General features: G+C 36.0%; 1 protein-coding gene across 1 annotated transcript; it reads left to right on the forward strand.

Annotated features, from left to right (window-relative positions):
- Positions 1-30620: 30620 nt before the first annotated feature.
- Positions 30621-41896, forward strand: LOC118025912 (28S ribosomal protein S14, mitochondrial-like). The gene is made up of 2 exons (XM_035028626.1): positions 30621-30733; positions 41426-41896. Exons 1-2 carry the CDS (start codon positions 30621-30623, stop codon positions 41688-41690), a joined length of 378 nt encoding a protein of 125 aa, XP_034884517.1. The 3' UTR covers positions 41691-41896.
- Positions 41897-72089: the final 30193 nt, after the last annotated feature.

A 72089-nucleotide genomic window follows, 5' to 3' on the forward strand; every position in this document is an offset into this window, starting at 1 on the left:
GGGAGAAGATATTTGCAAATGATGTATCTGATAAAGGGTTAGTATCCAAAACAAATAAAGAACTTATACAACTGAACAATCAGAAACCAAATCTTTAGTGCCCTTTATCTTTTCCAAGATTTCATTTTCTTTGCTTCTCTTTCTCTTTCCCCAAAGACATTTACTAAATAAGGATCATTCCTGATATCTATCAAATACATGAATTCATGCTAATCAAAATCTGTGCTGAGTGAAATGATATATTTTGTTTCTTTATCCATTTATACATTAGTAGACACAGACACATTTTGGCTCTTGTAAATAATGTAGCTATAGTGATTCAACCCTTCATTACCACACTAAGTACTCATCACATCAAGTGCACTCCTTAATCCTAATCACCTATTTAACCCATCTCCCCACTCACCTCAATTCTGGCAACCATCAGTTTGTTCTCTATAGTTAAGAGTCCCTATTTTAGATGATTAATAATACAGCCCTTATTAGTCTGCTTTACCTCTTTTTTTTTTTTTTTTAGTTTTTAAGCAGAATATCTAAGTATTGTCTGATACATCCTAATTTAGGAATCAGAAAATGTAACATAATGCATTAAAAACAAAGTATTAAAAATGCCTGTAAAAAGTAAAAAAAAAATCTGCTTCTTGTTTTGCCTTTCTCTCTTTTTTTCCTCTTTGCTCATTTGTCTTGTTTCTTAAATTCCACATATGACTGAAGTCGCATGGTATTTGTCTTTCTCTGACTGACTTATTTCACTTACCATAATACTCTCTAGCTCCATCCAGGTCCTTGCAAATGGGAAGATTTCATTCTTTTTTATGCCCATGTGATATTCCATTTTATACTTGTACCACATCTTCTTTATCCATTCATCAGTTGATGGACTCTTGGGTTGTTTCCATAATTTGGCTATCGTAGATAATGCTGCTATAAACATTATGTGCATGTATTCCTTTCAATTAATATTTTTGTATTCTTTGGGGTAAATACATAGCAGTGCAATTGCTGGATCATAGGGTAGTTCTATTTTTAACTTTTTGATGAATCTCCATACTGTTTTCCAGAGTGGCTGCACCAGTTTGCATTCCCACCAGCAGTGCATGAGGGTTCCCCTTTCTCCATATCCTCACCAACACTTGTTATTTCTTGTGTTGTTGATTTTAGCCATTCTGACAGATTTGAGGTGATATCTCATTGTAGTTTTGATTTGTATTTCCCTGATGATGTGTGCTATTGAGCATCTTTTCATGTGTCTGTTTGTCATATGGATGATTTCTTTGGAAAAATGTCTCTTCATGTCTTCTGCCCATTTTTAACTGAATTATTTGTTTTTTGGTTGTTCAGTTGTATAAGTTCTTTATTTTGGATTCTAACCCTTTATCAGATATATCATTTGTACTAAAGACAAATTTCAGCAAGAACTGTTTCCCATAGTTCTAGCCCCATACAAAAAGATATTTATTTTGTTTTGTTTTGCTTTATGGTTATTGTTATATTTTCTCTTTAGCTTCCTTGTCCTTTTTTTTTAAATTAAGTTTTAATTTTAATTCCAGTATAGCTAACATATAGTTTTAGGTGTGTGATACAGTGATTCAACAATTCTATACATTAATCAGTGCTCATCATGATAAGTGCACTCTTTAATCCCCATTATCCATTTCATTCATTCTACCCACCTCCCCTCTGTCAACCATCCATTTTTTCTCTATAGTTAAGAGTCTGTTTCTTGGTTTGTCTCTCTTTTTATTCCTTCACTCATTTATTTTGTTTCTCAAATCCCATATATGAGTGAAATCATATGGTATTTATCTTCCTCTGACTGACTGCTTTTGCCTAGCATTATATTCTGGTTTCTCTTCAGACTGTATAAATCTTTTGCCTTTTACTTCTCCTTGTCTTATATTTCTTTCCCTCAAAGGCAGGCCAGGAACTACTTTTTCCCAAGGCAGTAGAATAAAGTTGTGTCTCCCAATGTCTCTATAATGCATAATTCATTGTTGGTATTTAACAAATATTAAATAGTATCATCACAATAATTCAATGCCTACTGAAATATAATGTTCAGTGAATTAAATGAGGCAGTTACATTCAGCCTAAATGATCTTGAGTAAATTAGAAGCAAGATAAATACAGTCAGAGCAAAGCATGTTTTGACTTTTAAGTACTCCAGTTTTGGATTAATTTGGCTTTCTTTGTACTTGTTAAGCTTCCCATACTTCTATCCTTTTGGCAATAATCCCATATGCTTAAAAAGGAAAGAAAGTCATTATCTATCCTCCTTCGAATTATCTTCTCATAAGCGACCTGAGTCAGCTGTGATTCTCATGTCTTACATATAACAGTGGTTAAGGGAGCTAAGTCAACAGGCAGGTCTAATTCAAGATCCAGGTCTGTCATTTATTACTTGTGTGACCTTAGATATAAATTGTATATTTTCTCTGCGTTTCCATTTCTTCACCTACAAAACAGAGATATGGTATCATCTACTTCATAGATCATTGTGAAAATTAAGAATATCACAAATACAATGAAATGTTAGATAATGGATACTTCTAATGTTTTTTATGGTCTAATTAAGTATCAAAAGTGGCTGGCAAAGATGTTGGCAACATGATGAAAATAATTCCACGTGTGTTACTATCTACTGGCCTTAACCTTAATCAGGCAGCTTGATCTGCTCCTCCGTGGTTGTACAATTAGCATTTCCCAGAAACATTCCAAAAAGTACTCCCACACACACTCTTATGTACTTCACATATCCCTAGATAAACATACTTCAATGACTCCAAATAAAACATCAGCATTTATATCCAGACTTTTCATCCTTTCATCTGCTCATTAAACATTAGATAGATCCTACTATGTGTCAAACATTTTGTTAGGCTCTTGAAATAAATAATTATTTATATATAGTTTGTGAACTCAAGTAGTTCATAGTCTGATAAGTAATATTAAAAACAACATTATGGTGGTGATCATACTGCAGTATGTAAGTGTATGTAAGTATTAAACAACACATTAATGTTGTTTATTAAACTTAAACTTATTCAATGTTCTATGTCAATTTGTCAATTTTATCTCAATAAGTTGGAGAAAACAATAAACATAACTGGAATTTATTAAGTTCTTATTATAGGCTTAGCTCAGAGATTAAGTTATTTGTCCAGGTGAGGTCTAGTGTGACAATTTAGAAGTAGTGGTAAATTTGTGATTTGAATAACAACTGTTTGTTTACTCTTAATGTGATTAATTTGTAAATACTTCAGGAACTTTAGGGCGCCTGGGTGGCTCAGTCGCTAAGCGTCTGCTTTTGGCTCCTAAGCGTCTGCCTTTGGCTCAGGTCATGATCCCAGTGTCCTTGGATCGAGCCCTGCATGGGGCCCCCTGCTCCGCAAGGAAGCCTGCTTCTCACTCTCCCACTCCCCCTGCTTGTGTTCCCTCTCTCGCTGTGTCTCTCTCTCTCTGTCAAAATAAATAAATAAAATCTTAAAAAAAAAAAAAAACAACTCAGGAACGTTAGCCTCAAAGTCTATCTCTTGCTGTTACTTCTGCCAGGAATATTCTTCTATGTTTCCACTATATTTCTTATGATGATTCTTCTAATCCTTCAGATTTTAGCTTTAAATGTCATCTCATCAGAGAAGTCTTCTCTGTTCATCCTATCTAAAATACTGTCACTTTCTTGGGACACCTGGGTGGCTCAGTCAGCTAAGCAACTGCCTTCAGCTCAGGTCATGATCCCAGAGTCCTGAGATCTAGTCCCACATGGGGCTCTCTGCTCAGTGAGGAGTCTGCTTCTCCCTCTACTCTTCCCCCTGCTCCTGCTTTCTCTCGCTATCTCTCTCTCTCTCTCTCTCAAATGAATAAAGAAATAAAATCTTAAAATACTGCCACTTTCTTATCCTCTAATTCAACATATTATTTTTCTTTATCCTTCTTACATTGTTTGTTACATTATTTTATGTGTTTATTTACTTTTTAAAAAAATTTTCTGACTCCCCCACAGGCTCCATGAATGTTGGGAGCTTGTATTTTCTTCACCACTGTTTTCACAATACTTATCTATGTCTTTGGGACATAGTAGGTACTTAGTGCATATTGAATCAGTGAATGAAAGGATATTCTAAGACAGGAGGCCTAAGAAAATGTTATTCTACTCTAAACCTCTACATTCTTTGAAACCCAAAGAAAATAAATAATTACCATTCCTGTTATGACATGATGAGGTAATTTCTAGGTTGTGTAATTTGTTCCCTTATATTAACACTTTTGATCTTGTTAAAGCTAATTCCATTAAGACAGTCCTCTACCCAAGTGATACATAGTTTTCAAACTTTCAAAAGAAATGATTTTCTAGCTGTTCACAAATGATCAGTCTTCAGTTATTTTACGGTAAAGATTTATAAAGAAAGTATAGAAGCATGATCTTTTAATATATTAAAATGACACTTGGTCTCAACTGTATTAACTTAGAACAGTAATAAATTTTCATAACAGTGAGTAAAGGTTTGGTTCATAATTTTCCATGTGTTACATTATAAGTAAAATTGTTCAATGGATATTCTTTTCAGATTGCCTTTTTCCCATTTTAAATCCTGCCTATAGGAGAAATTTAGCCTTGTGTACCTCACAGTTTAAAGCTTCTGATTTTTTTCTGATTTTTTCTTTCACATTTTTTTCTTTCCTTTCTTACATCTGTCTAAGCAGCCTATAACAGAGCACATACACTTTCCCTCTATAATACCACTCACTCCTTCATTTTTTAAGTACTCTAGTACCCCAAAATTCCTTTCAACAGAATTTTTGGGCCAGAAACATTATAACACAAAACTCAAAACATTTCAGTATGTTGCCATTTCAACAGTGAACTAAGCACATTTTCCACTGCCACTCTTTCTCAAACCTTTATAGAATGATGAGTATTTTTTAATTGCATAAGTGAGAGAAGGAACAGAATCATGAGATAATGAGAGCATATTGACAAAATAGAACAAAGTGTGTGTACAAGTGTTGATATAAGATCCATTCTTCCCAGGGGAACAGCAGAGAGGCTCTACAAAGGACAGAACTTGTGAATAATATGGGGCTGAAAACAGGGCAGCACCACTACTTAGCAGCCTTCCATACATGCACACAGAAACACACACACCCCTTGTTGAGTGATTTCCAACTTGGTACTTACATGCAGGCAAAATACATAAGATCATTTTCTAACAAAATAAATAAAATACCTGCACATAACTAGGGCTCCCAGTGTGGGATAATATACCTGACTAAAGATCTCCTCATTTTGTCACTTAAAGGGGGTTCCCACACTCTACCCCATGTTGTATTGGCAGACTCCACATACTTGTACCTTAAATGAAATCTTGTAAATTGACACATCTTACCCATATACACAGATCCCACTTCCAAACTTCACTTTAATGAAAGAAAGCAACCACAAACAGATTTATACACAAAGAAGCAAATAGAATTCATACCAATTACCTGTAAGTAAGCAGACATAAACAATGTGTATGATAGATGATCATAAGTATCCTAGACAGAATGTAAAAAGAAATAGAGGCCAATAAATAATCATTAGATAGAGAAACATGAAAAAATAATGGAGTAAGAAATTCTAAACTCCCATTCCTTCACAGAAACATCAAAAAACAACCAGAAACTGTCAAACTCAACTATGTCAGATCTATGAAAAATAGTCTGAGGTATACAACAACCAAGGACATGCTCAATCAAGAAAAAATCAACGTGAAAATGAGAAACAAAACACATATGAGACACATAAAGTAGGTAAATGGCAATAGTAAGACTTTCCTTACCACTAATTTAAATGCAAATGGGTAAAATTTTCCAATTAAAAAGCACATAATGGAAGAATACGTAAAATGACATGACCCGTTTATATACCATCTGCAAGAGACTAATTTTAGATGCAAAAAAATCCAGTGGTGGAAAGTAAATGGATAGAAAAAGTTATTCCAAGAAAAGATTAACCAAACAAGAGCTGGAGTAATTACCTAAATAGATATTAATAATAAAAGTTTACAAGAAACCAAGAAGGATATTATATGTTGATTAAGGCTCAATTCATCAAGAAGATATAACAAGCATAAATATACACATATGTAAAAATAAAGCCCCAAAATAAAAGAAGCAAAAATTGACAAAATTAAGAAGGAAAAAAAAAATAGAGATCTAGAATAATAAATGGAGACTTCAACATCTCATTCTCATAAATGGAATAAACAAGACAGGGGTAAAATAATGAAATAAAAGACAACACTATAAAACAATTAGACTTACCAGAAATATAAGGAACACTCTACATAATAACAGCAGAATACTAATTATTTCCAAGTGCATATAGACCATTCTCCAGAATAAACCAAATGTTGAGCCACAAAATAAGTCTTAACAAATTTAAAAAGTTTGAGGTCATATAAAGTACCCTTCTGACCACAGTGGAATAAAACTAGAAACAAAGACACCAAAAGCCATAAGATAACTAGGAATAAACCTAACCAAAGAAGTAAAAGGCCTGTACTCTGAAAACTATAAAACATTAATGAAAGATATTGGAGATGACACAAAGAAATGGAATCACATTCCATGCTCATGGATTAGAACAAATATTCTTAAAATGTCTGTACTACCCAAAGCAATCTGCACATGTAACAATCCTTATCTAAATACCAACAGCATTTTTCACAGAGCTAGAACAAACAATCCTAAAATTTGTATGGAACCACAAAAGACCCCAAATAGCCAAAGCAATCTTGAAAAAGCAAAGCAAAGCTGAACTTCAAGTTGTATTTCAAAGCTGTAGTGATCTAGACGGTATGGTACTGGCACACACAGAAATGGATGCATAGATCAATAGAACAGAATAGAAAACCCAAAAATGAACCCACAACTCCATGGTAAATTAATTTTTGACAAAGCAGGAAAGAATGTCCAATGGGAAAAAGATAGTGTCTTCAACAAATGGTGTTAGGAAGAGAGGACAGAAACATGCAAAAGAATGAAACTGGACCACTTTCCTACACCGTACACAAAAATTAATTCAAAATAGATTGAAGACCTAAATGTGAGACAGGAAACCATTAAAATCCTAGAGGAGAACACAAGCAGTAAACTCTTTGACGTTGACTATAGCAACTTCTTTTTTTTTTTTTTTTAAGATTTACTTATTTTAGAGAGGGGGAGGGACAGAGTGAGAGGGGGAGAGAGAGAGAGAAGCAGACTCCCCACTGAGCACAGAACCCTACATGGGGCTCAATCTCATGACACTGAGATCATGACCTGAGCTGAAATCAAGAGTCAGATGATCAACTTACTGAGCCACCCAGGTGCCCTGGGTATAGAAACTTCTTATTACATATGTCTCCTGAGGCAAGGGAAACAAAGGCAAAAATGAACTATTGGGACTTCTTCAAGATAAAAAGCTTCTGCACAGAACAAAAAATCAACAAAACTAAAAAGCAACCTTCAGAATGGGAAAGAAGATATTTGCAAGTGACATAGCTGATAAAGGGTTAGTATCCGAAATCTGTAAAGAACTTATAAATCTCAAGATCCAGAAAACAAATAATCCAGTTAAAAAGTGAGCAGACAACATGAAGAAACATTTTTTTCTAAAGAAATCATCCATATGGCAAACAGACACATGAAAAATGCTCAATATCACTCATCAGGGAAATACAAATCAAAACTACAATGAGATATCACCTCAAACTTGTCAGAATGGCTAAAATTAACAAAAAAGGAAATAACAGGTGTTGGTGATGATGTGGAGAAAGAGGAACCCTTTTATACCATCGGTGGGGATGCAAACTGGTACAGTCACTCTGGAAAATAGTATGGAGTTTCCTGAAAAAGTTAAAAATAGAACTACCCTACCATCCAACAGTTACACTACTAGGTACTTACCCAAAGGTGTTACAAAAAAAATTAATTTGAAGGAATACATGAACCCTGATGTTTATAGCAACATTTTCAACAAGAGCCAAATTATGGAAAAAGCCCAAATGTCCATCAACTGATGAGTGGATGAAGATGTGGTATATATACAATTGAATATCACTCAGCAATGAAAATGAATGAAATATTGCCATTTGCAAGGACATGGATGGAGCTAGAGAGTATTATGCTAAGTGAAATAAGTCAATTGGAGAAAGACAAACACCATATGATTTCACTTTTATGTGGAATTAAAGAAATGAAACAAGTGATCATAGTAGCAAAAATAGGCAAGCCAAGAAACAAATTCTTAGCTATAGAGAACAAAATGATGACTATCAGAGGGGAGATGGGTGGAGGGATTGGTTAAACAGTTGACAGGGATTAAGGAGTGTACTTGTGATGAGCACTGAGTGTTATACGTAAGTGTTGAATCACTAAGTTGTACACCTGAAACTAAAATTACATTGTATGTTAACTAACTGGAATTTAAATAAAAACTAAAAAAATACCTAGAAATTAATGACAGAAATAAAATTAGAAAATTTACAAGTATGTGAAAATAAATAACAACCACTTAAATAACTAACATGTCAAAAGACAAATCGCAAGATGAATTAGAAAATACCTCAATGCAAATGAATAAATGATAAAAACACAAGGTAAAAAAACTCTTGGGATGCAGCAAAAACAGGGATAAGGTAGAAATTTAAGGTCACAAAGGAATTTATTAAAAAGATCTTAAATAAATAACCCAACAGTACATCTTAAAGAATTAGACAATGAAAAGCAAACCAAACTCAAAAGTAGCACAGGGAAGAAAATACTGCTATTAAAGTGGAGCTAAATGAAATAGAAAAAGAATAATAGAGAAAATCAACACAACCAAATTTGTGTATTTTTTAAATCAACAAACTGGCAACCATTTAGTTAGATTAAACAAAAAATAGAGAAGGCTCAAGTTATTAAATTCAGTCACAAAAGAGGGATGTTACTATTAATGCTTTCATAAATAAAAAGGATTATGAGAATACTATGAACATCCATATGACACTAATTTGAATATCTAGATTAAGTGGATCAATTCTGAAAACCACACACACTACCAAAATGAATTCAGGAAGAAATAGAAAATCTTAGTAGACCTATAACAAGTAAGAAGATCAAATCCCTAATAAAAACCTCCCCAAAATAAAAACCCAGTACCAAGTGGTTTCATTGGTAAATTCTACCAAAAATTAAAAAAAAAAAAAAGAAAAAAGAATGAACATGAATTTTTCTCAAATGTTTCCCCAAAAATGTACCAGGAAAGAACATTTTCAAACTCATTCTCTGAGGCCAGCATTGCCCCAGTATCAAAGTCAGAAAAAGACACTGCAAGAAGAGAAAACTGAAGATCAATATCCCTTATAAACATAGATTCAGAAATCCTCAATATCTGAAACTAATGATGTACTATATGTTGGCTATTTGAATTTAATATATTTTTTAAATATTTTATTTATTTATTTATTAGAGAGTGAGCGAGAGAGAAACAGCATGAGAGGGAAGAGGGTCAGAGGGAGAAGCAGGCTTCCCGCTGAGCCGGGAGCCTGATGTGGGACTCGATCCCAGGACTCCAAGATCATGACCTGAGCCGAAGGCAGTCGCTTAACCAACTGAGCCACCCAGGCGCCCTTGAATTTAATAATTTTTTTAATGGGTAAAAAAAGAGAAATCCTCAACAAAACACTAGCAAATCTAAAAAAAAAAAAAATACTAGCAAATCTAATTCAACAACATATTAAAATAACTACACAGTGACCAATTAGGATTTATCTCAGGAGTGTAAGGGTGCTTTAACATATGAAAAATAATCAATGTAATGCACCACAGAAATAGATTGAAGGAAAAAAAAATGACCCTACCAATTGTTGCAGAATATACATTTGACAAAACCAGGCACCCTTTCTTGATAAAAACATTCAGTAAACAAGTAATATGAGGGAATTTTCTCAATATGATAAAAGCCATATAGGAAAAACCCACAGCTTACACCATACTCAAAGGTGAAAGACTGAATATTTTCCCTTAAGATCAGGAATAAGACAAGATGCCTGCTTTTGCCACTTGTATTCAACATATTACTGGAAATTCCAGTTAGAGCAATTAGACAAGAAAAAGGAAATAAAATGCTTTCAATTTGGGAAGGAAGTCATAAAACTATATTCTCAGATGATATGATTTTATTTCTAGTACACCCTAAAGAATACACACACACACACACACACACACATCCTGTTATAACTCATAAATTCAGCAAAATTGCAGTATGCAGAATCAACATGCAAAAAATCAGCTATACTACCACATACTAGCATAAACAACCTCTAAAGGAAATTGAGAAAATAATTATTTACAATAATATCAAAATTTATCAGAAATAAATTTGGGGTGCCTGGGTGGCTCAGTCGGTTAAGCGACTGCCTTCGGCTCAGGTCATGATCCTGGAGTCCCGGGATCGAGTCCTGCATCGGGCTCCCTGCTCAGTGGAGAGTCTGCTTCTCCCTCTGACCCTCCTCCCTCTCATGCTCTCTGTCTCTCATTCTCTCTCTCTCAAATAAATAAAATCTTAAAAAAAAATTTAAAAAAAGAAATAAATTTAATTAAGACATCAAAAGACTTGTGTACTGAAAAGTACAAAATATTGCTTAAAGATGAAGACATAAGTAAATACAGTCATCCTGTGTTTATGAATTAGAATATTTAATATTGTTAAGATGTGTATATTATTCAAAGTGATCTGTAGATTCAAGGCAGTCCCCATCAAAATCTCAATGGTGTTTATTTAAAAAAATGGAAAACAAAAACATCCTAAAGTTCAGGGAATTTCGAGAGACCTCAAATAGCCAAAACAATTTTGAAAAAGACCAAAGTTGGGGAACTCAAACTTCCAGATTTCAAAAATTACCGCAAATTGATAGTACTCAGAAGAATGTAAAACTAGCATAAGGACAGACATAAAGACCAATGGAATTGAATGGGGATTCTAGAAATAAATCCACACATATAAGGTCCATTGATTTTCAACAAGAGTCCCAAGTTTATTTAATGGGGAAAGAACAAGAAATGATAGGAAAACTGGGTATACCAAAATATAAGTGAAAAGAGTGGACTTTGACTTTTTTTCTTATACCAAATACAAAAATTAACAAAAAAAATGGATCAAAACCCTAAATTTAGAAGCTACAACTATAAAATTTATAGAGGCAAACTTGAATTATGTTGAATTTGGCAATGTTTCTTTAGTATGAAATGAAGAAGAAAAAGAACAAAAGGAAAAGCTTCATTAAAATTAAAATAACTTTTGTGCATAAAATAACACTCTCAGGAAAGTGAAAAGACTGCACAAAATAAAATATTTGAAAATCATATATCTTCTGAGAGATTAATATTCTGAAAATATTAAGAACAATTCAACAATATTTACAACTTAATATCAAGAAGAAACAGTACCCGATTAGGAAATGGACAGAGAACCTGAATGGATATTTCTCCAAAGAAGACATAAAAATGGCCAATAAGTACAAGAAAGAATTCTCAACATGAGGATATATGGTATCTCAGGGAGTAGTAAACTAGAAAGGCAAACATTAAAGTGAAGTCACAGATATTTCTTTTTTTTTTTTTTTTAAGATTTTATTTATTTATTTGACAGAGAGAGACACAGCGAGAGAGGGAACACAAGCAGGGGGAGTGGGAGAGGGAGAAGCAGACTCCCCGCAGAGCAGGGAGCCCGATGCGGTACTTGATCCCAGGACCCTGGGATCATGACCTGAGCCGAAGGCAGTCGCTCAACTGACTGAGCCACCCAGGCGCCCCACAGATATTTCTTTTAATTTGACCTTCCTTTCTCATTGAGTAAAGCCATCCAGCATCTACTCCAGAATATGAAAAAAACAGTTGTAAGTAACAAAGGATAAAAGGTTTTGGACTCAGACATTCCAAGGAATCCACCACTTTCTAGCTAAATAGTCTGTGCAAGGGATTCTGGCTCTTTTAGCCTCAGTTATCTTATCTGAAATATGATAATAATAAATGTCTCCCCACAGTAATGCACCTATTAATTGAGATATGATGTAGAGCAACTAGCCCAATAAATGATGACTGATAATATCTAACATAGTAGTAAAATCATCCTCCTTTTTATATATATATATATATATATTTTTTGTCTATATAACAACACAAAGCTAGGAGATTTTTGCTCTTAGCAGACATGGAAAAGAAAGATCAGAGCTGACTCTAGCTTAACTGCTGGGATAAACCTGGCCTCTAGGGATAAATAATCTCAGACTTTTTGGTCTTGTCTGAGAGTGAATATAATTCTTTTGGAGGTACAACTAGAAATGGTCAAGGGACGCAATAGTTAATATTAGAATGCACTGTCTAGCTCAATACCTTAAATCATGAGTTGTGAAACCACCACCCTTAGAAATTGTGTTTCTACTCTAATTTTTCTTAATACCTTTGTATAAATATATATCTGTTATTTAAGATTCTGCTCCTTTTTTACTTCCTCCATGATAACTTTGCTGATCTTGCTGTCTTATTTGTATTTGAAAAGTGTTTTTTTGTGCTTCAGTTCAAGCTCTTAGCATAACCTTTCTTAGAACAGACTTTTTTGTGTGTGTTTGTGTCTGTCTTCCCATTATATAAAGAGCTTTTTGAGAGAGAATGACCTTTGCTTTCAATATTTCATGCATTCTGGGTAATACCTAACACAGAACCTGGGACATATTAGTCAATTAGTAAATATTTTTGAACTGCCTCTATTGTTTGGTTATCCATATAACTCATGTGCACTACAGATTTATCTGTGTTGTCTATAATTATTCAGTCCTTCGAATTACTGAACAATAGTGTCAGCATATCTCAACCAGCAACTTTTTCACCAATGTCACAGGAAAAATTATCATAGTAGTATTTGTTTCTGGAAGATGCTTTTATTTATTCTCTGTACAATCTACTTTGTAAATGTACTACCTCACCCAACCACATACTCAAGGACCTGGAAACTCAAATTATTTCTTGCTGTGCTTTAAGCATACCTGCTTCTGGTCACAAGATAAGAATATGAGGGCTTTATTACTATACTGTTTTTATACCCAGGAATAAGTTATGGATATGGTAGAGTTTTTTTATGTTTCTCATTGGCTTCAGTTTACTGCCTTAAATGGATTGAGTCAAGACCATGTTTTCATGCCATAGGCATGCCATTCAAATACCAGTGTGACCATATTTGAAAAGCCACTCTGTACCACTTTATTGCCGCAGATGTCTTTTACATCTGGCAAGGGCCATTTCTCTGCATGTCAACAGTAATTCAATTTAACAGCTGCCTCTTTTGACAAGCTTAGTGTCAGACTCTAAAATGACAGGGTGACAGTTTTCTTTTTCCTGAACAGAACATAGTGTGAATTAACTATTTGAATACAAGAGCATTAAATGCATTTAGAGCACATTAATTTTTTTTCTGAGTAATCTGAATAAGCTTGGGATATTATTTATATGCATATATGGTGTATAGAGCTACTGAAGCTGATGATTCAAGGTGTTTTTCAGGGTGTTTTGATTTGTACCTGAAATATGCTAATATAAAACTAAAAAAATTAAATGAAGTTAAAGAAATTACTGAAAAGAAACAGTGGAAATTGAGAAATGTGTAGAATAAGCACTTGAGTTACACTGTCTAAATTTATTAGAGTTCTCTGTGGATTCAAGCAACAGAGTTAAAGTGCTTGCTAATACAACAGCTGATGGCATCATAAGCTAAATTTTTCCATTGCAGAGTGTTTGCATACCATTTCTCTAAATAAATCTAGCTATAAGAGGTGGCCTTGGGTGTAATCATAAACCTAATGACAAGACTGGTCTATGGTACTTTCATGGCTATCCTTTATACTTTTCTAAAGTTTGCCTGCCTCTAAGTAAGAACCTAGTAATTTGGTTCTGCCTACCTGCTTCCTGTTTGATTCTCTTGAGATCAAAACATTTTGATTGGAGTATTTTCTTTTTTTAAGATTTTTATTTTTATTTTATTTGAGAGAGAGAGAAAGAGAAAGCACAGCAGGGGGAAGGGCAGAAGGAGAGAGACAAGCAGATTGAGCTTGTCTGAAAGCTGAAATCATGACCTGAGCTGAAGTCCTATGCTTAAACAACTGAGACACCCAGGCACCCCTTGATTGAAGTACTTTATGCCAGTCACTGAGCTGCACATGGGGATACTGGGGGAAAATAAAAGCAGATATAACCCCTGCCTTCATTGAGTTTTTAGTCTATTACAGAATTAATTTTCTATGACTGCCATAGCAAATTATCATAAACTTAACAGTTTAAAACAGCACAAGTTTGTTATCCCATAGTTCTGTTAAATCAGGGAAGCCTGAACATAATTTGCTGAGTTAGTTCCTCTGCTTAGAGTTTCACAACGCTGAAATCAAGGTATCAGCAGTGCTGTAGTCCTTTCTGGAGACTGTAAGGGAGAGTATGTTTCCTTGATCACAATGGTAATTGGTAGAATTTAATTCCTTGTCACTGTAGCGCTGAGTTCCCATTTTATTGCTAGCTGTCAACCGAAGGTCGTTTCTAGCTTTCAGAGGCCACCTGCGTTTCTTGGCTCTTGGCCTTTTTTTCTATATCTTTTTAGCCAGCAATGATAAATCAAGTCCCTCACATGTTTTGTTTCTTTCCTTTTCTTCTACCACCTCTCTCTGACTTTATCAGGGAAGAGGCTTCTAATTTTTTGAATTTTATTTTATTTATAGTATTTTATATTTTACATTAATATATAATGTATTATTTGTTTCAGAGGTACAGGTCTGTGATTCATCAGTCTTACACAATTCACAGTGCTCACTATAGCACATACCCTCACCAATGTCTATCACCCAGCCACCCCATCCGTCCCACCCCCCTCCTCTCCAGCAGCCTTCAGTTTGTTTCCTCAGATTAGGAGTCTCTTATGGTTTGTCTCCCTCTCTGGTTTCATCTTGTTTCATCTTTCCCTCCCTTCCCGTATGATCCTCTGCCTTGTCTCTCAAATTCCTCATATCAGTGAGATCATATGATAATTGTCTTTCTCTGATTGACTTATTTCACTTAGCATCATACACTCTAGTTCCATCCACATCATTGAAAATGGCAAGATTTCCTTTTTTGATGGCTGCATAATATTCTTCTGTGTGTGTGTGTGTGTGTGTGTGTGTATCACATCTTCTTTATCCATTCATCTGTTGATGGACATCTAGGCTCTTTCCATAGTTTGGTTATTGTGGACATTACTGCTATAAACATTGGGTGCGTGTGCCCCTTCAGATCACTACATTTGTATCTTTGGGGTAAATACCCAGTAGGGCAAATACTGAGTCGTAGGGTAGCTCTATTTTCAACTTTCTGAGGAACCTCCATACTGTTTTCCAGAGTGGCTGCACCAGCCTGCATTCCCACCAAGAGTGTAGGAGGGTTCCCCTTTCTCCACATCCTCACCAACATCTGTCATTTCCTGACTTGTTAATTTTAGCCATTCTGACTGGTGTGAGGTGGTATCTCATCATGGTTTTGATTTGCATTTCCCTGATGCTGGGCGATGTTGAGCACTTTTTCATGTGTCTGTTGGGCATTTGGAAGTTTTCTCTGCAGAAATGTCTGTTCATGTCTTTGGCCCATTTCTTGATTGGGTTATTTGTTCTTTGGGTGTTGAGTTTGATAAGTTCTTTATAGATTTTGGATACTAGCCCTTTATCTGATATGTCATTTGCAAATATCTTCTCCCATTCTGTCAGTTGTCTTTTGGTTTTGTTGAGTGTTTCCTTTGCTGTGCAAAAGCTTTTTTAACTTGAAATCCTAATAGTTCATTTTTGCCTTGCTTCTCTTGCCTTTGCCAGTAAGGAAATCTCCCAACAAACAAGAGCCCAGAGCCAGATGGTTTCCCAGGGGAATTCTACCAAACATTTAAAGAATTAACACCTACTCTTCTGAAACTGCTCCAAAAAGTAGAAATGGAAGGAAAACTTCAAAACTCATTTTATGAAGACAGCATTACCTTGATCCCAAAAACAAAGACCCCATCGAAAAAGAGAACTACAAACCAATATCTCTGATGAACATGGATGCAAAAATTCTCACCAAAATACTAGCCAACAGGATTCAACAGTACATTAAAAATATTATTCACCACGACCAAGTGGGATTTATTCCTGGGCTGCAAGGTTGGTTCAACATATGCAAATCAATCACTGTGATACTGTACATTAATAAAAGAAAGAACAAGAATGGTATGATACTCTCAACAGATGCAGAAAAAGCATTTGACAAAGTACAGCATCCTTTCTTGATTAAAACTCTTCACAATGTAGGGATAGAGGGTTCATAACTCAATATCATCAAAGCCATCTATGAAAAACCCACAGCAAATATCATTCTCAGTGGGGAAAAACAGAGCTTTTCCCCTAAGGTCAGGAACATGGCAGGGATGTCCACTATCACCACTGCTATTCAACATAGTACTAGAAGTCCTAGCCACAGCAATCAGAGAACAAAAAGAAATAAAATGGATCCGAATTGGCAAAGAAGAAGTCAAGCTCTCACTCTTTGCAGATATGATATTTATGTGGAAAACCCAAAACAGTTCACCCCAAAACAGCTAGAACACATACAGGAATTCAGTAAAGTGGCAGGATGTAAAACCAGTGCACAGAAATCAGTTGCATTTCTATACACCAACGAGACAGAAGAAAGAGAAATTAAGGACTCAATCCCATTTACAATTGTACCCCAAACCATAAGATACCTAGGAATAAATCTAACCAAAGATGCAAAAAATCTGTATCAGAAAACTATAGAATACTCATGAAAGAAATTGAGGAAGACACAAAGAAACGGAAAAATATTCCATGCTCATGGATTGGAAGAACAAATATTGTGAAAATGTCTATGCTACCTAGAGCAATCTACACATTCAATGTAATCCCTATTAAAATACCATCAACTTTTTTCAAATAAATGGAACAAATAATCCTAAAATTTGTATGGAACCAGAAAAGAACCTGAATAGCCAGAGGAATGTGGAAAAAGAAAAGCAAAGCTGGTGGCATCACAATTCCAGACTTCAAGCTCTTTTACAAAGTGATAATCATCAAGAAAGTATGGTACTGGCACAAAAACAGACACACAGATCCATGGAACAGAATAGAGAACCCAGAAATGGGCCCTCAACTCTATGGTCAACTAATCTTTGACAAAGCAAGAAACAATGTCCGATGGAAAAAAGACAGTCTCTTCAACAAATGGTGTTTGGGAAATTGGACAGCCTCATGCAAAAGAATGGAATTGGACCACTTCCTTACACCACACACAAAAATAGACTCAAAATGGTTGAAAGACCTAAATATGAGACATGAATCCACCAAAATCCTTGAGGAGAACACAGGCAACAACCTCTTCGACTTCAACCCCAGCATCTTCTTCCTAGACACATCGCCAAAAGCTTCTACTTTTAAGGAGACATATGATTTGATTGGCCCACCTGGCTCACCTTCTCATCTCAGTTCCATAAACTTAATAACATCTGCAAATACTTTTGTCATCTATGTTAACTATATTCACAGGATTTGGGAATTAGGTCATGCACATATAGGGGAAGCAATTAGTCTGTCAACTTCATTGGGTAAATAAAATGTTTAAAAGTTTAATAATTTATAAAAGAATTACAGAATGCTATTTTGAAAATGTTACAAAGATGGGTGCTTGCGTGGCTCAGTTGATTAAGCAACTGTCTTCGGCTCAGGTCATGATCTCGGAGTTGTTGGATCAAGCCCTTTCTCCACCTTCCTGCTCAGTAGGGAGTCTGCTTCTCTCTCCCTCTCTCTTTCTCTCCACCTCCATCCCACGCTTTCTCTCCTCTGTCTCTCTGTCTCTCTCCCCCCCTTAAATAAATAAATATCTTAAAAATTAAAAATTAAAAAAAAAATGAAAATTGAAAATGTTACAAGTAGGATATAACCAGAGATTCAGGAAATATCTTTCTAAGTAAGTAATTTATAAGCTGATATCTAAAGAGAGTAGGGGTTAGCCAGAAAAATAAGATTGCAGAAGAAGAAAGTTTCATAAACAGGGAAAAGTAGGTGTACAAGCCTAGAGATACTGAAAATGCTGAAGATGAAATAGATTTTATTTACAATAATAAATAAAACAAGCATTGCTGCATCAATGTAGGAAATGGAGGGGGTAATGTAATGGGCTGGAGAAGTGAACAGCAACCATATTATTTTTGCCCCTTTGTGCTTTGTTAAAAATGTAGATCTTTCTCCTAAAAACATAAAGAATCCATTGAAAATTCTTATTTAGAAAAGCCCCCATGCTTAAAATCTGTGGCGTAGGACTTAAAATTAAGGCCCAGTGTTACATGTGCCTTGACATCTGGAAAAAACTGGGAAGACTTGAATGGCCTAGTTGCAAGTTTCTCTCCTTATTGTGATCCTGAAGAAAGGTACCCTATCCAAACTTCCCTTATTACCAAAGGGAAGATAAAATGCCCACTCATCCCTAAGTATAAAGCTTCAGTTCTTTGCTAGGCCATGGATGTATTCAAACAAGCCATTTATACCATCCCGTAGGAACCAGGTATCACCTCAGCTTCTTAATACTACAATGTCCGCTTCCCACATTCCTGGTTTACTCTGTTCCTGAAGACAACCTCGTGTGGCTGTCCATTCATGGCATATTGTCTCCTCCACTAAACTGTGAGTATATGTGACTAATATACTGTTATAGATTTCATCTTCCCAGTGTCGATATTGTGTGTTTGTCCATCCTTTAACTCACCAAAGAGTTAAAGAGCAGATGAATAAAATAAAGCCTAGACCTCATTATCACTCACAATTTTAACCCAACCTTTAACCATCTGTTAAGAGGACAATTAGGGTAAAATAATAAGCTGCACTTAAAAATTTAGTAACAGAAAACTGCTTAACATCCTCCCTTAACCCTGGTTATGTGAGTTGGTAGAGAGATTTGTATTTTTATACAGGAAAGTCAGAGTGAGTATTCTCCTTCCCCAAAGGATGTTTTAGTTGTCTAAGCACATTAATATACTTGGCAGTGGGAGAAATATTTGGGTCATGGTTCATGGAGTTTTGACTGGTGCCCTTTATTATACCACTTAAGGAGTTGCATATCCATGCATACAGTAGGTCTTGCTGGCCAACTAAGAAAATTATTCCAGGCCCAAAGTTAAAAGAGTGCATAATCAAAAGCCAAAACCTCTTTTTTTTTTTTTTGTCCAGACCTATTATTAATTTGCAATATGATCTTATATAGATCATTTTCCTTCCCTGTGTTTCAATAATTCTATTTGGTGATAATACATGAAATCCTTAGAATCAATGGTCTCTATAGTTTCATTAATTTCTGATGTTTTATAATTCTGCAAAGGTTTGTGATTAAGACTTTAAAGAGATCAACTTATTCTTGAATTTACAGACAGTAATAAGTAATGTGTGGCCTACTGATAAGTGCTGAGCTATTAAAAATTGAACATCTGTGGTACAAGAGGAATCTGTTTCTTTTTAGATTTTTAGAGTTTATGAAAAGCAGGAAAGTTATCAGATGTTACTTTTCACCTTTTTCAATAGCATTTGTGAAAATCAACTTAAATGTATTACTTATATGTTCCAGAGTTAATGCTTACTGTGATTTTATTGCAACAAAATGACACAATTGAGAATTGATTTATGAGGCTCTCTTGCTGAATAAGAGTTACTAAAATCAATTTGTACTTTTCCATCCTAATCAGCTTCATCTAACAGGAAGAAGAAAACAAAAGTGACATATGATTAAATTACAAAGGATCAGCCCTCATTTCAGCTCATTTCACATTTCTCTTAATTGGTTGTAGTTTAAATTCACCTCAACATTAGGTATCAACTTACCTCTTCTAAATTAGGACTTAATATAGTTTCTAGGAGCTGAACCTCAGGAATTTGAACACCTAATCACTATGGGTATTCTACATTTTTATAAGAATAAACACAGACCCATGATTAATCATATCCAGGACTCTATCACTAAGAATGAATCTAAGATCAGGGCACCTGGGTGTCTCAGTTGGTTAACCATCTGCCTTCAGCTTAGGTCATGGTCCCAGGGTCCTGGGTCCTGGGATCTGTCCTGGTATCAGTCCTGGGATGGAGCCCTGCATCAGGCTCCCTGTTCAGTGGGGAGCCTGCTTCTCCCTCTCCCCCTGCCTGCTGCTCTCCCTGTTTGTGCACACAAACACACTCTCTTTCTCTGTCAAATAAATAAATAAAATCTTTAAAAAATAATGAATCTAAAGTCATAGTTTTCCCTTATCATAACAACCTCAATATTCAGAGATATGTATCAATCCCCATAAATCTATCTCAATATCCTTTTATGCCTCTGTCATTCACAGGTTTTCCTAAGTACTTTTTTTTTCAGTCTTATGTTAATCCCCATACATTACATCATTAGTTTTAGATGTAGTGTTCCATGATTCATTGTTTGTGCATAACACCCAGTGCTCCATGCACAATGTGCCCTCCTCAATACCCATTACCAGGCTAACCCATCCTCCCACCCCCCTCCCGTCTAGAAGCCTCAGTTTGTTTTTCAGAGTCCATCGACTCTCATGGTTTGTCTACCCTCCGATTTCCCCTGCTTCATTCTTCCCCTCCTGCTACCTTCTTCTTCTTTTTTTTTTCTTAACATATATTGCATTAATTGTTTCAGAGGTAGAGATCTGAGATTCAACAGTCTTGCACAATTCACAGCGCTTACCAGAGCACATACCCTCCCCAGTGTCTATCACCGAGTCACCCCATCCCTCACACCCCACCCCGCACTCCAGCAACCCTCAGTTTGTTTCCTGTGATTAAGAATTCCTCATATCAGTGAGGTCATATGATACATGTCTTTCTCTTTTTGACTTATTTTGCTCAACATAATACCCTCCAGTTCCATCCACGTCATTGCAAATGGCAAGCTCTCATTCCTTTTGATGGCTGCATAATATTCCATTGTATATATATATATCACTTCTTCTTTATCCATTCATCTGTCGATGGACATCTTGGCTCTTTCCACAGTTTGGCTATTGTGGACATTGCTGCTATAAACATCAGGGTGCACGTACCCTTTCTGGTCCCTACTTTTGTATCTTTGGGGTAAATACCCAGTAGTGCAATTGCAGGATCATATGGTAGCTCTATTTTCAACTTTTTGAGGAACCTCCATACCGTTTTCCAGAGTGGCTGCACCAGCTTGCATTCCCACCAACAGCGTAGGAGGGTTCCCCTTTCTCCACATCCCCGGCAACATCTGTCATTTCCTGACTTGTTAATTTTAGCCATTCTGACTGGTGTGAGGTGGTATCTCACTGAGGTTTTGATTTGGATTTCCCTGATGCCCAGCAATATTGAGCACTTTTTCAGGTGTCTGTTGGCCATTTGGATGTCTTCTTTGGAAAAATGTCTGTTCATGTCTTCTGCCCATTTCTTGATTGGATTCTTTGTTCTTTGGGTGTTGAGTTTGATAAGTTCTTTATAGATTTTGGATACTAGCCCTTTATCTGATATGTCATTTGCAAATATCTTCTCCCATTCTGTCAGTTGTCTTTTGGTTTTGTTGACTGTTTCCTTTGCTTTGCAAAAGCTTTTTATCTTGATGAAGTCCCAATAGTTCATTCTTGCCCTTGCTTCCCTTGCCTTTGGCAATGTTTCTAGGAAGAAGTTGCTTCGGCTGAGGTCAAAGAGGTTGCTGCCTGTGTTCTCCTTTAGGATTTTGATGGACTCCTGTCTCACATTGAGGTCTTTCAAACATTTGGAGTCTATTTTTGTGTGTGGTGTAAGGAAATGGTCCAGTTTCATTCTTCCGCATGTGGCCGTCCAGTTTTCCCAACACCATTTGTTGAAGAGACTGTCTTTTTGCCATTGGACATTCTTTCCTGCTTTGTCGAACATGAGTTGACCATAGAGTTGAGGGTCCATTTCTGGGCTCTCTATTCTGTTCCATTGATCTATGTGTTTGCTTTTGTGCCAGTACCATGCTGTCTTGATGGTGACAGCTTTGTAATAGAGCTGGAAGTCCGGAATTGTGATGTCGCCAGCTTTGCCCTTCTTTTTCAACATTCCTCTGGCTATGTGGGGTCTTTTCTGGTTCCATACAAATTTTAGGATTATTTGTTCCATTTCTTTGAAAAAAGTGGATGGTATTTTGATGGGGATTGCATTGAATGTGTAGATTGCTCTAGGTAACATTGACATCTTCACGATATTTGTTCTTCCAATCCATAAGCATGGAACATTTTTCCATTTCTTTGTGTCTTCCTCAATTTCTTTCATGAGTATTTTATAGTTTTCTGAGTACAGATCCTTTGTCTATTTGGTTAGATTTATTCCTAGGTATCTTATGGTTTTGGGTGCAATTGTAAATGGGATTGACTCCTGAATTTCTCTTTCTTTTGTCTTGTTGTTGGTATATAGGAATGCCACTGACTTCTGTGCATTCATTTTATATCCTGCCACTTTACTGAATTCCTCTATGAGTTCTAGCAGTTTTGGGGTGGAGTCTTTGATGTCTTCCACATAAAGTATCATATCATCTGCAAAGAGTGAGAGTTTGACTTCTTCTTTGCAAATTTGGATGCCTTTTATTTCTTTTTGTTGTCTGATTGCTGTGGCTAGGACTTCCAATACTATGTTGAAGAGCAGTGGTGATAGTGGACATCCCTGCCGCGTTCCTGACCTTAGGGGGAAAGCTCTCAGTTTTTCCCCATTGAGAATGATATTCACTGTAGGTTTTTCATAGATGGTTTTTATGATATTAAGGTATGTACCCTCTATGCCTATACTCTGAAGAGTTTTGATCAAGAAAGGATGCTGTACTTTGTCAAATGCTTTTTCTGCATCTATTGAGAGGATCATATGATTCTTGTTCTTTCTTTTGTTAATGTATTCTATCACGTTGATTGATTTGCGGATGTTGAACCAACCTTGCAGCCCAGGGATAAATCCCACTTGGTGGTGGTGAATAATCCTTTTAACGTACTGTTGGATCCTATTGGCTAATATTTTGGTGAGAATTTTTGCATCCATGTTCATCAGGGATATTGGTCTGTAATTCTCCTTTTGGATGGGGTCTTTGTCTGGTTTGGGGATCAAGGTAATGGTGGCCTCATAAAATGAGTTTGGAAGTTTTCCTTCCATTTCTATTTTTTGGAACAGTTTCAGAAGAATAGGTATTAATTCTTCTTGAAATGTTTGGTAGAATTTCCCTGGGAAGCCATCTGGCCCTGGGCTTTTGATTTTTGGGAGATTTTTGATGACTGCTTCAATTTCCTTAGTGGTTATAGGTCTGTTCAGGTTTTCTATTTCTTCCTGGTTCAGTTTTGGTAGTTGATACATCTCTAGGAATGCATCCATTTCTTCCAGGTTATCTAATTTGCTGGCTTAGAGTTGCTCATAATATGTTCTTATAATTGTTTGTATTTCTTTGGTGTTGGTTGTGATCTCTCCTCTTTCATTCATGATTTTGTTGATTTGGGTCATTTCTCTTTTCTTTTCGATAAGCCTGGCCAGGGGTTTATCAATCTTGTTAATTCTTTCAAAGATCCAGCTCCTACTTTTGTTGATCTGTTCTACTGTTCTTTTGGTTTCTATTTCATTGATTTCTTCTCTGATCTTTATTATTTCTCTTCTCCTGCTGGGTTTTGGCTTTATTTGCTGTTCTTTCTCCAGCTCCTTTAGGTGGAGGGTTCGGTTGTGTACTTGAGACCTTTCTTGTTTCTTGAGAAAGGCTTGCATTGCTATATACTTTCCTCTTAGGACTGCCTTTGCTGCATCCCAAAGATTTTGAATAGTTGTGTTTTCATTTTCATTGGTTTCCATGTATTTTTTTTAATTCTTCTTTAGTTTCCTGGTTGACCCATTCATTCGTCAGTAGGATGCTCTTTAGCCTCCATGTATTTGAGTTCTTTCTGAGTTTCCTCTTGTGATTGAGTTCTACTTTCAAAGCATTGTGGTCTGAAAATAGGCAGGGAATGATCCCAATATTTTGGTACTGGTTGAGACCTGATTTATGACCTAGGATGTGATCTATTCTGGAGAATGTTCCATGGGCACTAGAGAAGAATGTGTATTCCGTTGCTTTGGGGTGGAATGTTCTGAATATGTCTGTGAAGTCCATTTGGTCCAGTGTGTCATTTAAAGTCTTTATTTCCTTGTTGATCTTTTGCTTAGACGATCTGTGCATTTCAGTGAGGGGGGTGTTAAAGTCCCCCACTATTATTGTATTGTTGTCAATGTGTTTCTTTGCTTTTTTTTTTATTAATTGCCTTATATAATTGGCTGCTCCCATGTTAGGGGCATAGATATTTACAATTGTTAGATCTTCTTGTTGGATAGACCCTTTAAGTAGGATATAATGTCCTTCCTCATCTCTTATTACAGTCTTTGGTTTAAAATCTAATTTGTCTGATATAAGGATTGCCACCCCAGCTTTCTTTTGGTGTCCGTTAGCATGGTAAATGGTTTTCCACCCCCTCACTTTCAATCTGGGGGTGTCTTTGGTTCTAAAATAAGTCTCTTGCAGACAGCATATCGATGGGTCTTGTTTTTTAATCCAGTCTGATAGCCTATGTCTTTTGATTGGGGCACTTAGCCCATTTACATTCAGGGTAACTATTGAAAGATAGGAATTTAGTGCCATTGTATTGCCTGTAGGGTGACTGTTACCGTATATTGTCTGTGTTCCTTTCAGGTCTATGTTGCTTTTAAGCTCTCTCTTTGCTTAGAGGACCCCTTTCAAGATTTCTTGTAGGGCTGGTTTTGTGTTTGCAAATTCCTTTACTTTTTGTTTGTCCTGGAAGCTTTTTATCTCTCCTTCAATTTTCAATGACAGCTTAGCTGGATAGAGTATTCTTGGCTGCATATTTTTCTCATTTAGTGCTCTGAATATATCCTGCCAGTCCTTTCTGGCCTGCCAGGTCTCTGTGGATAGGTCTGTTGCCAATCTAATGTTTCTACCATTATAGGTTACATATCTCTTCTCCCGAGCTGCTCTCAGGATTTTCTTTGTCTATGAGACTCGTAAGTTTTACTGTTAGATGTCGGGGTGTTGACCTATTTTTATTGATTTTGAGAGGGGTTCTCAGTGCTTCCTGGATTTTGTTGCCTGTTTCCTTCCCCAAATTAGGGAAGTTCTCTGCTATAATTTGCTCCATTATACCTTCTGCCCCTCTCTCTCTTTCTTCTTCTTCTGGGATTCCAATTATTCTAATGTTGTTTCGTCTTATGGTATCGCTTATATCTTGGATTCTGCCTTCGTGATCCAGTAGTTGCTTATCTCTCTTTTTCTGAGCTTCTTTATTTTCCATCATTTGGTCTCCTATATTACTGATTTTCTCTTCTGCCTCATTTATCCTAGCAGTTAGCGCCCCCATTTTTAATTGCACCTCATTAATAGCCTTTTTGATTTCTACTTGGTTAGATTTTAGCTCTTTTACTTCTCCAGAAAGGGTTTCTCTAATAACTTCCATATTTTTTCAAGCCCAGCTAGTATCTTTAAAGTGATGATTCTGAACTCTAGATCTGACATCGTAGTAATGTCCATATTCAGTAGGTCCCTGGCAGTCGGTACTACCTCTTGTTCTTTTTGTTGAGGTGATTTTTTCCATCCTGTCATTTTGTGCAGAGGAGAATAGATTAATGAGAGAACAAAATGCTAGCAGAGTAACCATGTCCCCAGAAAATATACTCTAAACAAATCAGAAAAGACCTGAAGCAGTGGATAAATAAATGGAACGAGAGAAAAAAGAAAAAGAAAAACAAGAAAAAGATAAAAACAAACAAAAACAAACAAAACAAAACAACATCAATAAAAAAAAAACAGAATGTGATCAAATATGATCAGGCTGGTATATAGATCTGTGCCACACACTAGATTTTGGGTGTATTCTGGTCCATTAGAAGAAAGTGCCTCCCAAAATTTTAAAGAAAGGAAAACTTATATATGTACAAAAATAAGGGTTGATATGATGGAGGGATGGAATATGAATGTAAAGATGGAAATTATAAAAAATTTTATAAAAGGAGTTGATAAGAAGTTGTTTGAAAAAAGATAGAAGAGGATTTAAAGAAAGAAAAAAGAAAAAAAAAAGGGAGGGAATGTGATCAGGCAGGGGAGTAGAAAAAACCATATACTAGAGATTTAGGGTATATTTTAATCTGTTAGAAGAAACTATCTCAAAATTTTAAAGAGAGAACAACTTATATATATATGCCAAAAATATGGGTAACTACTATGAAGGGATAGAATATGACTTTAAAAATGAAAAATAAAAATGTTTTTTTTTTTAAAAAAGGGATTGATAAGATGTTAGTTGAAAAAGGGAAAAAGAAAAATTCAAAAAACAAAAAACAAAAACAGTTAAAAAACGATTAACTTTGAAAGACTAAAGAATCATGGTAAAAAAGCCGTGAATTCTATGTGCAATATTCCCCTAGCGCTGGAGTGCTGCCGTTCTCATTGATTGGTAAACTTGGTCTTGGCTGGCTGTTCTTGCTGATCTTTTGGGGCAGGGACCTGTTGCCGTGGTTCCCAAATGTCTTTGCCAGAGGCAGAATTGCCCCACCCTTGCCCAGTCCGGGCTAAGTAATCTGCTCGGGTTTGCTCTCCAGAGCTTTTGTTCCCTGCGAGCTTTCCGTACAGCTTTGGAGGCAGAGAGTGAAAATGGCGGCATCCCAATCTCTGCCCCAGAGGACCCGAGAACTCGGGGCCCTGCTCCTCAGTGAGCCCCCAGAGAAAAGCCGTCAGTCACTCCCGTCTCCCAGGTCTCAGGCCGCACTCCGTGCTCACCCAGCCTGTGACCGCGTGTTTCTATCTCTGGCACCTGACCCCGTGTGGAGTCTCCAAACCCAGCAGATCCCTGTGGTGCACTCCCGTGCGGCTCCTCCCGGGGGAGGAAGGTGAGTCTCCCCGGATCTGCTGCTTGTTGTGTCCCTGCTGGAGGAGCAGGGGCCCCACTGTGCCGCGGATCACGGTTTATGGCAACCCCGAGCTGCGAGCCCGCGCCTGGGCTCCGCCTCTGCAGCCGGCTTCCCTGCTCCGTTACCTGGGAGCTCTGCCTCACTCAGGCACCCCCAGTCTTTCTGTGACCCCGAGGGTCCTGAGACCACACTGTCCCGGAGGATTCCAACCCCCGCTTAGCCACCAGAGTGACGTCCCTCAGCGGAGCAGACTTTTAAAAGTTCCGATTGTGTGCTCCATGGTTCTATCACTTGCCAGAAGCGGCTGACGGAGGCCCCTCCTCCGCCGTCTATCCTCCCGAATATCGCCTCGGATTCACTTCTCCGCACGTCCTACCTTCCAGAAAGTGGTCGCTTTTCTGATGAGAGAGTTGTTGCTCTTCTTTTCTTCGATCTCCTGTTGAGTTTGTAGGTGTTCAGAATGGTTTGATCCCTATCCAGCGGAATTCCTGAGAGGAGATGAAATCCAGGTCTCCTACTCCTCTGCCATCTTGCTCCACCCCCCTTCCTAAGTACTTCTTTTTTTTTTTTTAAAGATTTTATTTATTTATTTGAGAGAGAGAATGAGAGAGAGCACATGAGGGGGGGGAGCAGAGGGAGAAGCAGACTCCCTGCCGAGCAGGGAGCCTGATGCGGGACTCGATCCAGGGACTCCAGGATCATGACCTGAGCCGAAGGCAGTCGCTTAACCAACTTAGCCACCCAGGCGCCCCTTCCTAAGTACTTCTTAAACCTAGTTATATCTTCAGCCGCTATTCTTCATTGTAGGAAATAATTAGATGCCAAACAAGGAGGGACAAAGTTATTTTTGACAATTGAGAGCAGAGAATGGTAAAAGGTGGTAATGAAAACATGTTAATTAAGCCTATCCTACCTGATACTTACTCTTTTTAAACTTAACCATGTTACTCATCTTTTTATAACAACTTATCCTTCTAAGCATAATATTCTCAAGGTTCATCTATGTTGTGGCATGTGTCACAATCTCATTATTTTTTAAGGCTTAATAACATCCTGTTGTAGGTATATGCCACATTTTTTTATCCATTCTCCCATTGATGGACACTTGGGTTGCTTCCACCTTTTGGCTCTTGTGAATAATGCTGCTATGAACATGTATATATGAGTGTCTGTTGAGTCTTTCTTTGAATTCTTTGGGATATGTATCTAGAACTGGAATGCTAGATCATATGGTAAGGTTATGTCTATTTTTTAGGAAACTGCCAAAATATTGTCCACGGCAACTGCACCATTTTACATTCCCACCAGGCAATACACTAAGGTTTCAAATTTCACACCCTCAGTAACACTATTTTTAATAGTCACCTTAATGAGTATGAAGTAGTATCTTCTTGTCATTTCTATTTGCAGTTCCCAATTGCTACTAACGTTGAACATAGATACATGTGCTTATTTAGACATTTGCATGTCTTCTTTAGAGAAATCTCCTACAATTCAACAACACACAAAAAAGCAACCCAATTAGAAAAAATGTATAACAGAGTCGAATACACAAGAAAATGCTACTTTATGCAAGAACTACATAAATGTCTAAGATCTACTATGTGTGTCATGAAGGATAGCCTTAGTCCCTGTAGCCGTAAGGCTAAAATTGTTGAAAGTAAAATGTAGAAACTCATCCTGTTTTTAGTTAAATTTTACAGCAAGTTAAACTCTCAGAATCACATGGTATCTACTGTTAAAGTGAGGGGATTGATAGTAAAATGATGAAATCATGTATAATTGGATGAAGACTCTTGGGAAGATGCTGATGAAGCTGGGGACATTGACCTCTTAAATTCTGATTGTTCATCTTTGCCAGTGGAAGAGGTTTTCCCATCCCCATTGAAATAACCTCCCAATCCCCAGCAAGAGTTGTTTCCCCAATCTCAGCAGAGGTGACCTCCCCACTCCTAGGGGCAGCCTCACCCACAGTAGCATTGCCTTTCCACCTCCATCTGGGGCGATTAACCCCACATTGCCTGAAGAAATAGTAATTGCTTCCCCTGATGCAGCTGTCATGGAAGAGAATGTTAACTCTCTTTTGGATCCACACCTACTACCCATCTTTGCTTCTAGACCTATAACTAGACTTAAGTCCCAGCAGGTCTTTAAAGGTGAGGTACAGTATACTTCAAAAGAACTACTTGATCTTTCCAATTTATAAAAGCAGAACTCTGAGGAACATGTATAAGAATGGACATTAAGGATGTAAGATAATGGTAGAAGTAATATAAAGCTGGATGAGGGTGTATTTATCAATACGGTTCTACTAAGCAGACAATCTGAATTTAGTGTTGCAGCTTTGGGAGTTAAAAGGGACTCCAACACATTCGTTGATTGGCTGAAATGTTGATCAAAAAAATAGCCCACTGAGAGTAAATTGGAAATGCCTGGTATTCCTTGGTTTAATGTAGAGAAAAGTATTCAGAGGTTGGGGGGGGGGTGGAATGTTAGAGTGAATTTGTCATTTAAGATCTATTCACCCACATTGGGAGGGTCCAGAAGACATAACTTCATCAATACTTTGAGAAATAAATTTCTGAGGGGAGCCCTGGTATCCTTAAAGAGCTTGATGGTAGCTCTATTCTGCAAGACAGATATTACAGTGGGAATTATAGCCACTCAACTGGAAAACCTAAATACAACAAGAAAAATTGGATCTTGGGGTGGCCAGAGCCACATGACAGCACTCAACTGTCAAAGGCAAGGTGAGTGTGATTATATATGCTAGTTGAACCTAGTAACAGAGTAGAAACTGCTGTACATTTATTGGTAAGATACTTACATGTCAGTCATGACATAATTATGCAGGTGAATCACAGAACAAGCCTTTATAATTTTGGAGCAAATCACTTTCATAATATGAAGATATCTACTCTCCTTTTGAGAAACAGGCCCTAGCCTGCTACTGGGTTTAGTAAAGATAGAACACTTAACGAAAGACCACAAAGTTACCATGCAAAATGAGTTGCCCATAATAAACTGGATGTTATCTGACCCAGGAAACCATAATGTTGAGTGTGCACAGCAGCACTCCATCATCAAATGGAAGTAGTATATACATGATTGGGCCAGAGTAGGCTTTAACAGCACAATTAAGTTACATGAGGAAGTGGCCCAAATGTCCATGATCTCCACTTTTGCTACACAGCATTCTGTATCCCAGCATGCACCTATGACTTCATGGAGAGTCCCTGTTATCAGTTGACAGAGGAAGAAGAAGACTTGGGTCTGGTTTACAAATAATGCTGCATGATATGCAGTCACCACCTGAAAGTGGACAGCTACAGCTCCCCAGGCTCTCTGTAGAACAACCTTAAGGACATTGGTGAAGGGAAATCCTTCCAGGGGGTGAAACTTTTAGCAGTGCATCCACTTGTTCACTTTGCTTGGGAGGAGAAATGGCCAGAGGTATGATTATATAACAATTTATGGGCCATTTCCAATAGTTTAGCTAGATGGTCAGGGATTCAGAAGGAACATGATTGGTTAATTGGTGACAATGAGTTCTGGGGAAGAATAAGGATTTTCTATTTTCCTCCCTCCACAGAACATTTATTTTGACAACCACCCATGGACAAGAGTACTTTATGGAAGTCCAAGAGTCCAGCAGAGAAATCCAAGAACATCATTGAAGTAAAAAACCCAAGGATAGATACATTGAAGAATATAAAAATAGTTTCAAGGTATCCACATTATTTCTCCCATAAGACAAAGCTCAATTTCAAGAGAGACAAACTTGACCTGTGATTTCTCCCACAGGGGAAAGTGAGAGTGTAGTTAGTGAATGCCTGTTTTCCCCAGCCAAGTGAGATACTGCCCAAAAGCTCACTTTTTTCATGCCTCACTTATAATGCTGAGGTGATTGGCAAAGCTGTAGGGCTTGGAGAGTCTGGCAGCATAGTAACCAGGATTCAGAACTCATGAAAGTGACACAGATACTACTAAAGTATTTTGTGGACCTCATCAGGAAGTCTGTCCATGAGCTGCCTATGGGTGCCCTCCCTACTGACTCCTTCAACTGGTGCATGGGCACCCCTGATGCTCCACACACCTCATCATATCCCATTGTCAGGTCCCTGACAGCAAGCGCAAGTTTTTAGAGAGGAATCACAAGCACACACAGGAAGCCAGCTCAACTCAGTGGAATTGGGGAGAAGACATGCAAACTTGAGCATTTTAGGATACTTCCCTCCAGAGAAAACAAATGAGAGCCTCTCAGCACCCAGAGTCACTTTGCAAGATTGAGAGAAAAAATACAATTTTAAGGTTCCCCCAGGAGGAAACAAGATGTGTGGAGTGGTTGCATCCATAGAAGAGGTCTGAAAGATCCTCAGAATGCCTACTGGGCAGACTGATCATGGAAAGGCAAATACCATATGATTAAGATATTTCTCTCCCAAAGCCAGTTAATAAAGACTGGAGTAGGTGACTGCATCTACAAATGTGAAGACAATAATGCAAAACTACAAGAAACACAATCAAGGAAACATGACACCATAAAAGGAACACAATAATTTTTCAGTAACCTAAACCAAAATGGAGATCTATAAATTGCCTGACAAAGAAATCAAAATAACTCTCTTAAAGCAGCCCATGAGCTATAGAAGAACACATATAGACAACTCAATGAGCAGGAAAACAATACATGAACAAAATGAGAAATTTAACAAAGAAAGAGAAAGATGAAAAATATAATAAATGAAATCATACCCCTTGGTATTTATCCAAAGGAGTTGAAAACTTATGTCCACCTAAAAATTTGCACAAGGATGTTCATAAAAATTTTATACAAAATGCCAAAGCGTGGATACAACTACAATGTCTTTCAGAAGGTAAATGGATAAATAAACTGTGGCACATTCAGATATTGGAATATTCATCACTAAAATGAAATGAGCTATCACGCCATGAAAAGACATGGAAGAACCTTAAATTCTTATTAAACGAAAGAAGCCAATCTGAAAAGTCTACATAATGTATATAATTCCAACAATATGACATTCTGGGGAAAGCAAAACCATGAAGAAAATAAGAAGGGCAGTACTTGCAAGGGTCTGGTAGGGTCAGGAAAATGAATAGGTGGGACACAGAAGATTTTTAAGGAAGTGTAAATACACTGTTTAATATCATAATAATGGATATATAGTATTATACATTTGTCCAAACACTTAGAATGTACAACACCAAGAGTGAACTGTAATGTAATCTGTGGATTTGGGGTGTTTATAGTGTGTCAACATATGCTCATCAATTGTAACAAATGTACCATTTTGATGGGGGATGTTGATAATAGGGAGGCTATGCATGTGGGGGGCAGGGAACATATGGGAAATCTGTCCCTCACTATCAATTTTGCCTTGAACTTCAAGTGCTCTAAAAAAACTAAAGTCACAACTAAAACACACACACACACACACACATACACACACACACTAGAGAATGTCAACATCAGACTTGATCAAGCAGAAAAGAGAATCTATGAAGTAAATGACAAGTTATCTGAAAATAAACAATCAGAGGGAAAAAAAGAAAAATTAGAAAGCAAAGAAAGACTATGGGATTTATGGAATATTAGAAAACAAGAATTAATATAAACATTATGGGAATCCCAGAAGTAGAAGAGAGAGAGACAGATGCAGAAATTTTACTGAAAGAAATAAGGGCAGAATACTTTCCAAATATGAGGGGAAATATGAACGTCCCAGTACATGAAGCTCAAAATTCCCCAAAGAGTTTAACATAAAGACTTCACCCAGACACATAACCTAAGTCAAAATCAAAGAAAAAGACAGAATTTTGAAAGTTGCTAAAGACGCTCCTAACATACAAGCTACCTACCATCTGTCACCATACAATGCTATGACAATATCATTGATTATATTCCTCATGGTGTAACTTTTATTCCCATGATTACTTATTCCATACCTGGAAGCTTGTATATCACACTCCACCTCATCCATTTTGCCCATCCCCCATCCCTTCTCTCTGGCAAACATCAGTGTGTTCTCTGTATTTATAAGGCTGCTTCTGCTTTTTGTTTTTTGTTTTGTTTTGTTTTAATTTGCTAGAGAGAGAATGAGAGACAGAGAGCATGAGAGGGAGGAGGGTCAGAGGGAGAAGCAGACTCCCTGCCGAGCAGGGAGCCTGATGTGGGACTCGATTCCGGGACTCCAGGATCATGACCTGAGCCGAAGGCAGTCGCTGAACCAACTGAACCACCCAGGCGCCCTGCTTTTTGTTTTTTATTCTTTTTTTTTTTTTTTTTTTAAGATCATGTGTAAGGGAAACCATATAGTTTTTGTCTTTCTTATTTTTTTTTTAAGATTTTATTATTTATTTGACAGAGAGAGAGAGTACAAGCAAGGGGAACAGCAGAGGGAAAGGGAGAAGCAGGCTCCCTGTTCAGCGGGGAGCTGAGTGGGGCTCAACGTGGGGCTCAATCATGACCTGAGCCGAAGGCAGACACTTAACCAACTGAACCTCCTAGGGTACCCTAGCTTTTGTCTTTCATGGCCACACTTATTTCACTTATATAACACCTCCTAGGTCCATCTATGTTCTTGCAAATGGCAATATCCCATCTGTTCTGTGGCTGTGTAATATTCCACCATGTGTGTGTATCTCACACTTTTTTTTATCTGTTTGTCTATCAGTGGACACTTAGGTTACTTCCATATCTGGGCTCTTGTAAATAATGCTGCAATAAACATAGGGGTACATGTATATTTTTGAATTAGTGTTTTTGTTTTCTTTGTGTAAATACCCAGTAATGGAGTTATTGAATGATACGATATTTCTTTTTTTTCTTTTTCTTTTTTTTTTTTTTTTTTGAGGAACTTTCATACTGTTATCCACAGTGGCTGTCTCCAATTTACATTCTCACCAACAGTGCACTAAGATTCTTTTGTCTTCACATCTTTGCCAACACTTATTTCTTGTCTCTTTGATTTTAGCCATTCTGACAGATGTAAAATAATATCTCATTGTTGTTTTGATTTACATTTACCTGATGATTAGTGATGCTGACCATCTTTTCATGTATCATTTGGCCACCTGAATGTGTTCTTCAGAAAAATGTCTATTGAGATCCTCTGTCCATTTTTTAATTAGATTGTTTATTCTTTTGATGTTAAGTGGTATATGTTATTTATATATTTTGGATACTAACACCTTATCAGATACATGATTTGCAAGTATAATCTCCCATTCACTAGGTTGCCTTTTTCTTTTGTTGATGTTCTTTTTTCACAGTACAAACACTTTTTATTTTGATGTAGTCCCAATAGTTTACTTTTGCTTTTGTTTCCCTTGCTTGAAGAGACGTATCTAGAAAAATGCTGTTGCAGCTGATGTCAAAGAAATAACTGCTTGTGTTCTCTTCTGGTATGTTTTTATGGTTTCAGGTTTCACATTTAGGTCTTTAATTCACTTTGAAGTTATTGTTGTCTATGTTGTAAAAATGTGGTCCAGTTTCATTCTTTTTTAATATAACTCTCCAGTTTTTCCAGCAACATTGGACTATGTGGGTGCAAGATGACAATGGGTGGACTTGTGATGAGTAATTTTATGTGTCAACTTGATTGAGCTATGGGTAACAAGATATCTGGTAAAACATTATTTCTAGGAGTGTCTGTGAGGATGTTTATGGAACCAATGTGTGCTTGAAATGGTAGACTAAAGATTACCTGTACCACTGCCAGTAGGCATCATCTGATCTACTGAGGGCCTGAATAGAACAGAAAGGCAGAAAAAGGGCAAATTTGTTCTCTTTGCTTGAGCTGAGACATCCATCTTTTGCCCTTGGACATCATCAGCACTACTAGTTCTCAACCTTTGGACATAGACTAGGGCTTATCCTATCAGTACCCTCATTCTCAGGCTTTTGGACTTGGAGGGGTATATCACTGGCTTCCACAGTTTTCAAGCCTTCAGATTCATGTTAAAATACACCACTGGCTTTCTTGGTTCTCCAGCTTACAGATGTCAGATCATGGGACTTCTTGACCTTCATAATAATGTGTACCTATTTCTTTTTTTTAATATTTTATTTATTTTTTTGAGAGAGACAGCATGTGAGGGAGTGGGGAAGGAACAGAGGGAGAAAGACAAGCACACTCCTTGCTGAGTGCAGAGTCCACGTAGTGCTTGATCCCATAACCCTGAGATTATGACCTGGACTGAAATCAGGAGTCCCATGCTTAACCAACTGAGCCACCCAGGTGCCCCATGTGTGCCAATTTCTAAATAAGTCATATATAAAAAAATAATATTACATATATATGTACATTTGTATACACTTTTAAGTGTATATGTGTATATATAAGTGTATGTATACACATACACTTATATCCAATGTACTATATATAATATATAGTTATGTTATTATATATGTTATTACATATAGTCTTATTTTTAATATTTTATATATATAAATATATACATTCTATTTTTCTGGAGGATCCTAATTCAGTGTCTTCTTTATATTATGAATATTTACTTCTCATCAGATGCATGATTTCTAAGTATTTGATTTTATTCAGTAGGTTGCCTTTTCACTTTCTTGATTAAAAACATATATGTTAGAGTTCTTTTTTTTTTATCTCCTATTCTATTTCTTCGATCTATATGTCTGTCCTTATTCTTGTGCAACACAGTTTTGGTTACTGTGGACTGTAGTAAGTTTTGAGTTCAGGAATTGGGAGTCTTTATGCTTTTATTTTCTTTTTTTAAAAAAAATTATTTGACAGAGAGAGAAAGAGCACAAGCAGGGGGAGCAACATAGGGAAAGGGAGAAGCAGGCTCCCCACTGAGCAGGGAGCCCCAAATGGGGCTTGATCCCAGGACCCTGGGATCATGACCTGAGCCGAAGGTGGAGGCTTAACTTACCGAGTCACCCAGGTGCCCCATGCTTTGATTTTCTTTTTCAAATTTGGTTATTTGGGGTCCCTTGAAGTCCATATGAATTTTTGGATGATTTTTTTAAAATTTGTGCATAAAATACCATTGGGATTTTGATAGAGATTGCAGTAAACATCTAGATCACTTTGGGTAGTCTTGTCATCACAACAATATCAAGTCTTCCAATCCATGATCAAGGAATGCCTTTCTATTAATTTGTCTTCTTTTATTTCTTCCAGCGATGTTTTGTACTTTCCAGTGTACAAGTTCTTGTCTCCTTGGTTTATTCCTAAGCTATTTTATTCTTTTGAGTTTATTGTAAATGGAACTGTTTCTTAATTTCCATTTTGCATTGTTCATTTTAAGTTTAGAAATGCAGTTGATTTTTAAGTGTTGATTTTGTGTGTTGTCTTTTTGCTAAATTTGTCTTTAACTTTGGCAGTTTTATGGTGGAATCTTTAGGGGTTTATTAATCTCATGTCATTTGTGAACATATCTAATTTTACATCCTTTTATTTTCAAATTTGTATAATTTTTCTTTTTATTGACTAATTTATCTGGGTAGAACATCCAATACTTTGTGGCTAGAAGTGATGGAACTAGGCACCCTTGGTTTGTTACTGGTTTTAGAGGCAGGGTTTTCATCTTTCACCACTGATAATGATATTAGCCATGGGTTTATAATTTTAAGGAAGTTGCTTTCACTTATGGACTGAAATGTCTTCCAAAAATTTGTCTTTTGAGGTCATAACTCCCACTGTATCAGAAAGCTATTCTATTTGTAGATAGGCTCTGTATAAAATTAATCAAATTAAAATGAATTTATTATTGTTGGGCTCATATCCAATATGTTTAGCAGCAGTGATAAAAAAATGAAAAATTTGGAGACAGATAAGCAAACACAGGGAGAATGCTATGAGAAGATGAAGACAGAGAATGTATTCATGCTTCTACAACTCAAGGAATGACAAAAATGCCACCAAAACACCAGGAGCTAGGGAAGAATTATAGAACAGATTCTCCCTCAAAGCTCCCAGAAATAACCAACCCTGATGACACCTTGCTTCTGTATTTCTAGGCTTCATAACTGTGGGAAAATTAATTACTGCTGTAAAGCAACCTAGTTTGTAGTATTTTGTAACATTGGTCTCAGCAAACATACCTCCAATTCTAATTTAATATCTTTAACCATAAATGGTGTTAAATTTTGTCAAATATTCTTTCTGCAACTATTTAGGTGATCATGTGATTTTTTCCCTTCATCCTTTTAATGTGGCATATTACATTTATTTTTATATATTCAACAGTCCTTGCATTTTGTGAATAAACTCCATTTGACCATGGTGTATAATCCTTTTAATATGTCGGTGAATTCAGTTTGCTAGTATTTTATTGAGGAATTTACCATTAATATTGATTAGGGATACTGGTTTGCTTTCCTTGCTGCGTCTTTGTCTGGCCTTGCTATCAAGGTAATGCTGAATTCATAGACTGAATTAGGAGATATTCTCTCCCTTTAATTTTTTTGGAAGAATTTGAGAATGATGTTAATTCTTCTTAAATATTTGGTAGAATTCACCAGTGAAGCTGTCAGGTCCAGGACAAATCTTTGTTGAGCATTTTTTTTTTTTTTAAAGATTTTATTTATTTATTTTGAGAGAGAGAGAACACATGAGAGGGGATAGGGTCAGAGGATGAAGCAGACTCCCTGCGGAGCAGGGAGCCCGATGCGGGACTCGATCCCAGGACTCCAGGATCATGACCTGAGCCGAAGGCAGTCGCTTAACCAACTGAGCCACCCAGGTGCCCTGTTGAGCATTTTTTTTTATTGCTGTTTTAATATACTTACTGTTTATGTCTATTTAACTTCTCTATTTCTTCATGATTCAGTCCTGGTAGCTTGTTTCTAGGACTTTTTCCATTTAGTGTAGCTTATCTTATTTATAGGCATACAATAGCTCATATTTATATAATTCTTTTTTTAAATTGTTTTATTTCAGTTGCAATATAGTTAAAATATGGTGTTATATTATGTCAGGTATAAAATATAGTGGGGCGCCTAGGTGGCTCAGTCATTAAGCATCTGCCTTGGGCTCAGATCATGATCCCAGGCTCCTGGGATCGAGCCCTGCATCAGGTTCCCTACTCGGTGGGAAGCCTGCTTCTCCCTCTCCCACTCCCCCTGCTTGTGTTCCCTCTCTTGCTGTGTCTCTCTGTCAAATAAATAAAAATCTTAAAAAAAAAGAATTTATAAAAAAAATAGTGATTCAACTATTTCATACATCACCCAGTGGTCATCACAATAAGTACACTCTTTAATCCCCATCATCTATATCTTCCAGCATCCCACCCACCTCCCCTCTGGTAACCATCAATTTGTTCTCCAAAATTGAGTCTGTCTCGTGGTTTGTGGCTTTCTCTCTTTTCTTTTTGCTTTGCTCATTTGTTGCTTGCTTTTTTTATTTCTTAAATTCCACATATGAGTGTAATCAGATGCTGTCTTTCTCTGACTCTTATTTCACTTAGGATTATACTCTCTAGCCTCATTCATGTTGTTGTAAATAGCAAGATTTCATTATTTTTATGGCCACATAATACTTCTTCTTTATCCATTCATCTATCAGTGGAAATTTTGGCTGCTTCCATGATTTGGTTATTGTAAATAGTGCTGCAATAAACATAAGAGTACATGTATCCCTTCCAATTAGTGTTTTTATATTTCTTGGGGTAAATAGAAGTGTGATTACTGGATCATAGGGTAGTTCTATTTTTTTAATTTTTTGAGGAACCTACATACTGTCTTCCAGAGTGGCTGCACCAGTTTGTTGTTTCACCAACAACAGTATAAGAGGGTTCCTTATTCTCCATGTTCTAACCATTTCTTATTTTAGCCATTCTGACAGATGTGAAGTGATATCTCATTGTGGTTTTGATTTACATTTACCTGATGATGAGTGATGTTGAGCATCCATTCATGTGTCTGTTATCCATCTGGATGTCTTCTTTGGGGAAATGTCTGTTCATGTCTTCTGCCCATTTTTTAATTGGCTTATTTGTTTTTTAGTGTGTTGATTTTTTTAAGTTTTTTAAAATATATTTTAGGTACTGACCTGTTATTGGGTATGTCATTTGCACATGTTTTCTCCCATTCCATAGGTTGTCTTTCAGTTTTGTTGATTGCTTCCTTTGTTTTGCAGAGCTTTGTATTTTGTTGTTCTCCCAATAGTTTAATCTCTGCTTTTATTTTCCTGGCTTCAGGAGATGTCTAGAAAAATATTGTTATGGCACATGTCAGAGAAATTACTGCTGATACTCTCTTCTAGGATTCTTATGGCTTCAGTTCTCTCAGTTAGGTCTTTAATCCATTTTGAATTTATTTTGTGTATGATGTAAGTAACTGGTCCAGTTTCATTTATTTGCATGTAACTGTTCACTTTTCCTAATACATTTGTTGAATAGACTTTCTTTTTCCCATTGCATGTTCTTGCCTCTTTTGTCAGATATAAATTGAGTCAATATAATTGTAGGTCTATTTCTGGGCTTTCTATCCTTTTCATTGATCTATGTGTCTATTTTTGTGTTGCTACCCTACTATTTTGAATACTACAGCTTCGTAATATAACTTTAAGTCTGGAATTGTGATATTTCCAGTTTTGCTCGCCTTTTTCAAGGTTACTTTGGTTATTGGGATCTTTTGTGATTCCACAGAAATATTAGGATCATTTTTTCTAGTTCTGTGAAAAATGCTCTTGGTATTTTGGTATGGATTGCATTAAATCTGTCAATTACTTTGGATAGTATGGACATTATAACAAAATTTGTTCTTTCAATCCATGAACAGGGAATATTTGTTCCTTTTTTTTTTTTTTTCAGTTGTCTTCAATTTTTTAAATCAATGCTTTATAGAGTATAGGTCTTTTACCTCCTTGGTTAAGTTTATTCTTACCTATTTTTAATATTTTTGGTGCAACTGTAAATGGAATTTCTTAATTTCTCTTTCTGTTGCTTCATTATTAGTGTATAGAAATTCAGTGAATACTGCACATTGGTTTTGTATCCTATAACCATACTGAACTCATTTATCAGTTTTAGTAGTTTTTTTGGTGTTTTTTAGGATTTTCTATATATAGCATTACATCAATTGCAAATGGTGAAAGCTTTACTTCTTCCTTACTAATGTGGATTCCTGTTGTTGTTGTCTGATTGCTGTGGTGAGGACTTCCGGTATTATGTTGAATAAAAGTGGATAGAGTGGATATCCTTGCCTTATTCCTGATCTTAGGGTGAAACTTTCAGTTTTTCACCATTGAGTATGATGTTAGCTCTGGGTTTTCATTTATGAACTTTATTATGTTGAGGTATTTTCCCTCTAAACCTACTTTGTTGAGGTTTTGTTTTTTTTTTTTTTTATCATGGACAAGTGCCATACTTCATCAAATGCTTTTTCTGTATCTATTGAAATGATCATATTGTTTTTATCCTTTCTCTTATCAGTGTGATGTATCACGTTAATTGATTTGTGAATACTGAGCCACCCTTACATCCAGGGAATAAATACCACGTGACTGTGTTGAATATTTTTTAAGTATCTTGTTGGATTCGGTTTGCTAAAATTTTATTGAGGATTGCTACATCTATGTTCATTGGAGATGTTGACATTTAATTTTTTTTTTCATAGTGTCTTTACATAGTTTTGGCAACAGGGTAATGTTAGCCTCATAGAATGAATTTGGAATCTTTCTTTTCCATTTTTGGAGTAGTTTGAGAATAGGTATTAACTCTCCTGTAAATGTTTGCTAGAATTCACCTGTGAAGCCATCTGGCGCCGGATCATTTTTTGTTGTTACTTTTTGATTACTGATTTAATTTCATTGCTGGTAATCAGTTTGTTCAAATTTTTTATTTCTTCCATTTTGGGAGGCTATATGTTTCTAGGAATTTGTCTATTTCTTCTAGGTTATCAAATTTGTTGGCATATAATTTTTCATAATATTTTCTTATAATCCTTTGTATTTCTGTCATTTCAGTTATTTCTCCTCTTTCATTTCTGACTTTAATTATTTGAGTTCTCTCTCTCTCTCTTTCTCTCTCTCCCTTTGATGAATCTCACTAAAGGTTTAAAAATTTTGTTGACTTTTTCAATGAATCAGCTCCTTGTTTCACTGATCTGTTCTATTCTTTTTGTTTTTGTGTTTTAGTTTCTATTTATTTCTGCTTTAATTTTAGGTTGTTTGAGATTTCCCTTGCTTCTTGAGGTAGGCCTTTATTACTCTAATCTTTCCTCTTAGAATAGATTTAAGGCATCCCCAAAATTTGGGTCATTGGGACATTCATTTTTATTGCCTCCATGTATTTTTTAAAATTTCCTCTTTGATTTATTTGTTGACCCATTCAATGTTCAGTAGCATGTTATTTAACTTCCATGTGTTTGCTCTTTCCAGATTTTTTCTTGTGGTTAATTTTTAGTTTCATAACAGTTTGGTTAGAAAAGATGCATGGGATGAGAGGCTACGGATCAATTCACTCAGGAAGAATACCATTTTGCCAAAAGATCTTCAGGAAGTGGCCGATGGAGAAATTGCTGCCCTTCCCCGGGATAGCTGCCCTGTTCGAATCCGAAATCGGTGTGTTATGACGTCCCGTCCACGTGGTGTAAAGCGGCGCTGGAGGCTTAGTCGTATTGTCTTCCGTCACTTAGCAGACCATGGGCAGCTGTTGGGGGTCCAGCAAGCAACATGGTGACCCGCTCCAGAACCTACTGAGCAGGGAAGCCAGTTCTGGCAAGAAGAGGCTTCTCTAATAGACAAAAACCTAGTTTTGTAGGGGTCCAGTATGGGAGTATAGTCTACCTGATGCTGCCTACGGTTAAATTACCTTTTAATTTTAAATTAAGAAATTTGGTGGATGTTTCAGTCAGTGAATTCTGGCTCTCTGTGAATTATCTCTTCTCTTGGACTTAAAAATTAACCATACTGTTTCCATACATACTACAAGGAGTAGAGTAATAAAAAATATTCTGTGAAAATAAAAAAAAAAAGAAAAGAAAAGATGCATGGAACAACTTCAGTCTTTTTGAATTTGTTAAGCCTTGTTTTATGGCCTAATATGTTATCTATTAAGAACAAAGTTACATATGCACTTGGAAATAATGGTATTCTGCTGTTTTAGGATGGAATGTTCTGAAAATATCTGTTAAATCCATTGTTCCAGTATGTTATTCAAAGCCACTGTTACCTTGTTGATTTTCTGTTTGGATGATCTGTCCATCAAGGTAAGTGAGGTCCTAATGTCCCCTACCATTATTTTATTACTATTTTTAAAGGATTTATTTATTTTAGAGAGAAAGATAATGAGAGAGTGGGGTGGGGCTAAGAGGGGAAGATGGAGAGGGAGAGAGAGAATCCCAACCAGACTCCTTGCTGAGCACAGAGCCCAATGTGGGGCTGATCCCATGACCCTGAGATCATGACCTGAGCTGAAATCAGGAGTTGGATGCTTAAGAAACTGAGCCACCCAGGCTCTCCTTGATTACTGTTGATTACTTCTTGTATGTTTGTTATTAACTGATTTAAGTATTTGGGTGTTCCCATGTTGGATGCATAAATATTTACTATTATACATCTTCTTCTTGGATTGTTCCCTTAATGATTACATAGTATCCTTTTTTATCTCCTTTTACAGCCTATATTTTAAAGTCTATTTTGTCCCATATAAGTATTACTATCTTGGCTTTCTTTTCACATCCATTTGCATGATAAATGTTTTTCCATCCCTTCATTTTCAATCTGCAGGTGTCTTTAGGTCTAAAATGAGTCTCTTGTAGGCAGCATATAGATGGCTCCATTTACATTTGAAACAATTATTGATAAGTATGTATTTATTGTCATTTTGTTACTTGTTATATGGGGGTTTTTTTTGTAGTTTTTCTCCATTCCTTTCTTCTCTTGCTCTCTTCTCTCATGATTAGTTGGCTTACTTACGTGATATGCTTGGATTCCTTTCTCTTTGTTCTTTGCATATCTATTACTGGTTTTTGATTTTTCATTAACATTCAGATTGCATATAACATCTTCTGCATATAGTACTCCATATTAAGTGGATGGCTGCTTAAGTTTGAACACATGCTTTGCTCCTCTCTTCACCACATTTTAGGTTTATGGTGTCATACTTTGCATTCTTTTATTTTGTGAGTTCCTTAACTGATTTTCTCAGATATACTTATTTTTTACTGCTTTAAAAAATTTTTACTTATTTATTTGAGAGAGAGAATGTATGCACAAGAGAGAGAGCACAAGCAGGGGGAGGGGCAGAAGGAGATGGAGAAGCAGACTCCCTACTGAGCAGGAAACCTGATCCCAGGATCCTGGGATTATAACCTGAGCCGAGGGCAATGCTTAACTGATCTACCCAGGCACTCCTGCTTTTGTGATTTTTACTTTCCTCACTCTTGCTTATGGTCTTTCCTTTCCACTCAAAGATTATCCTTTTACATTTCTTATAGGGTAGTTTAGTTATCATGAACTCTTTTAACTTTCGTTTGTCTGGGAAACTCTTTATCTCTCCTATTCTGAATGATAGGCTTTCTATATAGAATATTCTTGGCTGCAGATTTCTCCCTTTCAGCACTTTGAATATATCATGCCACGTCCTTCAGGCCTCTGAAGTTTCTGTTGCAAAATCGTCTGTTATCCTTATGGAGTTTCCCTAGCATGTAACTGCTTTCTTTTCTCTTGCTGCTTTTAAAATTCTTTCTTTATTGCTACTTTTTGCCATTTTAATTACTATGTGTCTTGTTGTGGACCTCTTTGGGTTGATTCTGTTGAAGGTTCTCTGTACCTCCTGGATCTGGATTTCTATTTCCTTGCCCAGATTTGGGAAGTTTGCAGCTATTATTTCTTCAAATAATTTTTCTGCCCCCTTTTCTTTCTGTTCTCCTTCTGGGAATCCTGTAATGTTAATGTTATTACACTTGATGGTGTTACTGAGTTCCCTAAGTCTATTCTCATTTCGCATTTTTTTTTTTAATCTCACCTGCTCAGCTTGATTACTTTCCACTACTCTGTCCCCCAGGTCACTGATTCATTCTTTTGTTTTAACTAGTCTACTATTTTTTTTTATCTAGTGTATTATTAATTTCATTTATTGTATTCTTCATCTCTGATTGTTTTTTTCTTTTATCTCAATGTTAAGGTTCTCACTGATGTCTTCCACTCCTCTCTCTAGTCCAGTGAGTACTTTTATGTTCATTACTTGAAATTCTCTATCAGCATGTTACTTATGTTCATTTCACTTAGGTCTCTCTCTGTGATTTTGTCCTGTTCTTTCATTTGGGTTATATTCCTCAGTCTCCTCATTTTTTTTTTTCACTCTCTGTGTCTGTTTCTATGTGTTAGGAATGATAGCTATGTGTTTTGCACTTGAAAGTAATGGCCTTATGAAGAAGAGGTCCTGTAGTACCCTGTCTTGCAGTTTCCCCTGTTCACCAGAACCTGACACTTCAGAAATATCTTCAATGTGTGATGTGCATGCCCTGCTGTTATGTTTGAGCCACCTTTTCCTTCAGTCCAGTCATCTGCAATGGCTCTCTTTGACTGTTTTGGGTAGTGTTTGGTCCCTGTGATATTAGCAGGCCAGCCTGTGGACACTTTGACTTGAATTGAGTCAAACCAGGCATTTGTCAATGATCCAGTAACACCGAAATGCAGGACACTTTCCCTACTTTGATTTTTCAGAAGCTTTCACTGATGGGTGGGGCTGCAGTCAGACTAGTTTTCTTCCTCCAACCAATTGCTGGAACCTCCATCTCACTGCTGTGTGTGGTTACCTTTCCATTTCTCTGAGCAAGAGTCACTTTGGAGTGGTGCTGGCCACTGTAGCAGCTGCTTGCACACTGCCCGACTTTGACACCACCCTGAAGGGGCACTGGCCAAGAATATATTGAAAAAGGCAGATCTACCAAAGCACAGCATGGCGGGGGGGGGGGGGGAAGGCAGGGTGGAATTGCTAGCAAGTTCTATGTACCACCATTCCTCTGTGGGAGGGACCCTGCCATGCTGGGACTGAAGTGCTGTCCAGAGGGGTAGATCCCTGTAAGCACAGTACAGTGGGTGTTGTGGTAAGGTGGTGGTGCTAGCAAACTTTGTGTAGTACCATTTCTGTGCAGGAGAGGTTCTGCAGTGCCTGGACTTAAATAGGGTGTCTGAATGGGTGGATTGGGAAAAGCAGAGTGTAGGGGTGGGGTGGCAATGCTAGCAAGTTTCTTTCAGGTGGCTGTGTGTTTATGTTGGGGCGAGGGTGAAGGAAATGGCGTTTGCCAGTTCCTTTGTTCTTGAAGGAGTTCCCTAGTGATTTCTGTCCCTCCAGGACATTATCTGAAATTTGTAAATAACTCTCCCTCCTGTATGCTCCACCACCCTTTCAAACTGCTAATTCTATACTATATGTCCAAAGGCTGTATGTTGTGCTGTCTCTTTAAGGGCAAGAACTTAGTTTCTTCTTGACCACACCACCTGCTCTCTCAGAGCTGAACCCACTGTTTTTTGTTGTTGTTGTTGTTTTTTAATTCCAGATTTTAAGTCCTGCTGGTTGTGAGACTTCATGAAATTTGGCCTCTCTGGTTTTCAAAGCCAAATATTATGGGGATTAGTTTTCCCTGGGCAAGCTCCCTGATGTGGGGGTCTGTTTCTCATTTCTTCATGTTCTTGGGTTTCCTCTCTCCCACAGACAGTCCCATGAGTCCTTTTAGTTCCTGACTGCATCTCTGCCCTTCTTACCATCCTCGATGTGGCCTCTTCTCTACTTTTAGTTGTGGAGTTTGTTCTGCCAGGCTTTGGGTCATTTTCAGGGTTATTTACACTGATGTGACTGTTATCTAGTTGGATCCCTGGGACAAGGTGAGCCTAGGGTCCTCCTACTGCACCATCTTTCCTGGAAGCCTAAGTTTTATTGATTCTTTTCATCTTTTCTAAGATCCAACATTTATCTACATTGATTTTCTTGTTTTTCTCTTTTTTTAATGTTCTTGTAATTTGTTTATCTCCACTTTCAGTTTAATTAATTTCTTCTGTCCTCTCGCTTGGGATTTTGCGCAAATTTCTTCTAGTTCCTTTAAGGTGTAACAATAGGTTTTTGATTTGATATCTTTCTTCTTTTTCAAAGTATGTATTTTCTGCTATAAATTTCCTTCTTAGCTCTGTTTTAACTGCATTTCATAAATTTTGTTATGTTCATTTTTGTTCATTTATCTCCAGATATTTTTTAATTTCTCTTATGATTTTTTTCATTGACCCAGTGGTTGTTTAATATTATGTTCTTTAATTTCCACATATTTGTAAATATTTCAGTTTGCCTTATTTTATTTTCTAGTTTTAATACATTATGATAAAAAATCATGCTTCCAATATTTTAAAAATTTTACTAAAACTAATTTTGTGGCCTATATAGGATGAATCCTGGAGAATATTTCACATGCACTTGAGGAAAATTTACATTTTGCTGTCCTTTCATGTCATGTTCTATATCTACTAGATATAAATGATTTATAGTGATGCTTCATATCTTCTATTTTATTGTTTATCTTCTCTGTGGGTGTTCTACCAAAAATTGAAAGTGAGATATTGAAGTTTCCAAATATTATTGAAAAACTTTCTATGTTTGTCATCAATTTTGTCAGTGTTTGCATCATATATTTTGGAGTCCTTTTGTTTGATGCGTATGTGCTTTCAGTTATTATATCTTCTTGATGAAGTGACCTTCTTATCAATAATGATATTTTACCTTGTCTCTTGTTATAGTTTTTGAAGTAAGTCTACTTTGTTTGATATTAACATAGTTATCTCACCTCTCATTTGATTCCTATTGGAATGAATGCCTTTTTCTGTACACTTTCAAGGTATTTGTTCCTTTAGATCTAAAGTGGGTCTCTTATAGACAGCATAGTGTTAGATCATGTGTTTTCATCCATTCTACCAACTTCTGTCTTTTAGAGAGTTTAATCTACTTACACTTAATGTAGTTCCTGATAACAAAGGACCATATGTTTCCTGTATGTCTTATACATTTCCCCCTCTCATTTTCTCTATTACTGCCTACTTTTGTGTTTAGTTGACTTTTATAGTGATGTACTTTGTTTCCTTTTCATTTCCTTTGTGTATATTTTATAGTTATTATCTTTTTGATTACCATTGGGATTACATATAACATCTTAAAGTTATAACAATATAAGTTGAATTGATAATAACTTAAACTGTAATTTCATACAAAGCAACTCCTGTAGAGCTTCATCCACTTGTATATCATTGTTGTCACAATGTATTTGTTATTACATTGTGTTACTTATAACAGATTTATAATTATGTTTAAACATTTGTCTTTTAAATTATGCAAAATATAAAAAGTAAAGTTGCAAACTAAAATTACACTAATTCAGGGGCGCCTGGGTGGCTCAGTTGGTTAAGCCAGTGCCTTCAGCTCAGGTCATGATCCTGGAGTCCCGGGATCGAGTCCCACATCGGGCTCCCTGCTTGCTCAGCGGGGAGCCTGCTTCGCCCTCTGACCCTCCCCCCTCTCATGCTCTCTCTATGTCATTCTCTCTCTCAAATAAATAAAATCTTTAAAAATAAAATAAAATAAAATAAAATAAAATTACACTAATTCAAAAAATAATAAAATAAAATTACATTAATTCTGGTTTTTATATTTGTCCATGTATTTATCTTTATGAAAGTTATTTATTTATTCATATGTCTTCAAATTATTGTCGTGCATCAGTTTATTTGAACCCAAAAGACTCCATTTACCATTTCTTATAAGACAGGTCTAGTGGTAATAACTCTTTTGGGTTTTCATTTTTCTCCTGGGGATGTTTTAATTTTTCCCTCATTTTTTAAAAAGATTTTATTTATTTATTTATCAGAGAGAGAGAGAAAGCATGCAAGCAGGGGGAGTGGCAGGCAGAGGGAGAATCATGCTCCTTGCTGAGCAGGGAGCCCAGTGTGGGACTTGATCCCAGGACCCTGAGATCATGACCAGAGCTGAAGGCAGATGCTTAACTGACTGAGCCACCCAGGGGTCTCAATTTTTCCCTCATTTTTAAAGGTCAGTTTTGTCAGATGTAGAATTTTTGGCTGACAGATTGTATTCAGTTACTTTAAATATGCCATCCCACTGCTTTTTGGTTCCCAAAGTTTGAATGAGAAATTAGCTGATAATCCTATGAAGAATCTTTTAAATGTGATGATTCACTTTTCTCTTCCTTCTCACAAGATCCTCTCTGTCTTGGGCACTCAACAGTTTGAGTATTATGTGTCTCAGTCCTTTTTGGGATTATCCTACTTGGAGTTTGTTGAACTTTGGACTTTGTAGATTAATTTTTTTATTAAATTGGCATTTTTTTGGCATTATTTCTTCAAATAACCTCTCTGCTTTATTTTCTGTCTTCCCCTTATGGGACTCCCATAATGCATATATTGCTCCACTTGAGGGTTTACCACAAGTCTTTTAGATTCTGTTTACTTTTCCCCCTTCTTTTTTTCTTCTTGCTCCATATACTAATTTCAATTTCCCTACCTTCAATTTCTCCAATTATTCCTTTTGCCTACTAAAATTTGCTGTTGAATTCTTCAGGTGAATTCTATATTTTAGTTATTATACTTTTTATTTCCAAAATTTCTATTTTATTTCTTTGTATAATTTCTACTTCTTTGTTGACATTCTCATTTTTTTCTCATGTTATTTTCCTGATTTTCTTTAGCTATTTGCCTATGTTCTCCTTTAACAGTTTGAGTATATTTAACATAGCTGTTTTAAAGTCATTGTGTGATATGTCTGATGTCTGGTCTTATTCAAAAACAATAGTATATTTATTCTATTCCTTTGAATGGGTCATGTTTTCATTTTTTTTCATCTACTTTATGATTTTTTATGGAAAATTTTGTTTTTAACCTGTATGATGCTGTAACTCTAGAAATCAGATTTTCCTCCTTCCCACAGTGTTTGCTGTTTTTTTAGTTGTTAAATATTGTTTTTGTATTTTTCCAAACTGTTTTTGCAAAGATTATTCCTTGCCATTTGTTACTGGTGTTTCCCTTCCTTCACTTCATGTTCAGAAATTTCCTTGAATGCAAAGAACTGAAAACAAACAAAACCACAAAAATTTTAAACAGGGAAAGTAGAAAAAAATGACCATTCCCAGGTTTTACTGATTTTCTCTGTGCTTGAACACTTCAACACTTTTACCAAAGATTTTCATCCCAGATTCTTCTCCCTTTCTTAGATCATCTATTGTTATGTCTGAAGAGACCCATAATCTCTTGTTCCAAATGTCTATGGGTTTTAAGTCCATCTTGAAGCTTTCACAATAAGTGCTCACTGCTTTTTCTCCATGAGATCTACATCAAAGAAAACAGAGATGTGCACCTTTCATCATGACTTCTGGAAGCCCCCAGTTCGATTAGAAAATGTTTACACAATAATTTGCAAATTAGGTCTGTTCAGCTTCCTCTGGATTGAGACAAGTAATTGGGAAACAGGCAGTTTCTACTTCAAGACTAAGACTGGCCACAACACAAAGAAGGTGGGGTGAATCAAAGGGAAATAAAAACACCAAAAAATTTTACTAACATGTTCAAAATTGATATTTTTTAAATTGGGTGTTTATTTGGTTGCTTTAAGTTTTTGAATGTTTTCCAGAGCATTGATATAGTGGATCAGATAGTTTCTAACTTTTTAAAAGTATCTTTGGGAAAATAAGAGCTTGGATAAAGTTAGTTTGCAATTTTGCTGACATTATTCCCAGTGGCACATCTTGAAACAGAATATGTAGTTGTTGTCATCAGCATCAAAAAAAAAAAAATGATGGGAAGAAAGAAAGAAATATTTCTACACTTGAAAAGGGGAATGTGTCTATGTAATGCCTAAGGAAGCCTTTCCCACAGCCTACATAATAAAGATTCAATTACTTTTCACTGACAATGAGCTGAGTGTGAGTTACTTAAAAAAAAAAAAAAAATATATATATATATATATATATGACAGCCAAAAAAAGTCAATGTGATATTATACAGCATTAACAGAAGTACAATATTTGAAATAAGGGAAAAGATATTCCTGTTCTACTTTCTGAAGTCAAACAATACCTAGAATATTGATTTTCTAACAAGGAATCATAGTTTTTTTACTCATACTGGTGAGGATAGTAATGAAATTAGACAGATTGTCATATGATAAATGTTTAAATTACCTTTGTTTATATATCTTGAGAAAAAAATAGTTCACTGGAAGACATGAGAGCCCTCTCCAAATATGTGAAAAGTTATTGTGTATAAAATATATAGAACTAGTTTGGTCTGCAACCAAGAAGTGATCTCAATTTAACAAGGTCTTAAAGGATTATTTACCTAGTACCAATGGTGATATCTAAAAAAGGGAAAGCAAAAATAAATAAATACATACATACATAAGGACAGATAAAACCATAATGTAAGAAAGGTCTTTTTAACATTCAGAACTGTCTAATTGACAGCTTCAAGCATTACATTACATAAGTTTCCCATGGGACTGGAAAATTGTATGTATTAAAAAATGAGTCACTCATATGGGGTATAAAATTTATTTTAATTGTTTAGATATTATAGATAAAGGGAAAAAGCTAAATGCAGTTCCATGTGAAAATTAAAGTGAAAACCAAGGAGAATAGCTGTTAAATAATCTATAAACTCTATCCATCTAGCAGAGCTAAATTGTAGCATTACTTATTGACTGGGGGGGATTTTCTATTACTTATACTTTCAGGCTTTATTGTGTGTTACTTCAGCCACAAACACAGATCATATTAACAGTTCCCATTTATTGAATTCTTACTTTATACAGGCGTTGTATTAAGTGCTTAAATGGATTATCATATAATTTAATACTCATAACAATCATGTAAAGTAAGTAGTAGTATAAAACATGGTTTGACAAGGAAATATTTTCTTAGGTTAAAAACTGGTCCAAAGGTTATACAGCTAGTAAGTAGCAGAGCAGGAATTTAAACTTGTGTCTCTTACACCAAAGAAAAACTAGTAACCATTATACAGTATGCCCATTTTAACCACAAAGCACACAACCACTGAGAAAAAACTTTCTGTACATCTTTGATAAACTTCTGGCATGTTGAGTTTTTTAACCATGGTAAACTTTACACTAGCAGAGGAAAAATCTTATTATAAGTTTTTATGACTCTTTTAGCTCTATTTCATTGGAAATATGAAGCAGGGATTCATATCTATCAGTCTTTTTCTCCTAATAATTTTTTTGGTTTACTTAAAATTTCATTAATTAAGCCTTCTAGAAACTGTAAAAACAACCCACCAAAAAACCAAAAACCTCTAATTTTTAAAAGCAATAAGTACTTTTTCAATGTGAAACAGAAACATATACTCATAAGGATTTTAGATAAATGCATGTAATATGCTTGTAGAAGCCAGTGGGAGGTGTCTGGATGCACCACTTTTGTCCCACTTATTAGGAAGCCCACGTTTACTTATACAGAATAAGTCTGCCATAGGTATTAGTGAATTAATCACCAATAAAATCTGATTTGAAGACCACTATAATACATGAGCTCAAATGTTTCAACATACTTTTTTTAGTTCTTGATTTTCCTATGAGTAGTATCATAGTAGTATCATAATTTCTTTGAAAACTACAATAGATGGGATATGCAGAAATCTGAGTTTTAAATTTATCTATACCATGAATTCATTATTTACTTGGAAAACACACTTAGTTCTAAACCTCAGTTTCTTCTAAATACGTGGAGAGTAATCCCAGGCAATCCTTAATATTACTTTAAATTCCAACATTCTGGACATGTAAAGTACAAATACTTTGTCTTGGAACGATCCCCAATTAAACTCTCTTAGTTTATATTAGCTCATTATATAAATTGGCCAGTCACCTAAAATTATATAAACATATTACTATACACATAATATTTGCATTATATAGCCTACAAAATGTTTTCACATATATCACCTCATTAATTCCTGACAGCAGCTCTGGGGAAAAAGTATATGGCTTTATTTTTAAAATTTCATTGTCAGGGGAGTTAGAATGGTGGTGTAGTAGGAAGACCCTAGGCTTGCCTCCTGCCTTGAACACCACTAGATAGCTATCAAATCATTCTGAACACTCAAGAAATGAACCTGAGGACTGATAGAACAAACTGGACAACTAGAGGGAGAGAAGAGGCTACTTTGTAGAAGATAAGAAGTGAGAAGAAGTGGTTTGAGTAAGAAAAGGATCAAGGCTGCTACAGTCACAGAGAAAGGCAAGAAAGAGAGAGGAGCACATAGGGTATTGCACAAGGAGAACATTTCCACAAAGACATTGAGGAAATGAGAGGAACTGAATTTTGAAAGTTTTTGCAACCAGCTGGGCTCAAAGACTGGAGTTTTTGAAGTCCCCAGGCTTGGCTGTGATAGAGACCTGGGGATGCTGTCTTACTCCTGGAGAGAAGGAAGACAGGTAACCTGGGGGCAGATAGCATGATTTGAGGATCACCTAAGATGCATAGGGAGAGACTGCTCCTTCTTCTTGGGGGAATATCTGTGAGAGGTGGCATTACCAATGAAGGACAAAAGAAACTGTGGGCACCATTTCAATCCCTAACCCTTCAGCATAGGCACAGAGACACATACTGAGGACAGCTAACCCAGACACTGACTGTTTAGCCTGCTTTGCTTCAAATCCATGCCCCTGTGCTCTGGCACAACTCCCTTCTGGGTCAAACCTGCATCAGTCTGAGGACAGTGAGACCTATTCCCAGAGGACCAGCACAGGTCCTTGCTACACCAGGTACCTGAAGTTTGGAATTTTAAGTTACTAGGCTTGGTTAAGGTAGAAACCAATGCGTGCTGCTATGTTTCAGGCAAGCAAGTGACCCAGAAACAGTGTGAAATCAGCAATCTGAAAAATGCTTATGATGCATGAAGGGAAATCATTCAATCCCCTGAAAGTGATTCCCTGAGAATAAGAAGCACAGACTCCCCTCTCCAGAGACAAAGGAGGAGGCTGGTGCCACTTCCCTCCCTTGTTCCTCAGCATAAACCAACCTCAGTAAACAGCAAAGTGCCAACAGTAACCTGCCTACAGTGAGTCTTTCCCACCCCTCCTCACACTCTGCTGGTTCTGTTTTTTCTCAGGCAAGTGTGACTAATGACCAGCACAGTGGGCCTCTCCACCAGAAAACCAGCACAAAACCCCATACACATCACGTCTACTGACCACAAAGATCTGCAAAATTTCAGTGTTATTTGAAATACCATCAGGTCTCTTTTTTCAAGCAGACCAGAGCACATCTTATTAAAACTAACCATACTCTGGACAAGGTCCTAACACTTCCCATTGCAGTCAAGGAGAAACTCTGCAGAAGACAGACATGAGGGATAGAACAGCCAAAACAACAACAGAGTGCATGTAGCACACACCAGAGAGACTTCCTAAGTTTTAGGCCCTGAACATTATATGACCCCTTTTTCATCAAGCCATTACTCTCAGGAGCAGGAAATATAAAAGGACTTTCCAACAGAGAAGGCAGAGACCTAGACAAAATTCCAATATGGAGGAATTCATCCCAAATGAAACAACAAGAAAAGGTCATAGCCAGGGATCTAACTGAAGCAGATATAAGTAATATGCCTGGTCCAGAATTTAAAGGAACAATCATAAGGATATTACCTAGGCTTGAGAACATCATGGAAGACATCAGGGAGACCCTTTCTGCAAAGATAAAAGAGCTAAAAAACCATCAGGCCAAAATGAAAAATGCAACTGAGATTTGAAACCAACTGCATATAATGACTACAAGGATGCAAGAAACAGAGGAATGAATAAGTGATATAAAAGGATTATCGGGATGCCTGGGTAGGCCAATCAGTTACGTGTCTGCGTTCAGCTCAGGTCATGATCCCAGAGTCCTGGGATCAAGTCCCCCATCAAGATCCTTGCTCAGCGGGGAGCCTACTTTTCCTTCTGCCTGCTTCTCCCTCTGCCTGCTGCTCTCCCCTGCTTTTGCATTCAATCTCTCTCTCTTTCTCTGACAAGTAAATAAAATCTTTAAAAAATTATTAAAAAGACAAGATTATGGAAAATGATAAATCTGCAAAAAAAAAAAAGAAAAACATTGAATCACAAAAATAGACTTAGGGAACTCAGGGACTTGATCAAACACAATAACATTCGTATCATAAGAACCTCAGAAGAAGAAGAGAGAAAAAAGGGGGGTGGAGAAGCCTTGAAATTATAGCTGAAAACTTCCCTAATCTGGGGAAAGAAAGAGACACCCAAATCCAGGAGGCACAGAGAACTCCTATCAAAATCAACAAAAACAGGCCAATACCAAGATCTATTGTAAAGTTTGCAAAATACAGTGATAAAGAAAAAACTCTTACAAACAGTAAGACAAAACAAGTCCCTAATTTACAAGGGAAGACCAATACAGTTAGCAGCAGATCTCTCCACAGAAACGTGGCAAGACAGAAAAAAGTAGTGTAATATATTCAAAGTGCTGAATGGGAAAAATCAGCAGCTAAGAAATAGCCTATCTAATAAGGCTATCATTCAGAATAGAAGGAGAGATAAAAAGTTTCCCAGACAAACAAAAATTAAAGGAGTTTGTGACCACTAAACCAGCTCTGCAAGAAATATTAAAGGGGGCACTTTGAGTGGAAAGGAAAGACTAAAAGTGACAAAGACAAGAAAGGAACAGAGAAAATGTCCAGAAACAACAAAAGAAGTAATAAAATAGCACGATACATATCTATTAATAATTACTCTGAATGTAAATAGACTAAATGCTCCAATCAAAAGACATAGGGTACGAGACTGGATTAAAAAAAAAGTCCCACATATATGCTATCTACAAGAGATTAATTTTATTTCCTCATTTTTAAAGGATTTTATTTATTAGAGAGAGAGCAGGGGGAGGGGCAGAGGGAGAGGAGAAGGACAAGCAGACTCTCTAATGAGCATGGAGTCTGACACAGGACTCAATCCCAGGACCCTGAGATCATGACCTGAACTGAAGTGAGATGCTTAACAGACTGAGCCACCCAGGTGCCCCTAAGAGATTCATTTTAGATCTAAAGAGACCTGCAGAATGAAACTGAGGAGATGAAAAAAATATTTATCATGCAAATGGATGTCAAAAGAAAGCCAGAGTGGCCATACTTAGACAAACTAGACTTCAAAGACTGCAACAGCAGATGAAGAAGGGTGCTATATTATAATAAAGAGGGCAATCCAACAAGAGCTAACACTTGTAAATATTTATGCCCCCAACATGGGAGCACCCAAATATATAAAATAATTAATAAAAAACATAAAGGAACTCATTGATAATAATGCAATAATAGTAGGGGATTTAACACTCCTCTTACATCAATGGACAAATCATCTCAGCATAAAATCAGCAAGGAAACAATGGCTTTGAATGACACTGGACCAGATGGACTTAACACATATATACATAACATTCCATTCTAAAAGAGCAGAATACATATGCTTTTCAAATGCACATGGGACATTCTCCAGAATAGATCACAATACTAGGTCACAAACCAGGCCTCGGCAAGTACAGTAAGATTGAGATCATTCCATATGTATTTTGTGATCACAGTGCTATGAAACTTGAAGGCAACCAAAAGATAAAATTTGGAAAGACAACAAATACATGTAGGTTAAACAACATGCTACTAAAGAATGGATGTGTCAACCAGGAAATCAAAGAGAAAAAAAAAAACTACCTGGAAACAAATGAAAATGAAAACACGATGGTGTAAAACCATTGGGATGCAGAAAAAAGAGTTATAAAGGAGAAGTATATAGCAATACAGGCTTACTTAAAAATAGCAACAACAACAACACACACACAAAAAAACAACAACAAAAAAGAAAAATCTCAAATAAACAACCTAAACTTACACCTAAAGCAGATAGAAGAAGAACAACAAATGAAGCCTAAAGTCAGCAAAATAAGAAAATAATAAAGATTAGAGCAGGAATAAATGGTATAGAAAGAAGCAAATAGAAACAGCAGAACTTATCAATGAAACCAGGAGCTGGTTCTTCAAAAACATTAATAAAATTGATAAACTAGTCAAAATTATCAAAAAGAAAAGAGATGGGGCACTGAGGGGCTCAGTCGGTTAAACATCTGCCTTAGGTCAGATCATGATCCCAAGGTTCTGGGATCAAGCCACTCATCAAGATCTCTGCAAAGTGGGGAGCCTACTTTCCCCTCTCCCTCTGCCTGCCTCTCTGTCTACTTGTGCATTCACTCTCTCTCTCTCTCAAATAAATAAATAAAATCTTTTAAAAAAAAAGAAGAGAAAGGAACCAAATAAATAAAGTCACAAATTAGAGAGGAGAAATACAAACCAACACCACAGAAATACAATTATAACTGAATATTATGAAAAACTATATGCCAAAAATGTGGAAAACCAGGGGGAAGAGAAAAATTCCTACAAACATAAAATACCAAAACTAAAACACGAAGAAATAGAAAACTTGAACAGACTGATAACTACAAAATAAATTGAATCAGTAATCAAAAATTTCCCAACAAGTAAAACTAAAGGGCCAAATAGCTTCCCAGGGGAATTCTACCAAAATTTTAAAGAAGAGTTAATGCCTATTCTCCTCAAATTATTCCAAAGAATAAAAATGGAAGGAAAACTTTCAAACTCATTCTATGAGGCCAGCATTACCTTGATTCCCAAACCAGAGAAAGACCCCAATAAAAAGGAGAATTACATATCAATATCCCTGATGAACATGGATGCAAAAACTCTGAACAAAATATTAGCTAATCAAATGCAACAGTACATTGAAAAGATTATTCACCACGACCAAGTGGGATGTATTGCTGTGTTGCAAGGGGTTTTAATATCCAGAAATCAATCATTGTGATACTCCACATTAATAAAAGAAAGGATGAGAACCATACATTCCTCTCAATAGATGCAGAAAAAGCATTGATCAAAATACAGAAACTTTTCTTGATAAAAACCCTTAAGAAAGTAGGGATAGAGAGTATGCCTAAACATCATAAGGCCATATATGAAAGACCCACAGCTAATATCATCCTCAACGGGGAAAAACTAAGAGCTGCTCCCCTAAGGTCAGGGAGATGACAGGGATACTCACTCTCACCACTGTTGTTCAACATAGTACTGGAAGTCCTAGCCTCAACAATCAGACAAAAAAAAAAAAAAAGGCATCCAAATTGGCAAAGAAGAAATCAACATTTCACTATTTGTAGATGATGTGTTACTCCATAGAGAAAACCTGAAAGACTCCACCAAAAAATTGCTAAAAGAGATACAGGAATTCAGCATAGTTGCAGGATATAAAACCAAGGGACAGAAGTCTGTTGCATTTCTTTTTTTGAAGATTTTATTTATTTATTTGTCAGAGAGAGAAAGAGAGAGAGACCACAAGCAGAGGGAGCATCAGGTAGAGGGAGAAGCAGGATCCCCACTGAGCAAGGAGCCTGATGTGAGACTTGATCCCAAGACCCTGGGATCATGACCTGAGCCGAAAACAGATGCTTAAATGACTGAGTACCCTGGTGTCCCAGTCTCTTGCATTTCTGTGCATCAATAATGAAGCAGCACAAAGATAAATCAAGGAATTGATCCCATTTACATTTGCACCAAAAATGATAAGATATCTAGGAATAAACCTAACCATAGAGGAAAAAGATATGTACTCTGAAAACCAGAGAACACTTATGAAAGAAATTAAGGAAGGCAGAAAGAAATGGAAAACATTCGGGCCCCTGGGTGGCTCAGATGGTTAAGCGTCTGCCTTCGGCTCAGGTCATGGTCCCAGGGTCCTGGGATTGAGTCCCGCATCGAGCTCCCTGCTCCTTGGGAGCCTGCTTCTCTCTCTCTCTCTCTCTCTCTCTCTCTCTCTCTCTCTCTCTCTCTGTCTCTCATGAATAAATAAATAAAATCTTTTAAAAAAAAGGAAAACAGTCCTTGCACATTAACTGGCAGAACAAATATTGTGAAAATGTATATACTACCCCAAACAACGCACACATTCAATGCAATCCTATCAAAAGAACATCAGTATTTTTCACAGAACTGGAAAAAACTGATAAAATTTGTATGGAACCTATCACCACGGCTATTCAACATAGTATTAGAAGTCCTAGCCACAGCAATCAGACAACAAAAAGAAATAAAAGGCATCCAAATTGGCAAAGAAGAAGTCAAACTCTCACTCTTTGCAGATGTGATACTTTATGTAGAAAACCCAAAAGACTCCACCCCAAAACTGCTAGAACTCATACAGGAATTCAGTAAAGTGGCAGGATATAAAATCAATGCACAGACATCAGTGGCATTTCTATACACCAACAAGACAGAAAGAAAAATTAAGGAGTCAATCCCATTTACAATTGCACCCAAAACCATAAGATACCTAAGAATAAATCTAACCAAAGAGGCAAAGAATCTGTACTCAGAAAACTATAAAATACTCATGAAAGAAATTGAGGAAGACACAAAGAAATGGAAAAATGTTCCATACTCATGGATTAGAAGAACAAATATTGTGAAGATGTCAATGTTACCTAAAGCAATCTACACATTTAATACAATTCTTATCAAAATACCATCCACTTTTTTCAAAAAAATGGAACAAATAATCCTAAAATTTGTATGGAATGAGAAAAGACCCCGAATAGCCAGAGGAATGTTGAAAAAGAAAAGCAAAGCTGGTGGCATCACAATTCCAGACTTCAAGCTCTATTACAAAGCTGTCATCATCAAGACAGTATGGTACTGGCACAAAAACAGACACATACATCAGTGGAACAGAATAGAGAGCCCAGAAATGGACCCTCAACTCTGTGGTCAACTAATCTTTGACAAAGCAAGAAAGAATGTCCAATGGGAAAAAGACAGCCTCTTCAACAAATGGTGTTGGGAAAATTGGACGGCCACATGCAGAAGAATGAAACTGGACCATTTCCTTACACCACACACAAAAATAGACTCCAAATGGTTGAAAGACCTAAATGGGAGACAAGAGTCTGTCAAAATCCTAAAGGAGAACACAGGCAGCAACCTCTTCGACCTCAGCCACAGCAACTCCTTCCTAGAAACATCGCCAAAGGCAAGGGAAGCAAGGGCAAAAATGAACTATTGGGACTTCATCAAGTTAAAAAGCTTTTGCACAGCAAAAGAAACAGTCCACAAAACCAAAAGACATCCGACAGAATGGGAGAAGATATTTGCAAAAGACATATCAGATAAAGTGCTAGTATCCAAAATCTATAGAGAACTTATTAAACTCAACACCCAAAGAGCAAATAATCCAATCAAGAAATGGGCAGAAGACATGAACAGATATTTTTCCAAAGAAGATATCCAAATGGCCAACAGACACATGAAAAAGTGCTCAACATCACTCAGCATCAGGGAAATCCAAATCAAAACCTCAATGAGATACCACCTCACACCAGTCAGAATGGCTAAAATTAACAAGTCAGGAAATGACAGATGTTGGTGAGGATGCAGAGAAAGGAGAAACCTCCTATGCTGTCGGTGGGAATGCAAACTGGTGCAGCCACTCTGGGAAACAGTATGGAGGTTCCTCAAAAAGATGAAAATAAAGCTACCATATGACCCAGTAATTGCACTACTGGGTATTTACCCCAAAGATACAAATGTAGGGATCTGAAGGGGTACATGCACCCTGATGTTTATAGCAGCAATGTCCACAATAGCCACGCTATGGGAAGAGCCATGATGTCCACTGACAGATGAATGGGTAAAGAAGATGTGGTATATATATGAATATTTTGCAGCCATCAAAAGGAATGAAATCTTGCCATTTGCATCAACGTGGATGGAACTGGAGGGTATTATGCTACGCAAAATAAGTCAATCAAAGAAAGCCATGTACCATATAACCTCAGATTCTTAATCTCAGGAAACAAACTGAGGGTTGCTGGAGTGGTGGGTGGTGGGAGGGTTGGGGTTGCTGGGTGATAGACATTGAGGAGGGTATGTGCTATGGTGAGCGCTGTGAATTGTGTAAGATGTTGAATCACAGATCTGTTCCTCTGAAACAAATACTACATTATATGTTAAAAAAAAAAAAAAAAGAAGATAGCAGGAAGGGAAGAATGAAGGGGGGGAAATCGGAGGGGGAGACAAACCATGAGAGACTATGGACTCTGAGAAACAAACTGAGGGTTAGCCTGGTGATGGGTATTAAAGAGGGCACATATTGAATGGAGCACTGGGTGTTATATGCAAACAATGAATCATGGAACACTATATCAAAAACTAATGATGTAATGTATGGTGATTAACATAACATAATAATAAATAAATAAATAAATAAATAAATAAATAAATAAATAAATAAATAAAATAAAATTTGTATGGAACCAGAAAACACCCAGAATAGCCAAAGTAATGTTGAAAAAGGAAAGCTAAGTTGGAGGCATCACAATTCCGGAATTCAAACTTTATGACAAGTATGTAATCATCAAGATAGTATGATACTAGCACAAAAACTGACACTTAGATAAATGGACAGAATAAAGAGCCAAGAAATGGATCTGCAACTATATGGTCAATGACTCTTTAACAAAACTGAAAGAATATCAAATGAAAAAAAGACAATATCTTCAACAAATGGTTTTGGGAGAATTGGAAAGCCACACACAGAAGAATGAAACTGTACCATTCTCTTACACCATACATAAAATTAAATCCAAAAGGTATGAAAGACCTATATGTGAGACAGAAATTTATAAAAATCCTAGAGGAGAACACAGGCAGCAACCTCTTTGACTTCAGCCACAGCAACTTCTTACTACACATGTCCCTGGAGGCAAGGGAAGCAAAAGCAAAAATGAACTATTGGGAGTTCATCAAGATAAAAATCTTCTGCACAGCAAAGGAAACAATCAACAAAACTAAAAAAAAAAAACAAAACAAACTAACAAATGGGAAGATATTTGCAAATGACATATCAGATAAAGACTAGTATCCTAAATCTATAAAGAACTTATCAAACACAACACATGAGGAATAAAAAAAAAAAAATCCAGTTAAATGGGCAGAAAATATGAACAGACATTTCTCCAAAGAAGACAAATGGCCAACAGACACATGATAAGGTGCTCAACATCATTCATCATTAGGGAAATTTAAATCAAAACCACAATGAGATACCACCTCACATCTTCCAGAATGGCTAAAATTAACAACTAATGAAACAACAGATATTGGCCAGGATTCGGAGAAAGTGGAACATTCTTACACTGTTGATGGAAATGCAAACTGGTGCAGCCACTCTGGAAAACAGTATGGAGGTTCCTCAAAGAGTTAAAAATAGAACTACCCTATGAACCAGCAATTGAACTACTAGGTATTCATCCACAGGATAAAAAAAATAGTGATTCAAAGGGGAACATGAATCCCAATATTGATAGTAGCAATGTCCATAATAGCCAAAATATGGAAGGAGTCCAAATATCCATGGATAAAGAAGAAGTGGTATACACACACACACACACACACACACACATATAATGGAAAATTATTCAGCCATCAAAAAAATGAAATCTTGCCATTTGCAACAATGTGGATGGAACTAGAGGGTATTATGCTAAGCGAAACAATCAGAGAATGACAAATACCATATGATTTCATTCACTTGAGCAATTTCAATAACAAAACAGATGAACAAAGAGGAAGGGAGGGAAAAATAAAATAAGATAAAAACAGAGAGGTAAGCAAACCATAAGACTCTTAACAATAAGGAATAAACTGTAGGTTGCCAGAGGGGAAGTGGGTGGGGGATGGGCTAGCTGGGTGATAGCTATTAAGGAGGCACTTATTTTAATGAACACTGGGTGTTATATGCAAGTGATGAATCACTAAATTCTACCATAAAACTATTACACTATATGTTAACTAACTACAATTTAAATAAAATCTTCAAAGAAAACAACAACAAAATTAATACCTATTATTCTGAAACTAGTCAGAAAAATAGACTCAGAAGGCAAACTTCTTAATTCATTCTATGAGGCCAGCATTACCCTGACTACAAAACCAAATAAAGACTCTACTAAAAAAGAGAATTACAGGCAAATATCCCTGATGAACATGCCTGCAAAAATTCTCTACAAAACACTAGCAAATCTAATTAAAAAAATATATTAAAATAAATATTTACCACAATCAGTGGGATTTTTTTCCTGGGTTTCAAGGGTGGTTCAATACTCACAAATCAATGAACGTGACACATCAAATTAATCAAAGAAAGAATAAGAAACATATGGTCCTCTCAATAGAAGCAAAAATAGCTTTTGGCAAAGTACAACATCCATTCACAATAAAAACCCTCAACAAAGTAAGGGTAGAGAGAACGTATCTCAACATAATAAAGGCTATATATGAAAGATCCACAGCTAAAATCATCCTCAGTAGGCAAAAACTGAGAGCTTTTCTTCTGGTCAGGAACAAGAAAGGGATGTCCACTCTCACCACTGTTGTTTAACAAAATACTGGAAGTCCTAGCCTCAACGATGAGAAAACAAAAAGAAATAAAAGGCATCCAAATCAGCAAGGCAGAAGTAAAACATTCACTATTTGCAGATGACATGATATTCTGTATAGAAAACCCAAAAATGCCACCAAAATTTGCTAGACCTGATACAAAAGTTGAGTAAAGTCACAGGATAAAAAAAATCATACAGAAATCTGTTACATTTCTATACACCAATAATGAAACAGCAGAAAGAGAAATCAAGGTATCAAACCCATTTACAATTGCACCAGAAACCATTAGATATCTAGGAATAAACCTAACCAAAGCAGTAAACATCTGTCCTCTGAAAAGAACAACAACAAAAAGCTGATGAAATAAATTGAAGATGACACAAAGAAATGGAAAAACATTCCATGCTTATGGATTGGAATAATGAATGTTTTTAAAATGTCTATACTACCCATAGCAATCTACACATTTAATGCAATCCCTATCAAAATGCCACCAACATTTTTCATATAGGTAGAAAAAACAGTGCTAAAATTTGCATGGAACCACAAAAACCCTGAATAGTGAAAGCAATTTTGGGGAAGAAAAAAAAAAAAAAAAAAAGCAAAGTTGGAGGCATCACAATTCTGGGTTTCAAATTATATTTAAAAAAAAATTACAAAGCTGTGTGATCATGATAGTATGGTACTGGCACAAAAATAGACATAGATCAATAGAACAGAATAGAAAACCCAGAAATGGACCCACCACTATATGTTCAACTATCCTTCAAAAGATGTAGAAAAGAATATCCAATGGAAGAAAGACAGTCTCTTCAACAAATGGTGTTGGGAAAAGCAGAGAGCAGCATGCAAAAGAATGCAACTGGACCACTTCCTTACACCATGCACAAAAATAAATTCAAAATGGATGAACTATCTTAATTTCAGACAGGAATCCATCAAAATCCTAGAGGAGAACACAGTCATTAACCTCTTTGACATCAGCTGTAGCAACTTTTTACTAGTTATGTCTCCTGAAGCAATAGAGACAAAAGCAAAAATAAATTATTGGGACCTCATCAAGATAAAAAATCTGCACTGTGAAGGAAACAATTAACAAAACTAAAAGGCAACACATGGAGTGGGAGAAGATAACTTGCAAATGATGTATCTGATAAAGGGTTAACATCCAAAATACATAAAGAATTTATAAAACTCAACACCCAAAAAACAAATAATCCAGTTACAAAACGGGCAGAAGACATGAATAATTTTTCCAAAGAAGACAAACGAATGGCTAAGAGACACAGGAAAAATGCTCAACATCACTCACCATCAGGAAATACAAATCAAATCTATAATGAGATATCACCACACACCAGTAGAAATGACTAAACTTAACAACACAGGAAGTACCAGGTGTTGGCCAGGATGTGAAGAAAGGGGAACTGTCTTAAACTAGTTGTGGGAAAGAAAACTGGTGCAACCAGTCTGGAAAATACTATGAAGTTTCCTCAAAAAGTTGAAAAAATAAAACTACCCTATGATTCAGCAATTTCACTACTAAGTATTTACCCAAAGGATACAGAAATAATTATTTGAAGGTGTACATGCATCTGATCTTTATAGCAGCAGTAGCCAAATAATGGAAAGAGCCCAAATGTCCACCAACTGATGAATAAAGTAGTGGTGTATACATATACAATGGAATATTACTCAGCCATAAAAAGTGAAATCTTGCCATTTGCAATGATGTGGATGGAGCTAGAGAGTATTATGCTATGCAAAATAAGTCAGAGAAAGACAAATATCATGATTTCACTCGTATGTGGAATTTAAGAAACAAAACAGATGACGATGGGGGGGAAATGAGAGAGGCAAACCAGAAAATTGACTCAAGTATAAAGAACAAACTGAGGGTTACTGGAGTTGAGATGGGTGGGTGTCTGTGTTAAACGTGTGATGGGTATTATGAAGACACTTGTGATGAACACTGGGTTTTGTATGTACGTGACAAATCACTAAATTTAACACCTGAAACTAATATTACACTGTTGGTAACTATCTGGAATTTAAGTAAAACTTGAAAAAATAAAATAACATTATTAGCCCCATTTTCCAGACAAGAAATTTACCTTGATCAAGGACACTTAACCTGCAAAACCATTTTTAGACTGCAGTCTAAAGCCCATGTTTACTTGACAGTAATAACCTCAATAATAAATAACATTAAATGGAGAAATTATTAAATCCTGAGCACTGTGTTAAGAACTTAAGAAATGGCCTCATGTAATCTTCATTATAACCTCATAAGGTAAACATTATTATTTCTCATATTTGACAAATAAGCAACTAATAGGTTAAGAAAATGTGGTACACACACCAACAATAGACTACTATTTGGTCTTAAAAAAGAAGACAGTCCTGCTATTTGAAACAAATTGGATAAACCTAAAATGAATTACAGTGAGCAAAATAAGCCAAAGAAAGACTAATGCTGTGTTTTCACTTATGTGCAAAATCCTTAAAAAAAAGTCAGCCTCATAGAAACAGAAAAAAACAGTGACTGCACAAAGCAGGGAAATGGGGGTAATGGAGACACATTAGGCAAAGGGATCAAACTTTCATTAATAAGATAAATAAGTTCTGTGGTTCTAACATAGAGCCTAGTGACTATGATTAAAAATACTATATTGTGTACTTGAATTTGATAATAGAATAAAAGGTAATTTTTCTCAACACAAAATAAATGTGACTATGTGAGGTGATTGATATGTTAATTAACTAGATTTTAGTAATTATTTCACAATGTATACATAAATCACTTGTACACTTTAAATATATACAATTTTGTTTGTCAATTATACTTTAATAAAGCTGGAAAAAATAAAAAAAGAAGGAAACAAAGTATATATATGTTTTTACTTATTTAACAAATTTTTTCAGAGTACCTACAATGTATTAACTATTGCTTTAGACATGAAAGACACAACTCTGGAAAAAAATTACAACATAGAGTCCTTCTGATAGATTTTTTTTTAAACTATACTGTTTATATTCCATTAGCCAGTTGAATAAATACACAACAAAATTAAGTTTCTTTATTCTAATTTTTCTCATAATCTGAATGTTAAAGAATCTTAACTCCCAATTGCAAGGAAGTAACAGTATTTGAAAGTAAAATACACATAACACATGCACCAAACTAAGCATTGTCTTTCATTCTTCCATACATCTCCATATTTTTCCATTTGTTCACTCATTCATTCATTTTCCACAAATGTTTAATGATCATCTACTCTGTGCCAATCATTGGGCTAATTAATGAGGTATAATAGCAAACAAGTAAGATGTGGTTTCTGCCCTCACATAGCTTATAGTTTAATGGTACAGCCAAAGAATGAACAAAGAAATAAATGTTGGGGCACCTGGGGGCTCAGTTGGTTAAGCGTCTGCCTTCAGCTCAGGTCATGATTCCAGGGTCCTGGGATGAGCCCCACATTAGACTCCCTGCTCAGCGGGGAACCTGTGTCTCCTTCTCTCCCTGCCTGCTTCTCTCCCTGTTTGTGTGCACTCTCTCTCTCTCTCTCTGTGTCAAATAAATAAATAAATCCTTAAAAAAATAAAAATAAATAAATGTCAAAACTTACAACTAGGATTAAGAAACAAGCAAGGTGTGTGATGGCACATAAAGCTAATGTTACTTTGATTGTTATTTAAGGAAGATATAAAAATCAGAATTTAGGGGCGCCTGGGTGGCTCAGTCGTTAAGCATCTGCCTTCGGCTCAGGTCATGATCCTAGGGTCCTGAGATTGAGCCACTCATCAGGCTCCCTGCTCAGTGGGAAGCCTGCTTCTCCCTCTTCCACTCCCCCTGCTTGTGTTCCCTCTCTCACTGTCTCTCTCTGTTGAATAAAGAAATAAAGTCTTTTAAAAAATCAGAATTTAGTGCAAGAAACAAACTATTCTAGGTATTTAAAAATAAATTAATTTAATGCAGGAAAGGACACACTGTTGAAATTTTTGAAAGACCTAAAAAGGGGGAAGTCTGGTGCCCCTACTGGCACCAGAATTATTGAGTTAAGAGAACCTAGTTAAAAGGCAGTTTTAGATTTGTGGAATAAGAGTTCCTGAAAATGATCTCCTCTATATGAAAAACAAAAACATGGCAAAAAAATGTCAAAATAATTTTTTGAACTCTGGAAGTTCACCAAAAAATTAAAACAATCTGAGAAGCATTTATTCAAGAAAAGCAGCTAAATCTTAGTAAGAACAATAAATTTTGTGGCACTTTAACTTAACATAATTTCATTCCTTTCTTTTCAGCTATACGGTAGCATTAAAAAATAAGAGCCTTGTAACTATTAGAGTAGTGAAAAACAGTAGTAAATGTACTGAAAACTAGCAGTAACTGGAGGGAGAGGAATGGGTTTAGAAGTCCACTAATGCCACAATTCCCTGGAAATTGTTAATATTTGACCTTGAAACTTCACTAAAATCTCAATTATTAGGATTTATCTTTATTTGACCTAAGTCAGACTTTATGCAAACCACCCCATTCCCAGGTTATTAGTTGGAAAGAATCAGTGGTAATTGTTTAAAATTGCAGCTTCCTGAAGTGGTAATTCTACCTGACATTAACAATAGGCTGTGAGAAAAGTAAAAACTAGGAAATTAGATGTCTACAAAAGGCAGTGGAAAACTTCAATATATTATTGAGAAATTCATATTCACAGGGTTGTAAACATGTCTCAAAAGACCTAAGAAGGCAATAAGCTCTCTCTTTTGGCTTTCCATGATGCTGTGCACAGAAGGAAGTAAAGGCTAAGGCAGAGTGGTAATTATGTCTGTAGGAGCTTAGAAGGTATTCCCCAATACTGCCAAAGGGTGAGAGACTTATTAGTTCAAAACATGTAAGGAAATAGCTGTCTAACCATTAGCTATCCACTAACAAGGTAGGGAGTTCAATAGAGAAATGTGGGGAAAAAAATGCATTCCAGAACTAGGCCAGGATAATCATTAAGTAAGGACAAAAACAAATAGAAACGAAACAAAATTTAGTGTGGGGATATCCAATTTCCAGATTTGCAACATTACCATATTTTAATTTTCCACTTTTGAACAAAAAATAATACATTTTAAAAATATGAAATTATGACCCATACATAGAAAGATAATCAATAAACAAAATCTATCATTGAGGAAGCCTACATGCTGCACTTACTAGATAAAGACTTTAAATTAGCCATTAAAAATGTGTAAATAGTATAAATAAATTATAAATATATTTAGCCATGTCTAAAGAACTAAAGGAAAGTATAAGAAAGATGTCTCAAATTAAAAAATACCAATAAAAATGTTATTTTTTTTATTTTCACCTCTTTTTTTTTATTTAAAATCAGTTAACATATAGTGAATTATTATTTTTGGAGGTAGAGTTTAGTAATTCATCAGTTGCATATAACATCCAGTGCTCATTACATCAAGTGCCCTCCTTAATGCCTATCACCCAGTTACCCAGTTATCTCCCTACCCACTTCTGCAGCAGCAACCCACAGTTTGTTTCCTATAGTTAAGAGTCTCTTATGGTTTATTTCCCTCTCTGATTTCATTTTATTTTATTTCCCCTCCCTTCCCTTATATTCATCTGTTTTGTTTCTGAAATTCCACATATGAGTGAAATCATATATTTGTCTTTCTCTGATTTTTTTGCTAAGCATAATAACCCTCTAGTTTCATCCACATCATTAAAAATGGCAATATTTCAATTTTTGATGGCTGAGTAATATTCCATTGTATATATACATCACATCTTCTTTATCCATTCATCTGTCAATGGACATCTGGGCTCTTTCCATATTTTGGCTATTGTGCACGTTGCTGCTATAGACATTGAGGTGCATGTGCCCCTTTGAATCATTATGTTTATATCCTTTGGATAAATACCTGGTAGTGCAGTTGCAAATGTATAGGGTGGCCCTATTTTTAACTTTTTGAGGAACCTCCATAGTATTTTCCAGAGTGGCTGTACCAGCTTACATTCCCACCAGTGGAAGTGGGTTCCCCTTTCTCTGCATCCTCACCAACATCTGTTGTTTCCTGACTTATTAATTTTAGTCATTCTGACTGGTGTGATGTGGTATCTCATTGTGGTTTTGATTTGTATTGCCCTGATGAAAAGTGATGTGGAGAATTTTTTCATGTGTCTGTTAGCCATTTGTATGTCTTCTTTGGAGAAATGTCTGTTCATGTCTTCTGTCCACTTCTTGACTGGATTATTTGTTTTTTTGGGTGTTGAGTTTGATAAATTCTTTATAGATTTTGGATACTATCCCTTTATCTGATAAGACATTTGCAAATTTCTTCTCCTATTCTGTAGGTTGTCTTTTAGTTTTGTAGACTGTTCCCTTTGCTGTGCAAAAGCTTTTTATCTTGATGAAGTCCCAATAATTCATTTTGTTTCCTTTGACTTTGAAGATGTGTCTAGCAAGAAGTTGTTGTGGCCAAGGTCAAAGAGGCATTAATATTATAACACAGACCCAAATAGGAATATTGAAGTTGAAGCATACAATAATTAAAAATTTAAAAATAGTTAAATAGGCCCAACAACATATTGGAACAGGCAAAGACAGCATCAGTAAACTCAAAATTAGGTCAGATGAGATTATCAATAACAATTTGAGGAACAAAAAAGAAAAATATTGAAGAAACATAAATAGAGCTCAAAGACCCTTGGGACACCATTAAGTCTACAAAATTGCACAATGGGAGTCCCAGAAGAAGAGAAGAAAGAAGAATAATAAATGTTAAAAAAATAATGGCCAAATTTTTCCCAAATTTGATGAAAAACAATATATGCATTAAACTCAGATATATATATATATATATATATATATATATATATATATATATATATCCTTCAAAAGTTATTGAATGTCAAAAACAAAGAAAAAATCTTGAGAGCAGTAAGAAATAAGTGACTCATCAAGTATAAATTTCCTCAGTATGATTAATAGGTGACTTGTCATCAGAAACCATGGGGACCAGAAGACAGTCAGATGACTTCTTCTAAGTGCCAAAAGGAAAAATAAACTGTCAAGCAACAATTTTATATCTGGCAAAACTGTCAAAGTTGAAGGAATAATTAAAAAATTACTACAGAAACAAATATGGGAAACCTATAACTAGCAAACCTGCCCTATAAGAAAAATTAAGAAGTGTTATTCAGACAGAAATGATAGGACTAGATATTAACACAAATCCACACAAAAAAATAAAGAGTACTAGTAAAGATAACTACAGAGGTAAATGTAAAAGATAATCTAAATGTATTTATGTTTTTTAACAATTTTCTTCTATTTGGTTTAAATGATAACTATAAAAAGGTGTATTTAAAACTGTTTTGATGTTCTTTTTTTTAAAAGATTTTATTTATTTATTTGAGAGAGAGAGAGTGAGAGAGCACAAGAGGGGGGAGCGGGAGAGGGAGAAGCAGACTCCCCGCTGAGCAGGGAGCCCGATGCGGGACTCGATCCCGGGACTCCAGGATCATGACCTGAGCCGAAGGCAGTCGCTTAACCAACTGAGCCACCCAGGCACCCTGTTTTGATGTTCTTAAATATATAAAATTTAATTGGTATAACAAAAAAATAGTACAAAGTCGGGGGGGAGAAATTGTGTTATTGGAGAAAATTTTTGTATACTACTGATATTTAGTTGATAGTAGTCCAAACTAAGAGATTTAAGATATTAATCATTATCTTCAGGCAACTACTTAAAAAAAAATAAAAAACAAAAACAAAAGCAAACCAAGGACATTAAAATAGTATACAAGTAAAATGTATTTTAACACCAAAGAACATTGTAATGAAGTAGAGAAACAAAAGACACAAATCATATATAAGAAACCATAGTAAAATGGCAGATAAAAATGCTACTTTATCAATTATTAGGTTAAATATAAACAGATGAAACATCCTAATCAAATAGCATAGATTGGTAGACTAGATTAAAAAACACAAAACATGATTCATTCATACACTGTGTATAACACTTACTTTGGATTTAAAGACATAAATTGGTTAAAAGTAAAAAGATGAAAAAATGTACATCATGGTAGGGCACCAGAGTGGTTCAGTCAGTTAAGCATCTGCCTTCAGCTCATGTCATGACCCCAGGGTCCTGGGATCTAGCACCATGTGAAGTTTCATACTCAGTGGGGAGTGTGCTTATCCCTCTCCCTGTCCCTCTGCTCCTCCCCCCCTCTTCTGCTCTCTCTCTCTCAAATAAATAAATAATAAAATCTTAAAAATACATCATGCAAATAGTAACTAAATTAGATGTGAAATGTGTATAATGTTATCAGACTAAATAAAATTTAAGACGAAAATTGTTACTAGAGATAAGGAAGGATATGTTATAACAATAAAAGTGTTAGTTCATCAGGAAGTAATAACAATTAAAAACACATATGTGCTTACAAAAAAAAAAGACATGAATCAAAAACTGTCAGAATTTGAGGGGATATACAGCTAATTCATTACTAAGTGTAGAATAATTAAAATTTCAACATTCAGTAATATACAGAACAAGTAGGCAGTATACCAAAAAGAAAATATAAGATTGAAAAATAGTATAAGACAATTAGACCAGACAGACATCCATAGAACACTCCAACCATCAAGAGTAGAATGCATATTGTCTTCAAAAACCCATGCAACATGTTTTAGGATAGAAAGTTTTAAGCCATTAAACAATCATCAGAAATTTTAAATGATTCGAATTATAGAAATTATCTTCTGATGACAATGTAAATAACTTAGAAATCAATACCAGAAGAAATTTGGGAAATTTTCACAAATATATTGTAATTAGACAAAAGATGTCTAAATAACCAATGAGTCAAAGAAGAAATCACAAGGTAAATTAAAAATGCTTAGTAATGATTAAAACAAAACCAAAACATAAACAAAAACTTATGAGATACAGTGAAAGAAATACTTAAAGAGAATACTTAAAGCGACATTAATAGCTATATTAAAAATAAGAAAAAATCTCATATCAGTAACTTTCCACCTTTTTTTAAGATTATTTATTTGTTTATTTATTTGACAGAGAAAGACACAGCGAGAGAAAGAACACAAGCAGGGGGAGTGGCAGAGGGAGAAACAGGCTTCCCACTGAGCAGGGAGCCTGATGTGGGGCTCGATCCCAGGACCCCGGAATCATGACCTGAGCCAAAGGCAGATACTTAATGACCAAGCCACCCAGATGCCCCTTAACTTTCCACTTTAAGACACAGGAAAAGTGTCTTCCCAAAACAAATTTGGGAAGAAATAACAAAGATTAGGGCAAAAGTAAATTAAATAGAGAACAATAGAACAATAGAGAAAATCAGCAAAACCAAAAGTTAGTTATATCAATGTAACCACAAAAGTTAAAAATATTTAACTAGACTGGCCAAGGAAAAATGTAAGATACAAAATATTTAATCAGGAATAGGAAAGAATATAGCCAAAAGATTATGAGGTAATAGTATGTACAATTCTATGCCAAAAAATTAGATAACCTACATAAAATG

The sequence above is a fragment of the Mirounga leonina genome, unplaced genomic scaffold (genome assembly GCF_011800145.1).
Source record: "Mirounga leonina isolate KUSES-001 unplaced genomic scaffold, KU_Mleo_1.0 Mir_204, whole genome shotgun sequence".
Lineage (NCBI taxonomy): Eukaryota > Metazoa > Chordata > Mammalia > Carnivora > Phocidae > Mirounga > Mirounga leonina.

Bases quoted from the DNA above. Each gene is read 5' to 3' on its own strand.
- LOC118025912 (XM_035028626.1), top strand. From the start codon at position 30,621: ATGGACAAGAGTACTTTATGGAAGTCCAAGAGTCCAGCAGAGAAATCC. The intron at 30,734-41,425 runs GTATCCACATTA...GTTTCATAACAG, and splicing joins AATATAAAAATAGTTTCAAG to TTTGGTTAGAAAAGATGCAT.